The sequence below is a fragment of the Coturnix japonica genome, chromosome 1, assembly GCF_001577835.2.
Source record: "Coturnix japonica isolate 7356 chromosome 1, Coturnix japonica 2.1, whole genome shotgun sequence".
Lineage (NCBI taxonomy): Eukaryota > Metazoa > Chordata > Aves > Galliformes > Phasianidae > Coturnix > Coturnix japonica.
Window position 1 is genome coordinate 128,474,271 of NC_029516.1, and position 71,747 is coordinate 128,546,017.

Consider the following 71,747-nt stretch of genomic DNA (forward strand, 5'->3'; position numbering starts at 1 on the left):
CCCCCTGCTGTGGGCAGGGCTGCCACCCACTGGATCAGTATGACCAGGACCCCCGGCCTGCCAGGCCTTGAACACCTCCAGGAGCTAAAATGGACAGGCTTCCAGTCCCAGCTGTGGCTCAGTACTATGTTATGAAATGTTGGTAGGGTCTAGTACTAAATGTGGAGGTTGGTGGCCATGCCTGTGGCAGGAGTGTTGGAGATTCATGATCCTTGAGGTCCCTTCCAATTTCTGTCATCCAGTGACTTTCTGTGGCACAGCAGTGGACATACATACACAGGCTGCACACCTGGATACCCAGTGCCTTAGCAGTGCTTACGGCTTTGTAGCACCATCCCACCCCACCAAAGCACATCATGTCTGATCCACCAGCTCATCCATTTGGATTAATTTCTGCTTTTTCCTCTGTAGCTCAACCTTGGTTGATCAGGTTAGGTCAAACTTGACGATCTCTAGTGGTGGCCTCCATCTCCTACAATCCTGTGTGATACTGTCACTATGTAACCATACAGCCCTTAGTTGTGCCCGGTTATAGGACGCTGAACTCCTTCACTTCTCACACCACAGTTAGATATCACAAACACTGGAGGACTTCGATGTGTACGTGTCTACAGTATAAAAAGCAGACACAAAGCAAGCTCCTCCGTGCCCTTTACACTGAGGTGACCCGGGGTTCGGTCACAGCTGCTCAGCCGCTCGGGGCGCTGCGGGTCTGCGGGATCTCTGGGCCATCCCTGCCCAGAACTACACCTCCCAGCAGCGCCGCTCCGGGAAGTGCTGCCTGGCCGCCGGAGGAGGCAGAAGTCCGCCCCCTTCCCTCCTTCCTTCCCTCCTTCTCTCCCCGCGGGATGCTGCGCTGAGCGGAGCCGACCGGCTACTCGCAGCCCCCCTCACGGGGACGCTCGGCGCTTGGTCCCGGCTTCCCCCGGCTCCTCGGCGGTTCGGTTCCGTCGGGGTTGGCCCTGTAAATGTGTAGCATATGGTGCGTGGCGCTGGGGGTCCTCGCTCTGGGCGCTGCAGTGAGCGGCGAGGGCCGGCTGAGCGCCGAGCACAGCGCAGTATGGGGGCCAGGGCTGCGCGCCGAGGCCGTGCTACCCGCTCGCTACTTCTACCTGCAGGCCGTGGACACCGAGGGGCAGAGGTAAGTGCGGCGGCTGTTCTCGCAGACTTTGCTCTTGGCTGATGGCTGGAAAACCGAGAGATCGATCGAAAAGTTACTTTTCCTCTGGTATTTGCCTCCCCACAGCAGGCATGTGGCGGTGTGACCTTCCCCGAGCTAAGCAGCTTCTGATGTGTTTGCAGGAAAGATTGGTCCAGCCAACAGTTTATGATTTGCGCCAGGGCAAGTTTAGGTTGGATATTAGGAAGAACTTTACAGAAAGGGTAGTTAGGTACTGGAATAGGCTCCCCAGGGAGGTGGTTGAATCGCCATCCCTGGTTGTGTTTAAGAGCTGTTTGGATGTGGTGCTCAGGGATATGATTTAGTGGAGGGTTCTTAGAGTTAGGGTACTATGGTTAGGCTGTGGTTGGACTTGATGATCTTCAAGGTCTTTTCCAACCTGGGTAATTCTATGATTCTATGATTTAAGTAGCTTTGTCAAATACATAACAGTAACTGAGGTGTTTAATTTACAGTTTAGCTATATGAGTGTCCTGCCTCTTTCCACTGTTAGAAATATGAGTGTTTCTCTCAAACATGGTGGCCCCAGATCAGTAGAGTCATTTAGGGTGTATGCTGTAGAACACCAGGTGGTGGATGCCCCATCCTTGGAGACATTCAAGGTCAGGCTGGATGGGGCTCTGAGCAACCTGATGGAGCTGTAGGTCTCTGATCACTGCAAGGGATTTGGACTAGATGGCCTTTAAGAGTCCCTCCAACTCCAGCTCCATGATTCGTAGGATTTATATACATAAACTTGTTAATAGGTAAACTTATTATGTTCAGAAGAAACATGTGGCTTTCCATTTCATCATCATACCTTCTCGTTTCCTTCTCAAGCAGGGCTGTGTGGCCTTATCCATGTATCCTTACAGGATGGGAATCAGAATTACTCTGATTCCATAGTGATTGCTCCAAGGTTAGGGAACGATTCTCAGTTCCTAGGTCCAGAATGATGCCTCAGCCACATCTCAGTCCAGTACTGGGACATGACGAGGTTCTCTGCATGTCTTCTGCAGCTTTCTATGGGAGATAAGTCCTGACCTCACAAGCTAGAGAGGAACTCAGAGTGCTCCAGACAGGCTGTCCGGCTGACCATATATAATATGTCTACTAAGTCCCATTTATTTCTGTGCTTTCTACCTTCAGGAAAATCATGCCTGCTTTGTGAACATTAGGATGTGCTGATAAAGACCTAGTACTGCTCAGTGAAGTTGCTGGATACCCGTCAGCTTTAAAAATAACAGAGAAAACTAAGAAAACTGTTGTGTGTTTACCTCTTGTTTAAGCTCTCGCTTACTGTTTTGGTAGGTTCACTTCATCGCCAGGTGAAAATGCATTCCAGGTGAAGATCACTGCTCCCGATGAGCAGTTCACTCGGGTTGGTGTGCAAGTGTTGGACAGGAAAGATGGTTCCTTCATTGTGAGGTATAGGATGTATGCAAGCTACAAAAGCCTGAAGATAGAAGTCAAAACCAAAGATAAACATGTTGCAAAGTCTCCATATATTTTAAAAGGTAAGAAGCAGCCACTCTACATAGACTTCATATTGTGGCTTTTTCTCAGAAACTGTATCCTGGAGTGTTTTCAAGGGTTAGCATAGAATTCTGCAGGGCCTCAGCACTTCTCTGTTGAGGACTATCAAGTCCCATTGAAATTATGGGCAATTTGTATTTGTCCTACACGTGCTATTCACTATAGTGAAAAGGAAGAAATGCTGTGAATCTAATTCCAAGCAAGTGGAGGGTTCAGATAGAAGCTGATGTAGACAGGACCATGTCTATTTAGAGCTGCTGAACATTTGGCCCTAAAGTACTAGTGCCCAGTGCCTGACTCTCCTTTCTGATCTCAGTGGCTTTATACTGTGACTTACTGAATAAGTAAAATAAAATAAAATAAAATAAAATAAAATGTTAAATGTGTTCCTAACAGGACCGGTTTACCATGAAAACTGTGACTGCCCCCAGGAGGAGAGCAGTGTCTGGCTGGAAGAGATGAACTGTCCTCAGGTCTTTCCGCAGATTCAAAGAGACTTAGCAAATTTTCCCGTTGTTGATCCAGATAAGATTGCAATAGAAATCCCACAGAGGTTTGGACAAAGACAGAGCTTGTGTCATTACACCATCAAAGACAATGAGGTACAGTATGGGTTGATCTGGAGTACTTGCAGGGTTTTGGTGGCAAGTGATACAATTAGGCTTCCTTGGCTGTTTCCAGCTGAAAGGCCTCTCATTATCTGACCTTCAAGAAACTTCTTTTGCTGGCTTCTCTGTCCTTGGAACTGAGTTATCTGCAGTTTGTATGTAAGCTATTAATATCTGCTCTGCTTTGTACAGTGCTTTCTGCCCATGTTACAACTGAAGCACAGTGAAGGTAAATTTCTTTTAGAGCAATCACTATGAGTACTGGGAACAGAACTAAGTCTCTTAAATAGCAGTTCAGTTTTCTGTTCTCTGTGGTATTGCTGTAGAGTGTCGTGATCATCCATCAGTGAACTCGGAGGTGAAGAAATACCACCTAGCTCAATTGAGATCAGAGCTACAGTCCTCTGTAATAAAACTGTACTTACTTCAGTAGCTTGATATGGAAGCTATGTGAACAGATACTAAGAACAGAGCTATTAATTGTGTCAGCCATTGTCTGATGTTGAAAATGCCAGACCAGTAAAATATTTGGGTTATTTTCAGGTTTATATAAAGACGTATGGGGAACATGTTGGCTTCAGAATTTTCATGGATGCTATACTTCTTTCTTTGACAAGAAAAGTGAGTATATCGATATAGTCCTTTATTCTGTATGTTCTAATTGATTAGACTTTTGCTTAACAAACACATTTTTAAAAGCATCTTGAAAGATAAGGCAGTTGGTATTGAACAACTTGGGTTTATCATCCTAAAATCAAGTGTGTTTCTTTCAAGTTGTATAGTTTTCTTCTATGACAAATATACACGTTAGCAGACTGAATAAATGAAAGAAATGTATTTTTTTTTTTCTGTATCACAGAATCACAGAATGACCCGGGTTGGAAGGGACCTCAAGGATCATATAGTTCCAACCCCCCTGCCTAGCAGGGCCACCAAACATACACATTTACTAGATCAGGTTGCCCAGGGCCCCGTCCAACCTGGTCTTGAACACCTCCAAGGACGGGGCATCCACAACCTCCCCGGGCAGCCTGTTCCAGGGCCTAACCACTCTCCTAGTGAAGAACTTTCCCCTAACATCCAAATCTTCCCCCTAACATCCAAATGTATGCTCAGAATTAATATTCTATTAGATCGTGCCACTGAAAAGCAGTTGGTCTACTGTGCTAAAGAAACAAATTTAGCCTGTTGAATGGTTCTGTCACTGAGCCAGTTCCTCAGGGACTGGTGCTGGGACCAGTGCAATTGAACATCTTTGTAGGCGACATGAACAGTGGGACTGAGTGCATCCTCTGCAAGTGCAGATGACACGATAGAGGGAAGAGATGCTATCCAGATGGACCTGAACAGAAAGATGGGCTCATACCAACCTCATGAAGCTCAACAAGGCCAAGTGCAAGGTTGTGCGCTTGAGTCGGGGCAATCCCAAGCACAGATACAGGCTGGGAGGAGAATGGCTTGAGAGCAGCCCTGAGGAGAAGGATTTGGGGGTGTCAGTTGACGAAAGATTCAACGATTCCATGATGTAGATAAAATGTAACACATAGTTTTTCTATGCCCGTTATAACCACTAGATGGCACTGTACTAATAAAGTTAAGTGACGAAGGTTAGAAAGAATAGCCAACCCAGTCTGAAATGAAGGCATACGAATCCTTTTCTGTCAGAGTGCATACTGAAGACAAGAAGTATTGTTTTGGGTCTTTGTCTTTAGAATTTCTGGATGTCTCTGCTGAGTTATGAGAGGAAAACATCATCGATCATTTGGAGGGTTTTTATATTCAACACATGATTAATTTCTCTGTAAATTTAATTAGAAAATCAGTGAAACTTATTCTATTCACAGAAGAACTTTGAAATGTTAGACTGTAACCAGCCATTGTGCAGTGAAGAGTAAGGGTGTTTTATGAGGAGAAATGCTTTGAGATATTTATATGTGGTGGCAAGTCAGCAGTGGGTTTTAATTCTATTTTTACACATGCATGTATATTTTAATATGAGAATTTGTGCCTCCTTTGTGTCTAGGTGAAAATGCCAGATGTAGAATTTTTTGTCAACTTGGGGGATTGGCCTCTGGAGAAAAAGAAACCCCCACAGAACCTGCACCCTATCTTCTCATGGTGCGGCTCCAGTGAATCAAAAGACATTGTCATGCCAACATATGACTTGACAGATTCGGTTTTGGAGACTATGGGACGGTAAGAAACCTTTTAAGTTGCTCACAAAGTTCACAATGAATGTACTTCCAAAAAGATATTTTCAGTAAGTTAACTGCTTTACTTATTTATTGAGATGTTGGCATACTGCAGGTAGGCAATAGCTGTGTGGTCAGTATCTTAGCATTGATCAATTTGTGCGTTATATAACATTTAAAATACACAAAAACAGCACTTAAGAGTGTATTTTTAAAGGTAGATACTTTGTTTGCTTCCCTTGTTTCACCTGAGTGAATATGATGACCAGGACTCTTCCTGATTTTTCTAGAACACTGTGCCTTTCATAGTTCTTTGTAGCCAGAATTCTCAACCAAGGATCTGCCATCTCCCTCTCAGTTTACTGATGGTAACAACCCTGGTGTTGTCTTGGAGCACTACAAAATCAGCTTCTAAGATACCATCGTTAGTTATTTTTAGCCTATTTATCGCTGCAGTGCATTAAATTTGGGTTTCTAGCCTTTGCTTACCCCCCACACCCATAGTTTATGTGCCTTAATTCAGCAGGGTTTTTAAATAAAGTAAATATAATCTATTAAGCTAGTTACATACAAACTTTGTTTTGGACTAATCACAGCTGCCTCATCACCATTATCAGTTACTGCATAACCCTCCATCACCCATCTGTCTGGCAATCATATCCACCTCTAGCCACTCTTTTCCGTGGCAGCTGATAGGTCCTCTTTCCACACACAGTGTTGTCACTGGTGTTGTTTTGGATGCTATCTTGGTATAAAGCTGTGAACTTGGTGGCCAGGAGGGAGGGAGGTGATTGTGCCCCTCTACTCAGCTCTTGTGAGACCCCATCTGGAGTACTGCGTTCAGGTCAGGGGCCCCCAGCAAAAGAAAGATACTGAGCTCTTGGAACAAGTCCAGAGGAGGGCCACTAAGATCACAGGGCTGGAGCAGCTCTCCTATGAAGAAAGGTTGGGGGAACTCGGCTTGTTTAGCTTGGAGAGTAGAAGGCTCAGGGGAGACCTCGTTGTGGTCTTCCAGTACTTGAAGGGAGTATATAAACAGGAGGGGAAATGGCTGTTTACAAGGGTGGACAGTGATAGGACAAGAGGGAATGGTTTAAAACTAACACGGGGAGGTTTAGGTTAGATATTAGGAGGAAGTTTATCACACAGAAGGTGGTGACACACTGGAACAGGTTTCCCAAGGAGGCTATGGATGCCCCATCCCTGGAGGCATTCAAGACAAGGCTGGATGTGGCTCTGGGCAGCCTGGTCTGGTGTTTAGTGACCCTCCACATAGCAGGGGGATTGAAACTAGATGATCATTGTGGTCCTTTTCAACCCAGGCCATTCTGTGATGATTCTATGAACTTTACATTCCTTATCTTTTTTATCACTGTAAGAATTACAATACACATATGGGTGTATTTAGGACATCTTTGGTATTTACCTATTAGTACTCAAGTTATTTCAAGTAACCGCACTTAAATAAATTAAAATCATATGTAAGAAAATTCCAGAGGCATCACCTTTAATCATTTCTTTTTCTTCCAGTGTCAGTCTGGATATGATGTCAGTTCAAGCAAATACTGGCCCATCATGGGAAGACAAGAATACCACAGCATTCTGGAGAGGACGTGACAGCCGCAAAGAGAGGCTCGAACTTGTAAAGCTCAGTAGAAAATATCCAGAGATTATAGATGCTGCTTTCACAAATTTCTTTTTTTTTAAACATGATGAGAACCTTTATGGCCCCATTGTCAAGCACATTTCATTTTTTGATTTCTTTAAGGTAAGACACTACTCATTTGTGTAGAATTAGGTTCTCAGCGTTTCCCATTATCAAATAACTTTGTAAATATTATTTATAATAAAATGATTTTAGTTTTTCAGCACAACACCAATGACAAGCATGAATAGGCATCCCTGAACCGGGATTAACTGCTGTGTAGCTCTTAAGATTGAGAATAATGATACTTGATTTACATCTGAAGGTTCTGTAGAACCTTTAGTAATCCAATAACTCCAAGTTCCTTTTTATTTCTTTTTCCTGATTCAGCGATCAGGACTACTAACATAACTAACATAGTGGGAAAATCAGTGGATGAAGTGGCACATCTACCCTCACATCCGAGGATGAGCGTCTAAGAATCCTGGACAACTTAACTGATGAAGAGGGCATCTCTGTGTACCCTGCACTGTGATGAATTCCAAACTAAATAACTAAAGCTACTTAAATACTGGTGCTTGCCTAGCCAATCCTACATATCTCAATATCAGCAAGTCAGTAATACCAGTGCCCTCAGATTAATACAATCTAACCAAGCTACTTGCATCTTGTCTGTTAATAACATATGGCCTTTTTTTTTTTTTTTTTTTTTCAGTATAAATACCAAATTAACATTGATGGCACCGTGGCAGCATATAGATTGCCTTATCTACTAGCAGGAAACAGTGTAGTGCTAAAGCAAGACTCCATCTACTATGAGCATTTTTATAATGAGCTGCAGCCGTGGAAACACTATATTCCATTTAAAAGTGACCTGAGTGATCTACTAGAAAAACTACAGTGGGCGAAAGAGCACGATGAAGAGGTAAAATACACGCTTAGAAGTACTCAGCAATGTTGCTGGACAAAATAAAGGAAGTAAAAGTGCATTTCTTTTTTCTAAGAAACCTATTGTTTCCTTCTGAAAGGACATCAGAGTAAGTGTCATCAATTGCATAAAAGTACTTTTTAAAGGTACACAGTACTGCACTTAGTTTGGAAACTATACTGTATTTCGGAGACTGCCTTACTTATAAAGTTAAGAATGCATAAAATTCTGGTCCTTTCCATTCATCGGTAAAAGATTTACATTTATCATTTACAGTGAGGGTGACGGAGCACTGGAACAGGCTGCCCAGGGAGGTGGTGGAGTCTCCTTCTCTGGAGATATTCAAGACCCGTCTGGGCGCCTACCTGTGTGACGTAGTGTAGGGAACCTGCTTTGGCAGGGGGTTGGACTCAATGATCTCTAGAGGTCCCTTCCAACCCCTACAATTCTGTGATTCTGTGTCCATTTCATGGACAATTCAGAGCAGGGACTTTTAAACATCAGATAAATATCAGTGCTAAGTTATTCTAAACTGCCATCGCTACACATGACCCTGGAATCAATCCCAGCACCCTGAAAGGATTGGTTTTACATAATTGTTATAAAAACTTTTATTATCTTTGACAGGCAAAAAAGATTGCAAAATCTGGACAAGAATTTGCAAGAAACAACCTCATGGGAGATCACATCTTTTGCTACTATTTCAAACTTTTCCAGGTTAGTATATTTTTAACTGCTACCACTACAGAAATAGAAATCCCAGAAGGAGAACTCTCACAAACACAGCTGCTAGAAATTGGCCAATCCAGTACTTGAAGCCACAAAGCATGCAGCAGCAATTAGGAACTTTGGTTGCTGTATAAGCATTGTTTGCAGTTGTTTCCTTTGAAACTCCTTAAGACGATGCTGGTGGTGTGAGAGAAGCACTCAGATCCTATAAATCTTGATTTAATCTGCAATAACATGTTGCTCACAATGATCAAAGAATTCCACATCAGACACACACTCCGTGAAGCACAGCTGAAAATATCTGTGCATTAGCACCAAGGTATTGAAACTGCAGTGAGGCACCCGAAGGGGGTTCCTGTCAACAGTTAAGTATCTGCTTACTCTTTCTGTGCCACAGTGTGGATGGAGTAACAGACTGTGTAGCTCTAGAATTTTTATGGAATTATTCAGCTGAGCTGTTGCACTATTTACAACCAAGTATATAATGTAATACATGGGTGCCTCCGGTGGCGCAGTGGTAGGAATGCTGCGTTGCAACACCGGAGTCCTGGGTTCAAATCCCCCCTGTGGCGCAAGTGGTAGAAGTGCCGCTCTGCTACACAGAGGCTCAAATCCCGGGGGTTGGACTCGATGATCTCTAAGGTCCCTTCCAACCCACACAAGACTGTGATACTGTGATATGTTTGTGAATTGATGTCACCTTCCTTTCTAAAACCTAGGAATACTCCCGTTTGCAAGTAAGCGAGCCAAAAATCAGAGATGGAATGGAGAAAGTGCAGCAGCCGGATGATGACCTTTTTCCATGTACTTGCCACAGAAAAAAGGTACAACACATCAAGTGTTAAATGTATAGTGCTGAATGCATTTAGTTCTGATTCAACCAGACTGGAACAATCATTGCTCGATACCACATAGTATCTATCAGTTACCGGGCTGTTAATGTCTTAGAAACATTTATTACTGTATTTGCAGGACTAGGAAGTTGAAATTTGAGTTTCCAATTAACTGAAAAATGTTTATTCTTTCTCTATTACAGACCAAAGATGAACTCTGACTGAAAGATTTCTATTCTTTTTTTTGAGTATTTACTTACATTCAAAATCACTTCTTAAGGAAAGAAGGAAAACATTAATTAAAACCTCATTGAATATTATGAAGTTTACTCTGCCATGATCTACATATAGAAGAAAACCAGCCACCACTTATTTCCTTTTTATCCAGCAGTAGCGATGGAGCCTTGTTCAAAAAAACACTACAATTTTTATATATTTTTTTTAAATAAAAACCGTGTTTGTAACAGTCATTTGTTACACTTCTGAGCTACTTTTCAAGTAGATACCCTCAGTAAACTGAGACAGACTATTCAGTATGCTAAGACTAGTTACAAGTATGTTCTCCAAAAGCATCCAGATAAAACCTGTAGATCTATTCCCTGGTATATGTACCCAAAGTGGCCTTTCTCAGACCATAACTGTGTTCCTTCTGAGAGAGGCAATATTCCCAAAGACAATTATCTGGGGTTTGTAAAGTATTTTTTAATCTGAAGCAAAAATACAGCCTTTCAGAACACTATAGGTGTAGCAGATACAAAAATAAATAAAGAAAGTAGCATAGAGCACTGACTAGCAAAAATAAACCAGAGTCCCCACAGGAGCAGCCTCAGGCTGGAGCTGCAGCCCATGGAGAGGAGCCTGCAGTGGGGCAGGAGGGCTCTGGGAGCTCCCACCTGTGGGGACCCATGCTGAAGCAGTCCTCTCCTGAAGGGTAGGACCTGTGCTATGGAGCTGCATTGGAACAGTGCACGGAGAACTGCAGCTGGTGGGAAATCCACTCAGGGTCAGTTTGGGAATGATGGCATCCCATGGGAAGGACCCTACATGGAGCAGGGGCAGAGACAGACTATGGTAGAGCCAAAGAAACAAAACATTAGGGCCTAATGACAGTCTCCATACCATACTCTCCTGTGTCACTTGGGAATAGGATGTAGAAGGGGGTGAATGGGCAGTAGATGCTTAGGTTAAGCTCTGAGGCCTGCAATGTAAGGACAAGGAGCTGTCTGAGCAAGTGCTGAGGAGGACCATGAAGATGATCAGAGGGCTGGAGCATCCCTCCTACAGAGAAAGGCTGAGGGAGCTGGTTTTCCACTGACATTAAGGAGCTCAAAGTCATTTTATGAACACAGACTCATAGAATTACTCAGATTGGAAAAGACCTCAAAGATCATCAAGTCCAACTGCAGCGTAACCATAGTACCCTAACTAACAGCCCTCTGCTAAATCCTCTTCTGTTGGACTTGAAGTTGACTTTAAATTCAACCAAGTTTGAACATAACTCCCCCATTGAAAGTGAGGATTTATTTCCTCTGTAACACTGTCACCTTCAAACCTGTAGGGCTACTTTATGTTCCTTTAGAAATTGACTGTAAACATTCAGATATGTACTATGCTTACTACATGTTATTGTTGGGGGATGAGCATTCTTGAGGCATCTTGTGATGGAAGACTACTGTATCTGATTAACATGCCTAACTTTCATCTTCCTGTAAGAACCTCCAGGTTAGAACTGGCAATTCAGCCTAGAGAAGGTTGCGGGGTGACCTCATTGCAGCCTTTCAATACCTGAAGGGAACTTACACCCAGGAGGGGAGTGAACTCTTCGAAAGGACTGACAATAGCAGGACAAGGGGAAATGGTTTTAAGTTGAAAGAGGGAAGATTTAGGTTGGATGTTAGGGGGAAGTTCTTCACTAGGAGAGTGGTTAGGCCCTGGAACAGGCTGCCCAGGGAGGTTGTGGATGCCCCGTCCTTGGAGGTGTTCAAGGCCAGGTTGGACGGGGCCCTGGGCAACCTGATCTAGTAAAGGTGTATGTTTGGTGGCCCTGCCAAGCAGGGGGGTTGGAACTACATGATCCTTGAGGTCCCTTCCAACCCAGGTCATTCTGTGATTCTGTGAATTCACACAGTTCACAGCCATTCACACTGTAGCAGCAAGCTGAAAGCCATAAGAATGCTGAACAACCAGAGGAGGTTTTGGGGAACTCTTGGTAGTGGGAATGAGACAATCACCACAGAAGACAGCATCAAGATGCTTTGCTTAGGACCAGCCCAGCTATTTCAACTCGCAGGTACTAATGCAGCTGATAAATACATCGAAAGATTTGCTATCAAAATAATATTTGAAGATTTAAGAGACAACAACAATATTTACTTGGTAATGCAGAACATTAAATATTACATACTTTCCAAATGGAGTTACTAAAACTGTCCAGACTAATTTGATAGATTTTCCATCTTTCCTTTAATATGTTCTTTATTGTCTTAGATATTTTTTACACTCATAAAAAAACATTTATACTTTAGACCTTGGAAAGCCACTTGCTTTCAGTAACACACCTTCAGCTGATGTGCTGCTTTTAGGGGAAGCCAACTGAAGATACTACTTAACCACTGCAAGTCATTTGTGCTCCATTTCAATATTCTCTCTAAGCCAAGAAAAAACCTGTACATTTATTTCTTCCATGACATCATCTTCTGTTCGGCCTTTAACTGCCATCCCATGGTTTGCCTTATCAATCCAATGGATTCTTTTAGGGGCTTTCATTTTGCTCGCCACGCCTTCTAACAGTCGCTACAGGGCAAATAAGAATGAGAAAGTTAGAAAATCAGCTGCTATTCACAGTATCACAGTCTCGTGCAGGTTGGAAGGGACCTTAGAGATCATCAAGTCCAACCCCCGGGATTCGAGCCTCCTGTGTAGCAGAGCAGCACTTCTACCACTTGCACCACAGGGGGGATTTGAACCCGGGCCTCCGGTGTTGCAAGTGGCATTCCTACCACTGTGCCACTGGAGACACACAGGCGCCACTTAATTTGTAAAATCTATCATACTAAAAAAGGACAAAATGTTATAATCAGAATTATTTATTTACAAAAAGGTAAGTTTCCTAAAGCAGATAATCAAGCATGATCCAGACATGCTAAAAAGGAATCCGCTCAGGTTTCTCTAAATCCAATGAAGTTTTCTACCTAAAACTTCCATCAGAGGAGATATATATTTAGAAAAGACTGCTAATCAAAGTTACAGCTGTGGATACCAGTAAAAACATCACTCAGACTCATTCCTGTTCCTACACACTATGCTGTCACAGCAAGATTTACAAGGATACTCACTTTTTCACACATCTCATCTGCTGATCCTGAGACAAACAGCACCGGGCACCTGATAAATAATAAATCTTCATCCCGGAGCTTGGACTGCAGTTTTGGTCGATGCAAAGGGTACGATAAGCATATCAGACCCTGAATGAAGTCATCTTTATCACCATCCTGGCTAAGCTGACGTATCACAGAGGCAGCAGCTCGTGAGCCCATGGAACGGCCTTTCTCCCATATTAAAATAAAGGAAAAAAGTATATCTGCTATCACATCATCTGCATTCTTAGCGTTGACAACTTATAAAACCAATCGATATGAATGTATTTAAGTGAACCGGTAGTACAAAATGCTACATATACTTATCTACTCCATGAAAAGTACAGAGTCTAAATTTAACCTTTTTCTGCTAAAGACAATTGTCTGGTTGTAATGATTTCATTTTAAAAAGAAAGAAAAAGATAAATTAACAGGGATCCTTTGCAATACTGAGAAGAACAGCAGTCTTTTCCATTGGTGGGGGAGAGGGAGAGAAAGAGACAAGTTCAACGCTACAGCCCCCTGGAATTTCAAACAACAGTGCAATTACCTTGCATTGATTTTTTATTTTTTTTCAAACAGCCTTAAAATTCATAGAACAAAACACAAGTTTGATGCTCCTTATTAACAAAACTAACCCAACAACTGTTCATGCACACAATAAATCTCAACTTAAATGCAAAAAGGGTTAAAAAAATAAATAAAGAATGAACCTGTAAACATGAGGTCAGTTAATAACAAAGTGGATATCAAAATATCTCCTCAAAGAAGAAGCAAACGAGCTGACAATGCTCTATAATTGAGTGTCAGAAGTGGTTGATTCCAGTGGCATTAACTTGCATCAGGGCAGATTTGGTTTCGCTTAGTCGGGCAACATTCTAAGTTTCCAGTATCAAGTTATTCCTAGTTACCCCCATCTACTTCCCTTTTTCACACAATGTAGCTGATATTCTATCTGCCACTAGAATTATACATTGAAATTATACATTGAAGGGACCTCAAGGATCATGTAGTTCCAACCCCCCCGCCTGGCAGGGCCACCAAACATACACATTTACTAGATCAGGTTGCCCAGGGCCCTGTCCAACCTGGCCTTGAACACCTCCAAGGACGGGGCATCCACAACCTCCCTGGTCAGCCTGTTCCAGGGCCTAACCACTCTCCTAGTGAAGAACTTCCCCCTAACATCCAACCTAAATCTTCCCTCTTTCAACTTAAAACCATTTCCCCTTGCCCAGTTAAAGAGCTTGTAGGACACCTAAATCCAGATCTCTAAATGGGCTTGGCACATATGTTCCCACTGCAATCAGTGGACTTGTAGTCAATTTACAGAGATTACAGAGCATTCAATTCTCTGTGAAGATGCTTCTAACTGAACTGCTCTGTCTAGGCAATACTGACCAGTGGGAGTTTTTTCAGCTTGTGCCCATGTTAGACACCGAGCTTTTAGTGCCTCCTGAAAAAAATGAAAGCTGCCACCCATATCTGTTCTTTCACTTCTTACCAAAGCAGGACAGACTCCTAAGAACGGAGAAATTAAGATCATTTTCATTACAATCAATATACAAGAAAATTACAGATAACAAAAACCATACCTGCAAGGAAGACACCTGAAAGCTTATAATCATCAGAAAGCTTCAAGTATTCCTAAAGAAATGCAACAAGAAACATTGCAGTCAAAATTAAGACAGCGATAAGGTTGAGCATTTTTGTTTGCTTGCAGACACTAAACACACTGGGAGGCACTCTCAGCACTGCAGGTTAAACAAGGGACAGTTATTAGAAATTACTTGATTTTTTTCCCATAAAAATCACCATATTATCAGTTGCAGCAAAAATGTAACAAGCAATTTCACACTAGCTCTCGGCAAAAGACTTCAGACAGCTCTCAGCAAAATTTCAGACACATCATCAAGTTACCAAAATGGTAAGCGAATCAAGTGTTAAGTGTATCAACTTACCTACCTACATACTCTTAGTTCAGCCAAATGCAAAACAAAGAAGTAATACAAATATCCAATCCTGAGGCTTAAGGTAACACATTTCCAACAAAAAATAAAGAACAAAAACATTTAAGAGACAGTCAGATAAAATTCAGCAGCATTTTTTTCTGTTTTCAAGTAATAACTTGGATGTTATCTTAGCAGAGCTCCTTACATTACCTTTACATATCAGCATATTAATATAAACTCAATGACAACACTCTGTCTCCACACACACACACACAAAAGAAAACAGACCCACATTAAGACTAGCCAAGTCCAACTTCAAGGTAACATACAACTGTGTAATATAATTACAGTGACATCATGAAAATTAATTCCTCAACTGAATTTAGTTCTACAATGGGAGCATCTGATGCTGGATACAAAGTGCTCAAGCTACATTCTTATACTTTAGTAAAAATAGCTAATCAGGTGCATTTCCACTCCCTCCTCCATGCTCCAGAACAAGACTCTAGGCTGATACTACTACAGCAAAACATTGCAAATTTAACAAAATCTGGGTATATAAAAACATTCTAAATAAAGTAGTAGCAGCAGAAATAGATAAACATGGCCATATAACAATTGAAATTGATTCTGAAATCAAAGAGTACTTAGATTCCAGGGATCTCATACACTACACTCAACTACGCCAACCGCTTGCTTCAAATTCTCCTTCATCTGTCCCCTACACATCTGTCCTCCTGCATGTCTCCTTGAAGTCTTCTTCTCTCATTCCTAAATCTACAGAGATCCAGAATTCCAAGCTCAGCTTCCTTCCTCTGAAAAACCTCTCCTAAAGCCATATATTTTCACTTACCCTCCCCAGCCAAACCTTTCTTCACTACCTACCTCCCATTTCCAGCCTTATCAAATTCTTTCATCTTTCCCACCTACAGATTTCCCCACAGAACTCTCTGTTGCCCTCTTCAAACACTTTTCTCAAGCTTTCCTTTCTCTCCTTGAGCTCATATGAGAACTGTCCCTGCTCTTTTTGCACATGGGCACTGCTCCATTGAGCTAACTGTATCAGCTATCACTTCTCATCTTCCCATTGTTGCTTGACTAATCTCTGATGGTAACTTAAGAAACCCAGAAGCAGAGAGAATGTAAATATATTTATATATTTAGATATATACGTAAATTCTTTGCATCCATGGATCTAAGCTTTGGCAGAATTTGATCACTTCTTACCACAACTGTTTTGTAAGCTTTCGTCCTATAAGCAATGTTAAGGCCTTTACAAGTAAACCGCAGGCACAGAATTCCCTGCGATGCAAGGTAGGCTGACAAAGAAACTAACTGAGGAAAATTCATATCTCCTCCAGCTCCATGTGTAAGAATCACTCCATATCTTAATTTCTTCCTTGGGACATTAAAGATAGCATCAAGTTGTTTGTTTCCAAAAGGTATTTTCACTTTAACCTGCAAATGAAACAGAAAAAAAAAAGTCATCAAGAAGAAAAAGTTATTTTTTCCAGTCTGCACATTATGATGAAGAATACTGGATAATAGTTGGGGGGAAAAGATTACAAGTTCACTCTTATTCCCTCTGTTTAAGAGTACTGGATGGGTAACTACATATGGCTGGACTGGGCTCTGAGCAACATGATCTAGCTGAAGGTGTCCCCATTCATTGCAGGGACACTGGACTAGATGCCCTTCAAAGGTCTCTTCCAACTCAAAGGATTATACAATTCTTCGAAAAGACTAAACTGGAATATTATAGAAAATAGTTTTGAGTGCACTTGTTTTAGATATTACAAACAATCATAAGAAAATAACAAATAAGTGCTGGGTTTTTTTTTTTCACTGAGTATTCAGTCACAGGTTTCATACATGTTTTGTAACTGAAATTCTAAGATGAACTAAGGCACTTGCTTTTTAATTGGCATCCAAGCCCACAGAAATGCAAAATACAAAGACACATTTTGATGTTTCCAAGACACACAGCAGTAACTGCTCAACAAAGAGGCAGGCTGCATACTGTCACAGACTGATTTTTCCCCAGGAACAGGGCAGAGACAACCTAAATACAGTTAAAACCAGCATCATGCTGCCTGTCCAGAAAACACCTGGACAAGCTGATGATGATCTTCATACAGAGGGTGGTGACACACTGGAATCCCCATCCCTGGAGGCATTCAAGGCCAGGCTGGATGTGGCTCTGGGCAGCTCAGTCTGGTGGTTGGCAACCCTGCATATAGCAGAGGGTTGAAACTAGATGATCATTGTGGTCCTTTTCAACCCAGGCCAGTGTTTGATTCTATGATATGTAAGGCCAGCTGACAAAAAGGGGGCCAGAAAGCACGCATAGAACCATATGCACTAGAACTCTCAAAAGTAAAGGAAGGCTGGGATAAAAAGCCTGTTCTGCACCACAGCATGCCCTACTACCACTGCTGCCCAAAGTGTACGGTTCTCAGTGGGCACATACAGAGAGTGACAGAGGTCTGAATGTCCAGCGCTTCTGCTTCTTGTCTACTGGGACGTTGCTCACAAATCTCCTGCACCTCTGAGCCTGACGCTGCTCCTTTCAACATTTTCCACCAATATCAAAAACTCCGGATCTTAAGCGCTGGAGAGGAGAGGGAGGAGTGCCGGCCATACCTCTGCGTGCCCACTCATTTCTCTCCGAGGGGTTGAGGTGCATCCAAGCTAAGGCTGAGGCACAAAACCCGGCCGAGATTTCAGGAGACAACCCACAACACAACACCCCTGCAACAGAAAGAGCGCATGCACGGAAGAATCAGTCCCTGGTATGATCCCGCCCCATGTTGAGTGACAGCTCGCCTCCCCAATCATCATCCCTTGGTAACTCAAGGCAACGCTTGTGGTATTTATGGATTAAGTATTTCACGGATACGTTCAAAATAGTGTTCTAAAATTGCTTGGCAATTGGTCAGTTTGCTTTCATTAGCAAAGCAGCGTACAAAATGCATGTAGGTTAGGACTCCTCCTCAGCAGCCAGCTCCTCAGACCCAGGTATTCAGTCCTTCTCAGAAAGTCCATCTGTAACTGCAGGCAAGAAGGTCTAAACTCCTCTAAACCTTATTTATTTCTCTTATTCACCTTATTCTTATTTTTGGTTTTAGAGCATTCATTGTGGAACACATATCACATTAAATCACATTTAACTCCTTCCCACTGGAAAAGTGTTTTCTTCTGCTTCCCATATCTGGTATCGGATCGCTTCCTATTTTCTCCATCACTTTCTTAACCCCATCTTCAATACAGTACTTAAAACTCCTCTACATATACACAGTGTTCAAGGGGGAACATATAACATTTTTAGGGGAACATATAAGCAGATTCTGATTGATTTTCACCTATGCTGAGTAACTCCTCTGAAATCTATGTGTTCATGACCAGGGGTCTTTAAAATTGGACTGTTTTTTCTTTACACGCTTAAATATGAATTTCATTTCATAACCTTAACCTTACATCACTTCTGGAAATAGAGGTTTATTCTCAAATCAATATATGATGCTCAATAATCTAAATTTATCATCAAATATGAAAATTATGACAGATATATGGTTTGATGTGTGTCACTGAGAATATATGTTGTGTGTTATAATAACATATATGCTGCTGTAGGCACCTGTGACGGATTTGATATGCCAAAGACAGCTGGGTTTGAAGAAACAATGGCAGTTTATCAAAGAATGACATTATCCAGAATCTAAACTTGGAACTTGTTAGATTTTGGGATTGCATCACACAGATGCTTATATTCTGCTGTTAGTAATGTCATCTGCCAACAAAGTCAGTGAGCTTCTTTGTTAGAGCTTCATTTGAGACTAATCAGAAGGTGAATTACTACAGCTGAACTTAAACCTTTTCTGCTAGTTGTAATTTTGTAATTAATAAATAAGCTATTGTGTTTACTGGGTGATTTGACCATTTCACATTGATAAAATTACTGTTTTGTTGTTTTAGTTTTCACTGGGATCTCAGCTTACTCATTGCATCCATCATTAATTAGCTTTACCACACTCCTGGGAAAGACATTTGGCTTTGTAAGTGTAGTGCTAAACAGGAGGGCTATACTTTGAGTAGAGATGTGCCATCAAAATATGTACTTCTGGGATTGCAAATTTTGGACCTTATACATTTCTCTTGGTCTTCATGAGGGATTTTGTGTCTTTCATTATTTTTGATCAATGCAACCACTTCATTTTCAAGCAGCAGCTGCTACAGTTCATTAGTACACTGAGCTGGGGATTGCTGGCAGGAGGTAATCCTGGCTATTCTTTCCTTGGCTGTCAGCAAAGTGACCTGGCTAGGAAACAGTGGAACAAACTTTTCTGCTCCACTGCTGCATTAGAAGAATTAATACTTTTGGCACGCTCATCTAAGCTGCAAATGCTAAACTCTGTTCCTTACATGTTTTCATTCTGAAATTTCACTCCATTTCTATCTATTGCTCTTAATCAGATAAATAAGCACGTTCAGGAATGGTAACAAACACTGTTGTCACTGCTAGGGTTACCTTCATTTGAACATTATATGAACATTAAGATATGAGACATTTAATTCTCACTCCAAAAAAAACAACAAACTAGTACCCCCTGTGGTTTTGTCATCAGCAAAACAAATGAGTTACCTATTTAGATGTTATTGCTACTTATAATTTTAAACACTGCATTACAGACCCTAAGCATGAGAACTCGGAACATTTTTCTTCTCACTGTAAGTTCCTAGGCCATTTTCATTTGCATTAATAAACTGACTCATTCTAAGTTATAGAAAATGATATTATGCCTCTCTAACTCACACAAAATCACTTAGATTAGAAAATAAAGTATTTTATTTATTCCTAAATTGTCAGAGCATAGGCAATGCCTGTGTAATCCTGAGCATGCAGCAGATGTCTATCATATCTTCCACAGTTACCATTTCTCCAGATCATTTATTCCACTTATGAAAACCACTGAATTAGAACCCTGCTATCCAAAGTACTCTATCAACCCCTCTCAGTATCACGTCACCTGTCAACTCTATCATCGACTTGTTTTTTACAAGTGTACTAAACATTTTTTCAACAGCTACCTGCAAAGCAATAGTTGAGTATGATGTTAATGATCACTACTCCAATTATTTCTGTTCTGTAGTTTTAGTTGCAAAATTTATGAAAGAGATTAGGAGAAATTTGAATAACATATGGTGACCAGCCTAAGATGCTCTTTGAGTAAGGCTGAAACACCTCATCTGACAGTGCTGTTTCCATCTTGTACTGGAAGTCAGTCAGCTAGAACTCAGCTGAGATTAATGGGTCAAAGCAAATATAAAATCATATAGAAATGGCTTTTAAAGCAACTTCAAAGTCTTTGGTAGTCTGGAAGAGGATATCATTTAAAATCAGCAAGTTAGAAGAGGAGAGGGCAGAGAGCAGAAGAGAAAGTAGAATATGACTATTAACTCCAACAGGGCTCTCTTAAGAGACATGAACACCACAGGATCACTCAGGCTGAAAGGGTCCCCAGGAGGTCCAACATCCTGCTCAAAGCAGGGCTGGCTGCAAGATCAGACCAGGTTGCTCAGTGCCTTGTCCAGTCAGGTCTTAAAAACCCCCAGGGACAGAACCTGCACAACCTCTCTGACCAAACTTCTCCAATACTTAATTATTCTCCCTATGAAATTGCCTTCCCATACATCTGTAGTCTTACAACCCTGAAATTGCACTGTGTTTTGTCTTAGGCCTCAGGCTGTGTTTTGTCTTAGGCCTCAGGCTGGGTGTTAATTTACTGGCACAGGCTTGTCAGAGCTTTGTCTAAACTTCTCCTCACCTTCCTAGACATCTGTTTCAGCTTGTAGCAACAAGCATATAACAAACAAGTGATCATTAACTTACCTTGTTTTAGCTTTTTATAAGCTTTGTAAATTTGTGTTGTGTAAACTTCTTGTCACATAGCTTTGTGTTAATGTAGCAATGATAGGCAGTTGTTTTGCATAGGTTGAGCTGTGATTTTATTAAAGTGCAGTGTATGGGAGTGAATAACTGATAGCAGGGGCCTTCAGAGCACAGACAGGAGAATGCTGGAGGCGCCAGGGCTATAAACAACTCACAGATGGCAATTACTGGGCATCAGAGAAATGCAGTTGTGTCAAACTTAGAGATATCGAAGGCAACAAAGGCATAGATAAAACACACCATAAGTGGTAAATGTAGGTGTACCGGGCAGTAACAGTCTTATGAAGAGAGTATAAAGTGTGTTAGCAAACCTATAAAAATAACTTTGAGTGGATCCCAAAGTGAGAAAGAAGGCAACAACAACGCTCTGAAAGATTTGAGATAGTAACCTCTCATGGTATCACCTGTGACTGAGTGAATGCTTTCGCTTAATAAACAAACATTGCCTCTGTATACCTATGTTTGCTGGCACAAGTGTAGTTTGGGGCACTATCTCATAGCAATAAATGTTCTGTATCTCTATTAAATTACTTTTGTAAGCCTCTTTGTAGGCCTTATTCCCATGGGTATCCTTTTGGGATCGGTTTTTTATCTTGAATATCATTTTGTTGTTTTTAGACTATGTTACTATCCTTCCTAAGTCCTCTTTATCATTTCCTACTGTGCATTCTTTTTTTCCCCGTATTCTCCATCTCAGCCAACCACAGATATAATATGCAGTGTATATTAACTTATCTCCCAAGTAAGGAAAGGCTCTACATAAGGCTAAACCTGATAACAGTTTCTCTGATACAACACTGAATGTGTCCTGACCTATTTATTTTTTAAGCTTATTGCTCTGTGAAGTTAATAATATCAGGTATTCTGACTTCTACTTTAAGTAATAGGATGCATGTCAAAAAATCTGCCTTCCTTTTACGAGGATTAGTGCCAAGTGGTATTAATCGCTTCCATGAAATTCTGCAGGGGCAGATTCCACATGACAACTTTCAGCTTCAGAAATGTTTGGCACTTCTTTTCCTCAGCACTTGTAAATCAATAGATTATATGACATGAATGCTTAGAAGAAAGATGAAACAGGACTTCATCCACAGTGAATGCTTCAAAGATCCCATGCTATCACACAGGTTTTATTTATTAGGGACCAGTCGTCCCAGTTATAACCCCTAAAGTGGGCAAGCAGCCTTGCCTTGATCACCTTGTTACTTTAGCTAAGCCCAATCATTTACTTCGAAGACTGTATCAAAGATCACAGGTCCCTCATGTCTCTTCTGCAATCAAAATCATTAGATGAAAACAATTCAAAAGAAGTTCATTGCACTTTAGCCTTCTGTGAAAATGCTAAGGATAGTAACATTACACTTGAAGTTAAGAGAACATAGGAAATTTGTACGTCTTTGCCAATGGCAGCAAATCAGAGGATGCCTGAGCAATGACATCAGGCACAATGACCCTGCGGTCAAGAGGCAAGCTAGTGATAAAATCAGAAGGAGGAAAGCTTGGCAAACTGCATCATGTGTATGTTAACTTGATCTGGTGCACACAGCAAGGCTTTGGCCTTCTGCTTTATAGCATGATGGACAGGAGCAGAACTGATGAAAGGGGTGGTGAAAAGGGGACCTGGAAAAAGATCGGCTACAGTTTGGAATTTATAGTGCTATTTATTTTGTAGTTTAATTGCTGCTTTCAGTCATTCCAATTTATATACTTCAAAGGGAGTATTTTTTCCCTGTATTTTTATTTTTATTTATTTTTCTCATTTTCCAAAGTGAATAAAAAGTTTCTAGTCAGTGAGTTTAGAATTCCGCCCCTTAAGATAGCAAGTCAATTCCAGATTACAAGAGACCTATTCGTCCTCAGTTTGGACTGAGGTCAGGTAGACCAGTGTTGTACTATTTCAAAATTGGTCTTATGATCCAGTGATGTCATTCTGTGCTTGTAAACATTTTATTCTCTTGAATGCTAGGTTCTCATTGAGCTCTTGACCCCATCCAAATGGTGGGCTGAGATTACAGGCCCTCACACGGATTGTACCCAATCCAAAGCAGAAGTCGTATAACAGTTTTTATCAGCATAGATCAGATTAGTGAACTCATGAGATCAGTCAGCTATAGTGTCAAAGAAGAGTTGAAAAAAAATAATGCTTTTGTGTCAGTGTTGCACCAATGCATAATTCTGTTAAAACTCTTACAATTTTTATTTCAGTTTATTTTAGTGGAAACCATATAAAGCCTTTTATCTCCAGGACTAACTTCACAATACCACTTCTACAGTGTATTACCAGATTTTGCATGTGATAATCAAGTACCTTGATAGTTCTTCTTTGCTGCAATGTCCTGCTGGCATCTCTTTTTTTTTTCCAGAGGATTAAAATCACACCTTCCACACCTCCGGAGCTCTCGTCAGAGAGCTGTGACATTATTAGCTCTGAATATCTTGTGGACTACACATTGTCTAAAGCCTAAATGCAATTTTGTTTTTCACCCATTGCTAAACATAACAGCATATCAGATGTGGCACATTCCATGACTGCTTCCTTTGTACCATTTACTGTTTCCATAGTCAAACTGGGCACAGCACTTCTCTCTGGAAAGTATTTGCATGCATCTTTTTGTACCAGATGTGTTGAGATCTATCAGATGCCTTCTTGGGCAGTAAAAGGCCCACAGAGTGCATGGCACTCTGAAGAAGTGTGAATGGAGAATCACCTCCATACAGTGCCAGCAAGAATATAGAGAGGACCCTATGAGAAAAGCAGAAATTGTGGCCTTTTATCTTATAGAATGCATCAACCTAACCCTGCTGCATGCATTTTAGCTGCATCTACTGTGAATTTCCTGTGTTACAAAGACTTTGATATGAGTTTTCTCCTTCATCACACATGAGACAACAAATGCTGATGAGGTCTTTACCTGGCCATAGTACAACCCCCTCTGGTAACAGCAGTATCTGCTGCTGGCATGACAGATATCTTCAACTGAAGAAAAGTCTGATACTCACACTGACTTTAAGCCATGCTGTACCACAGCATGCTTGTTCACTCTTGCACTGATCAATTTGTTCAATTTGTTGTTTTCACATATTTCTTGTAAACCTATGTAAGAAAAAGGGCTGCAAATGGAGGAGCTGAAATATGTATGGCCTTTCCCAAATAAAGTCACCTAAGAATTACATCTCTTTTGAAGTAAAATCAATGGCTATTTAAATACTTTGAGCACAACACACTGTATCGAGGTAACACAGAGAAACTTAGAAACTCACACAATAGGTCTATTTAAATAATTCCTTATATCCTGAGCTATATCTATATCAGCGACTGAGGCAATACCAGTTTATACTCTCAAGCTGACAATCATTCTTGCTATTTAACTGTTGGTATGAGCCTTGGCACAGTTCTGGCTGATGCCAACTAGCCTTCTCCCAGTCATAACTTGGGACATAGCATGAGGATGAGGTTACCTTGTTTTTTTGCAGAGAAAGAGATGAATGTCATGGTTGCTTTCCATATCATTTCACCTATCTTTTGAATCAAAGCCCAAGACTTTTATTTACCAGAATGGACATAATCACTGATGAGGTAATTTGTAATTTCTGTTCTGTTGATATCTGACATGCACTCTAGTATCTGCGGAGAACTTATGACAGCAGTAGTCATGCTTGCAGAAACACAGCTCCAAACAGGGGAAGGAAGAGATTATGCCAGTTCCAAACAAACTACGTAATCTGTTAAAGTCCTTTCTGCCCTCTCCCTCTCAGTTATATTAAAGATCACCATTAATATGATGCTTGTTTCCACTGTGTCAAAGGGTAATGTGCAACTTTGTGTCTTCTTTTGAAATGGATTGTTTGTTTTCTAGTTGCACACACAGCACATGTTATTACATATTTATTTTTGTGTTTGTATGCTGAAGTATTTATGCTCCAAGTTCCAGTCACAGGGCTTGTCTGTATAGTAATGAATAATGTCTAATAAAGTTTAAGACTTACTTATATTTAAGTTCCATTCTGAGTTTGGGAAGTATCCCAAGGAAATTAACTGCAGCAAGTCAGAAACCAAGCTGGCTGGCAGCCCTCGCTATTGGGTACACTGACAACTGTGTGGAACCAAGCAATGACTTGCAGATCTTGCTGAGAGGTTTCTCTCCCCCTTTGGTCAAACACCTCAAGACTCTGGGAAGATGAAGGTTTCACAGCTTTATGGAGATTTACTCCTTTAAGTTCTTCTGCTTATGGGTTCTTTGTTTTATAATAATACTTCAAGTACACCACCAAAGTAGCAGCCATGCTCCCAAAGCCAATAAATCTTACAAGTTTGGTGTTCATATGGAAAGCCTATTGCTGGCTCAGGACACGGGAGCACATGGACTTCCTAGATCCTATGGTGTTTTTGTCTTAGCCACAAGAAATGGAAGAAATTAACTTCCCCCTGAACAACACAAGCCAGAACTTAAGTACCATTAATGCCCTATTTTGAGAGTTTAAATAACACTAGAAGTTGCAAGGGGAGGAGGTAGAGTTCATTCACTCTGAAGTAATGCTGGTGTTAATAGTTACAGGTGGAATGACCGGGAATCCATGCCTAGAAGTGTGTGATCTTGCTGATTTCAGTGCCCTCTCTGGAATGCTCTGAATAATCTCACATGACAGCTTTGAGAACTGCTGGATGTCTTGCTGGTCAGCTGCTCATTTTAGAAAATTATTCTTTGGGTACTCCCTGGATGGCAGAAAACTCCATCAAAACAGCATTTAGAAGGGAAGGAGCAGAGGTGCTGCAAGACCAGACAGAGGAGTGTCTGTAGCACCCTCGTTTCATATCAACACATAAGAAGCACCTCTAGGTTAGTAGCATAAAAACAGTAATATGCTCCATGGGACATGGAGCTCAGATTGAGTTGCTTTGTTCATTTGTGGGGTAGGTTCTGAAGCCCAGTCAGAACCCATGATGCCATGGGTAGCCAACAGTGTGTAGTATAATGAGCTTGAATGTGCATCCATGGGGCAGAAACACAGATCCAATATCTCCCTGGCATACCCGTCCATTGGGATCAATCCATCAGTAACATATAAATAGATGTCTTTGTGCAAGGGACACCACTTTTAAAAAAGGCATCTAAGTGTGTGACTTAGGCAAAATGTGTATTCCAAGTCCCAAGAATGCATCCATGGCACATCCTCTCATGCACTGCAAGTTTTCCAAGTAACCTCAGAAAATGCCTGCATCTTGGCAGGGCTGCATGTGTCAGTAGTTGTGTCCTAGGTTTGAGCATTCAGAAGCTGCAAGTTGTGTGTTCACAATGGGGAATATGCTTTTTTTTAGATATACTCCTCAGATCACTCTTAATATACATAGCGTTGGTAAGCAGCCTTGTGAGAAAAAGGTTGGCAGACCAAGGAGTTTATTCTGTTGATATCAAATCATATCTGAGGCCATATTTGAGATAAGGGCAGTCCAGATGTAACACAACTCTCTTCTGTGCCCTCTAGACCCACTTCCCTAACTGCTTGTAATGTCTAGGTGTGGAGGAGCCTCCCACACTGTCACATCAAAATCCCAAATCGTAGCTTGCTGGTACCTGGCCCAGTAGAATAATCAATTTTGAAATGATGCCAGAATATGATCAAGAAATTGTAGGAGAGACAAGCAAAGCAGTGCTGAGTACAGTTGCAGGAGAGGTCAAGAGCACAAGATAATCTCTATCATAGCCATGCCCAAGTGTCCCCTAGGCAGCTGAGGTATCCACAGAAGCCCAGCTGTATCGTGTCTCATATCTCTGGTTCCTTGGCTGGATCCTTCTTCCTTGGTGAAAGAGCGTGCACTATTTTGTCCACATCAGCCTGAAGTGATGTTACCAGTAGGTCAGGAGCACAGCCCGGCACTTTTCCCTTGTCATGTAATTTTAAGGAATGGTCCAGCACCTTCCCCTTCTTTCATTTTCCTTTCTACTGTGTTTGGAAAAAGTTCTTCTTTTGTGTGTTGAATCTAAATTGGTTCAGAGGGCTTCCAGGTGTCCCCAGCTCTCAAGATTTTTCCTAATCACAATAAGACTTAAGAGAGACTTTGTGCTGATGTAAAGGTCTAACAGTACTAGGCTCAACTGTTGGTGGAATAAGTCTTTGAAATTACAGTTTCCATTTTCTTCTGACTTCCAGGAGTCAAAAGCATGTTGTTTGGCCCCTGATGAGACAAGATATCCATATCAAATTGTAAAGTAGAAATGTAAGGTTATCACCCCTTCAGTTTGCCTGCCTCTGTGCATACCTACTTGAGCCTCTTCCAGCTTTCTTCTAGAGAAGAATATCACTTTTTTTCTGCCCCATGTGACTAGTTTTCTGCTCAGTCTGTTTTCTGCATTAGCCCATTGTGGTGTCACGGAAGCAGATGGGAGCACTGGGAGCATCACAGATGGCAGTTCCCAAAGAGACAGCACAACTTCAATCACCCTTGGGTTGCACATGGGAACACAACACAGGGTACAACATCTCCCACTTTCTCCGAGGGCAAAGGAAGGTACTGCAGCTCAGCTGACTTCTCAGCAAGGCAGAGACCCCAGACTTCTATTAGACAGCAAAGAAAGCAGCTATGTTTGCATGTGCCTGTAGTAGATTTAGTTTCACTGCTGCTTATTTTGGAAAGCTGGGAAGTGGTCTGTCCCCAAGATATTTTTGACCATGAAGGCTTTCTTACTCACCAGTAACTTAATCTCCACAGAGGCAGGGAGATCCTAAATACCAGTCTGCAAATCTGATGCCATTCTTTACTCAGCCATTTTAGCTCACGTAATGAAGCTCACCGCGAATCCTGAAAACTGCAAGTAGAAAAAGAACTTGCCAATAATATGTCAAATGAACACCACAAAAAATGGAGAAAGAGTAAATTTGTTGCTAATCTTTATAGATTAACAACATTAACAACCCAGATACTAACATCATTTTAATATTCTTTTTCATAAGTACCAAGCAGGCTAATTTCTTCATTCTCATTCAGTAGCAAAACCTTCCTATGCACAATATCCCTTGTTCTTTGGAAGAATATCTTCACAATGAAAAAAAAAAAAAAAACAAACACAAAAATCTGTTTTCAATTTAATGGAAAACATATCACATCTCACAGTAATTTTATTTATAGCATAGTTAACAAAACCACTCCACCCCACACCCTAGGAACAAAAATCTCTTAGGATAATGGAAAGCCAGCCTTCACTATTTCCTTAGTTGCTAACCTCATTTTTTCCCTTTAATTGGATGTTAGCTTCTCTAGGACTGTGAGAGATACAACAGACGATGTCCTGGCACCATTCTGACTGATCTCCAATGCAGGCTATGGCAGTGCTTTAACTTGTGCTTCTAGCTTTCTAACTTCAGGTGTCAGTTTCCTAAGGAAGGACCATGCCAGTGTATTTCCTCTTTGATCTAAGGTGTGGGAAGAGGAATCAGATGAAAGTTGGCCTGATGGTCTCTGGCCAGGTCAGGTAGCTAAATTCTGCATGCTTCCTGGTGCTGTGGGGTCTCTGCTGCATAGTTAAAAATCTAGATCAGTTTTGGGACTGCCTGAGCTGAGCTTGAATATTCACCTGCATTCAAAAATCGGTGTACATTTTAAAATAGATAGATATATCTCAAATGCTTTTCAAAGTATTTTATTTTAATATATATATGTTGTTTGTGCTTGCATATGTATGTGTGGACTTGAAGTACACACTTAAGCATAAACATATTTCAACATAAACTTAACTTCTTTTAAACATATGTACAGATAGGAAGGTTAACTATGATTTCAGGGATATTCCAGGAGTATAATACATCTTAAGTGCATCAGCATAAGGAAGAAGATTAACCCTAGTACTTTCAAGACCCTTCTGTACAATGAAGTCGAAGGATTTTAGAAGAAGCTGTTCAAGAAGGCAAAATAATCAAATGAAAACTTCTTAAACTCTACACTCTGATAGAAATAACTGTTCCCACATTCTTATAAAATGAGAAGTAATGTGGAGACCTTCCCTAACAGAATTCGCAGCTAGTAAACGGCTGTTTTCTAGGTTATACTGAACTGAAGAAGGGATTTCTTGCAACGCGATCACATCCACTTCAGATCCCAAGAAGTTCTCTTCTAGGGATGAAGGTCAAACATAAACTCTTAAGCTCTTGCATCACTTCAGCATACCATGTGCTGCCTGATGCTTACAGTTATACATGCCCAAGTGATAACCATACCTGTGTCACCACAGGGGTGCGGGTTTAGTGAAATGAAGCCTTAGTAGGCTTGGTTTTTGTAGTAATCTTTATTCTAGTAGGATTGTGTTTCCATTCCAAGATGAATGGGTCCCATTACGCTGGGCTACTTTGAATCAGAAAGATGATGCTGCCTGTATATTGAAATCTGGCATTCAGAGGAATTATCACCTCCCTATCCTCCTACCCTGGGTCTGAAGGAGGAGAGGAAATCCTCATCCTAATGGGAGTCTGCAACTGCATGAGATGAAAAGACACCCTGCCAGCATTCCTGACACAAAATGGGAGGATAACTGTTCACAAAGGCCCTTCTCCATCATGATGACACTTATCCTAATGCTTTCTAAATCAAGGGGAAATCACTTTTCTATTTATTTCAGGTGTCTATAGTGGCTAGAAAGCAAGATGAACTGAGATATACAGGTGTACGTAACTGTGGCATTGTTGTAGCAATATGCACTATGGCCTGAGCATACTCATCTGCTGGTTTTTGTTTTTGTTTTTGTTTTTTTTCTCTCTAGGATTAAAAAGGTCTCTTGAAGACAAATGTGCAAGGGGACAAATGGCTCAACAAATGGCTACAAATGCAAAAGCTTTTCAGAGAGCAATGCATGCACTTAGATGATAGTGTTACACAGTGATACCTAGTGTTGAACAAGGATTTCCATGCGTAAAATCCATGACTTCTAACATCTGAGTTTGCTCTCTTAGAAGCACAGATGGTCTCTTTTAAGGAAAGATTTGAGGGACTGAAAAAAAAGCACACAACAAAACCCATCATAAACTAGTACATGATAGAGCATGTCAGTAAATAGCAGCAGCTCCACTAACATGCTTAATTCAGTTTCTGTATGTTCTTTTCTGGCTCCCAGTTATCAGAAGTAAAACTGGAGCTCACCACCTTGTTTAAGAGGATGAGGTGGTAGTACTAATTTTTATCTAAGCAGCTGAACAGAGCTGCAAGTCTCCAAAGCAGGGAGAGGACAGGATTAGGTGATATGTTTCTGTGACGTAAGTGTTTAAAACTGCAGAATTATGCCAATGGACTTTTTTAGCCAAGAAGCAAGGAGTGTGTTCTGAAAGCACAATAGAGTAAGGGGGATGATGGGGAAAAAACGGTGAGAGAGATGACTCCCTAACATCTCTATTGCCTTCTATGTACAACATTAATGTGTTGGATCCATGTACTCCTGAATCCATTTGGAGAAAGGCCTTCTGCAGCACTTCTGCAAAACACAAATGAGCCCTTCAAAACGCAGGGTTCATTTCCAGTGCACAAATGTCCCATTTAATTGATTTAAACGAGTCAGCTGCAGGGCTCTTGGCAAAACTGGAGCCTTTATTACCAGCACAGGATGGTGAATGGAGGCAACAGGCAGTTGTGGGAGACAAGAGAGGGAAGATGTGGTTTTTCTTCCTCTCTCTGCTCCTCCTTCATTCCACTTCCTTCCACGCAGTCCTGCTTTCCTCTTGCCCACACTGAAGTGTCCGCTGGCCACTGTGGCACATGTGAACCTTCTTCTGTGGGGAGAAGGTTGGAAAGCTGGGTGGTATCACTGGCAACCACCTACTGGCGAGGAGCTGCCTGGATAGGCAGGCCTATGTGTGGGGAGCCTAACCTCCTCCACAAGAAGCTTCTGGATGCGGCAGTCACTGGTGCTATGAGCCCTGGCCTGCAGGCAAACCCTTAAATAAAGATCTTTTCAACTTCCAGTGCTGAGCCACTGTTAACAAGCTCAGTCATCTGTGGACATTCTTTTCTCATGCTCCATGATGGATTGAATAGGTCAGATCTAGAATTGGGCAGCTGAATCTGAACTGTTATACTCAGGAGTGTCTCAGAGCTCCTTTAGACTAAGCCAGAGCTGATTAGTCTTAGAAAACAGAAGGCCAGGATTGCTTCATCTGTCTGGATGACATGGCCTGAGACCAGGCTCAGGAAAACTCACCTAATCCTGCTTCTGCATTTTGGCAGCTGTTCATTGGGCACAGGCTGCTAAATCTGTGTTAATTTGCTCAAAACTAATCCAGGTTTCTCCCTGCCTGAGCTTGACTTATCTGCAAAGGAACCACAGAAACATATGTTGGGCATTGTTTGGCTTAATTCCATGTGCGGAACTAAATTCAGCCATGAAGAAAAGATCAGGGTATGTGAGGGCCTTAACATCATCCTTCCTACCTACCAGCAGTGGGAGCGTGAGGTGGGGCGGCTCCTGGCCCTATCTTCGTATCTGTGTTGGCCTTGATCAATTCTACAGAGCTGAAGTTGAAATGAAGGGACCTAGCTGGAGACAGGTGCCATCAACCATTTAAATGGGTCCAGTAAATAGTTAAGAACTGGTCCTTTTAATGGAAATACTTAATAATACATTTTTATTCAGAGATCAGAGCAATGGAATGAGCACAAAACTCTCTTCTTAAGCAGCCCATCAGCCCAATGTTATATTTAGTACTATATACATGACATATAAAATGCCTTATTATGTATACTATGTATTACAATAGAAAATTTATTATTATAAACATTGTATATCATTATAGCACTTCATTACACGAACATCAGTATTTCCCTCTCATACACAAAAGATAGATAGGTTTTGATTTTTCTTCTTCTGGATGAGGCAGGCTGTTGCTACCATGCTATCTTTATGATTTCCAACTTGGCTTATGCAATGAAATCAAAAACCAGTCGTCAGTTTGCAAACATGTGGTCATGCTTTTTAAATGAAACTGTGTGATGCTCAGAGTATCAGGGCTGTAATTCAAGTTGCTGATCACAAAGCGTCCAAGTCATTTTTCTTTCAGGATATTGCTTTGCACTCAACCTGAAGATTAACTTACGACTTGTTGGGCCATCCAGGATATCTGTTACAGTTAGGAAGAGTGATTAGCAAATACTGGCAAGACATCCTCCTAAATAATGCTAATATTGGTGAACTTAAATGAAAAGATATCACAAACAACAAACTTTGCTGTATGTGTGTTTTTCCTTAGCTGTTTATTAATTGTTCTTTAGAAGCAAATAAGAATTTGGATGTTTTGTTAATGGTAATTTAAAGTCAATAAATCAAAGAACCTGTTTCAAGGATCTGAGCACAGAAGCAAATCTTTAGAGCAGGCAGATGTTAAATTACAAGTGCAGAAGTAAACCTTTAGAACTCTGTGACTTAAGTAGCATGTTTGCAGAAATTGCCCCCTTCAACTGAGGTTATATTTGCTTTGTTGGTCATTAAAAAATAAAATAAAATTGCAAGTGGTATTCTCTGAAAGGATTTCATGTTCTTTTTGCTGCTTCCAGTTGACTCTGGTAATAGTCATAGTAAAAGGTGGACGGTTCGACTGGATGATCTTTTAGGTCTCTTCCAACCTTGGTGATTCTATGATTCTATGATCTTACCTCTTGCTGTACTGGTCCCAGATAACAGTGGCCGAAAAGACCTGTGCTGCCAGTGCTCCTAAACAGTTGTGACAGCACTGATTTTGAAGATGTTTTCTATCACCGGGAACTGAGGCAATGACTCACCGCTCTCAGTTTCTTCTGCCAGTAGAGGAGCAGGGAAACATTTTTCTGGTCAGGCAAGATACAAACCAGGGATATGGAGAAGGGATCTTTGTGGCAGATGCCAGAGAGGTCCTTCAGAAAAGAGCACTTTGCAGTTTGTTATTGTAGAGGGAGGCTTGAAATGATGGAATAGCCTGAATGTGCCTGGGGGAGTTGACGTGAGGGAATGGAGGCAACCGTACCCTCATTAGCAACATCTTAAACTAGAGAGAATGTCCTTTCTCATGTTTCCTGCACAGATGCTGGAGATAATCCTGAGTCTATAAAACTTTGCTGGATATAGCACTGTTTGCAGAGTCTCCTTCCAAGATTGAAGAGTGAGCACATTCTTGTCCGGTCTTCAGAGCTGCAGTTTGGAAAAAAACATAACTTGCCAATGTTTCCTGCCATGCAGTCTTCTGACAGCATAGATATCTGCAACAGTAGGCAACATATACATGTTTTACTTTAGAAATAGATTGCAGTTTAGAAACATAGTGGGAACTGTGAATAGAATAGTGTATCTATCTATCCACATCATTTGTTTTGTTTAAATGAATATTTTCTATATGATATTGCTAAGAAGCACTGTTTAACTCAGAGGACATTCAACACTTACCATCCCCTGTGAAACTCGTTGGCTTATTAGGTGTAGAAACTACTTGCCACATACTTTTGGATCTAGCAAGGCTAGGTATCAAGGCTAGTGACAAGATCTGTACACATCTGTAGCTGTCACACATTTTCAATTTAATTTTATTGACTTTAATGAGATTTGGAATGCCCTTAATTATTGTGTTACAGTTGAGGGATCTTCTGATGTAGAACTTCAACCAGAGTCTGCACAACACCTTCCAAGCCTGATCTGACCCTTGCACCTGTAACCCACTGTTTATTGTAGACCCCAATAAAATGAAGACTAAGTCATGTTTAAGAATGGTTTGGGAATGGTTTATGTATAGTTGCTTCTGCCTTGGGCAGGAAGAATGTCTTTCAAATGCAATTGCAACCCAGTTTGCTGTGTCTTCTCCCTGGGTGAGAGGGGAGAGCAGGAATGGCTCAGCCCAGTTAACTGTTATTCACAGTATGTTGTCACCAACTTTCCAGTGAGATTTACTTGGCAAATGCACGCAATCTTATGTGCATATAAGCGCTCATACATACTCTTGCTTATGAGCATGTCTTTCCATTGTGATAGTGGCTCACACAGCTCTGATCCCTTATTTTATCTCACCAAGCAGGTGAGAGGATAACAAATTCACTCCAACAAAGCCCTTAATGCTGTGTTGCTGTTTCATGACAGGCAAGGGGATAAAAGGTGATCTCAGTGCTGAGGTGATGAAAAGTTTCCATTGACAGATCCAGGCACAACCATTTGAGCAATATGGGATTGTAAAGACAACAACTGAGCTGAGGTGGAGAAACCTGTCATCTGAGAACCTTGGGCCCTAACCCAACTGCTTCAAAAATGGAAGCTTTCAATTAACAGTTCTCACCATGACAGGCAATGGACAGGGCAAGTATTTTCCTATGTGCAGATAAAAGTGAACCTATCTTCTGTATCACTAAAATAATCAGTTAACTAAAAGGAACACATTCTGCCACTTTTCAACTACAACATGACAAATTTAAGTCAAAGGACTATATGAAATCAGAACTCAGAAACATCATTTAAAAATAAACACAAAAAAGTGGTTCTAGTGGACCTGCACACACTGCAACAGGGCAAGCCAAACAAACTCACCCAGATTAAGGGTTCCTGCTGATAGAAACCATGCCCAAACCTTCCCTTCCCTCCAAATACTCAGACCTTGCTGTATGTCCCCAGAAGGCAACATACCCAATTGGTGCTTCACATCTATGTTGTTCACCTCCTATTTATTGTCACAAAAACCTCAATGGATACAAATAGCACAATAACACTGTTTGATAGAGCAAATTCCCAGCTATAAAACATTCTTTTTCAATATAGTCACCACCACTGCTGCACCTTTTCATCAGTGGTGAACAAGAGCCCACATGCTGCACTCACTAAGATCTGCACCAGCAGAGGTGGCCCACTGTTGCTGCCACTACTGCTGAAATAAACCAATCATCACAGCACTGAACTCACATCCACTTGTTTTGTCTCCATAAACATTCAGAAAGCATCAGTAAATGTTAATGAGTGCAATAAACTGAATGGAATATTGGTGGGAAGGTTCAGTTTCTGCTGCCATACCAACTTCTACTTCTGACATCATGGGCCAACATAATAACATAGAAAACATTCTGGGGTCCTGAGACAGCTGGCTGATGTGACTGTCAAGATACTCTCTGCCATATTTGAGAAGTTGCAGCTGCCCAGAGCAGTCCCCAGGGGCATGGAAACCTCACTCCCATTTATAGAAAAGGGAGAAGGGAAGACCTGGGAAACTACAGGCTGTTGAGTCTCAAGTCTGTGCCTTGGGAGACCATGGAACAGATCCTCCTGGAAGACATGTTAAGGCATATGAGGGATGAGTAGAGGATCTGAGATAGTAGGGCTACTGTTTCATGAGGTTGTGCCTGACCAATATGGTGGTCTTCTATGATGGAGTGGCAGCACTGGTGGACAAAGGAAGGGCAAATGGTGTCATCTACCTGGACTTCTTCAGGACTTCTGACATGATCCCACACCACATCCTTACATTCAAATCAGAGATATATAGGTTCAAAGAATGGACTATTCAGTGCATAAGGAGGTGGCTGGATGGCCATAGCGAGATGACTGTGGTAAATGTCTCTACATTCAAGCAGACACTGGTCATGAGCAGTGCCCTCCAGAGGTCCATCTTGTGACTGGGGCTCTTCAGTATCTTTATTGATGACCTAGACAGTGGGACTGAGTGCATCCTAAGTAAATTTGCTGATGACTTCAAGCTGAATGGTGTAATTGATGCAATACAAGGAGGGGATGCCGTCCCAAGGGATCTGAACAAGCTTGAAAAGTGAGCCCACATGAACCTAATGAGATTCAACAAGGCCAAGTGCAAGGTGCTGCACTTGGGTTGAGGCAGTCACAGATATGTGTACAGACAGGGAGAAAAACATCTTGAGAGCAGCCCTGTGGAGAAGGACTTGGGGTTCTGGCAGACAAAAAGTGCACTAATGTGCACTTGCAGCCTAGAAGGCCAACTATATCCTGGGCTAAATCAAAAGAGGGATGGCCAGCAGGAAGATGGAGGGTTTTACTCCCCTCCATTCTGTCCTTGTAAGGCTCCACCTGGAAAACTGCATCCAGGCCTGGGGCCCACAGCACAAGGATGACATAGAGTTGTTGGAGTGGGTCCAGAGAAGACCACAAGGATTACAAGAAGGCTGAAGTACCTTCCATGTGAAGACAGGCTGTGGGAGCTTGGCTTGCTCATTTTCAAGAAGAGACAGCTCAGGCCTATCAGTACTTAAAGGAAGCTTGTAAACAGGAAGAAAATTCACTTTTTACGTGGGCCAGTAGTGACAGGAGAAGGGGGAACAGTTTAAAATGAATAGAAGGGAGATTTAGATTAGAAATCAGTAAAAAATTGTAACTAAGATGTTGGTGAGGCACTGGCAAAGGTTGCCCAGAGAAATTGCGGATGCCTCATCACTGGAGATGTTCAAGTCCAGTTTAGATGGGGCCCTGGGCAACATGATCTAGTGCCTGATTTAGTGGCTGACAACACTGCCTGTGGCAGAGGAGTTGGAAATAGATGATCCTTGAGGTCCCTTCCAATCCAAGCCATTCTATGATTCTATGACTTTTGGAACAGCCCATGTATAAGTGAAAAACAAAACAACCAACCAAAAAGAAAACAACTAGCGAAGCAAAACAAAACAAGAAAAACAAAATGCCAAATACATAAGAGCCATCTTAGAGCTGTGGCTGAGGTCTTACATTCCTTGCAGTTCAAGGCAAAAGTCGCACTGACTCCAATGACACAATATTTTACCATATAGTCACAGTATGACTTTATCACTTTAGTATTAATACCATCATTAGGTTGGAGGACTAAGTCAGGCACAGAGCTGCTCTGACTGCCAGTTGATTTTTTCTTTCAATGCGCACTATTTATGATCTCCTATTGCCCTTTGAATTTGTAGTCAAGCTCATCCAGGGCTGGGTTTGTTACAAAAGCACTGCACTCAGGTGGCTGCCAAGTCAATAGAGCTGCTTCCATCTGATGCTTTTTAATAAGGCCAAGTTACTCCTTCTAGTATGTAGAGAACATAACTTCTAAACTTAACTCTTGTTGCAAGACTAATTGCTTAATTACAGTGTTGCTTGAGCTACTCATTAGTTGCTGTACTGAAACTACTTCAAATCCATTTTGGCCTCACTTCCAGGGAAACACCACATTTATCACAAGGGGCAGTTAAACAAGGAATATCTTCAGTGGGGTTCCACTTATGAGCAATTCCATCAAGTCTTACCACAGCAAAACTCCCTGACTTCAGTAGCTTCTCCTGCATAAGGACTTGCTTAATTCAATCCCAGACAAATACTATTACAACAAAATATAACCATGTATCCCACGACAAAAAATGATTGTTAAAATGCCCTGCCAGCTTCATCTCCATGTGGTGTTGGCTGCAGTTGACCAAAGCCTATAGTGCTGTGAATGGTGTGTTCACCCTTAATGTAACCAGCCTTGTTTGGTTCTTCATCTGTGTATATAGTAACCAGCCCCAAACAGATCAAATAAATCAGCCCTGCTGTAAAACTTCCAGTTCGGTAAATTAAGACCATTGCAATCTTTGTTCTATAAAAAGCTCCGTGGAATTTGTTCATGATCTTTTGCCATAAGGAAAAAATAGCAGATGGCATTGAGTCTTCTTCTGAGACACCAGCTGAGAAATGGCAGAGGGGACCAAGAAAGTAAGGCAGCACCCTGCCTGCAGCAGGACTGAGAGCTCCTTGGTGAAGGGGTAGAATTCTTCACTTAAAAACTGCAACAGTTCTGCTCCAGTGACTTCATCCCTAGGGAGTGGTGTATCTTCAGACAAAGAGATGAACAAGCAGTGAGGAGAAGGTGGTCCTGGGGGAGAAAGCTGTCCTGTGAGGGACAGTGCCACCCCAATACAGAGGGAGCATGGTGGAGGACTGAGATCAATGAGGAAGTGCAAACCAAAACAGCCCCTTAAGGGCACACAGCTTTGAGTTTTGTAAAGTTGCCTAGGCAAGAACTGGAGGCATCACCATAACTCATTGCTGAGAGAAGCACGAGTATGTGGCTTTACGTAGTAAATAGGACATCATCAGTTGCAACAAGCCCCACAGGCATCTTTATTTTCTCTGCTGTCAGTATTGCCAATGCAAAGGTGAATGATCTGGTTCACCAGAAACTTCACGCCGCCAACTGCACTCTTCACTTCCAGCTGTACCAGATATCGGTCCTCCTTCTCCACATACTCACCACTCCTTGACACGAGTGTGTTCTACCTAATAAAATTGTTATGATGCATTCACAGAATCACAGAATTGTAGGGGTTGGAAGGGACCTCTACAGATCATCGAGTCCAACCCCCCTGCCAAAGCAGGCTCCCTACACCACATCACACAGGTAGGCATCCAGGCAGGTCTTAAATATCTCCAGAGAAGGAGACTCCACCACCTCCCTGGGCAGCCTGTTCCAGTGCTCCGTCACCCTCACTGTAAAGAAGTACTTGCACCCTTGGCTGTCGCTGATTTGGAAGGCCACTGGTACAGCTGGGTGCTGAGGGCTCATCCCACTGCTTTAGGAATGGGGAGAGCAGCACACTGAGTAAGTTAACCTGGAGCCATCTTCACCTGGCAGTTGGTTGCTTGCTGGCAGCTAAGGAATCCCTGCAATTTGGAAAATGAAGATATGCTTCCTACTTCCAGAAGAACTCAGCAGGTGCCTCCAGCAACAAAGACGGGAACCTGTTTTAGGGCTGGCATCTGCCATTCTTCTTCAGTAGTTCAGCTATTGACCAGCATAGCTTGGAGAAGAGAAGGCACTGGGGAAACCTCATTGCAGCCTTCCAGTACTTGAAGGGAGCTTATAAACTGCAAGAGGAACAGCTGTTTATGAGGGTGAATAGTGATAGGACAGGGGGGAATGGTTTTAAACTGAGACAGGGAAGGTTTAGGTTAGATATTAGGAGGAAGTTTTTCACACAGAGGGTGGTGACACATTGGAACAAGTTGCCCAATATCTCTTTCCTAAGTGACACCAAGCTCAAGCCTGCCCGTATTCATGATGCTGTGCCTGTCAGCGCAGAGCCTCATTTATCAGTTTCACACCTCTCACAATGTATCAGAGATCCCTTTGCAATTCTTCAGCTTACTTTTAATTTCACTGTCCTGAATAATTGCATTACATCATCACCGTGCCATCTCCTTCACACATCTTCTGGGTACTCTCAGCAGCCCTGCTCCCCATGATGTACTGCACACCTGCCAACTTACTGCTTCCTCATTGTTAATGAGGAAATTATCAAACCAAAAGATAACTCCCTTCTCACCCCATCAAAGCTCGATTTCTTTAAGGATCTTTAGCAAGTACCTTTGCAAAAGCTTGTGAAAAATCACAAGTGTGATATTAAATACAGGGTGCTAAACTATAAGTTTGGTGACCCTTTCAAAAGACATTATTAGGAAGAAATTCTTTACTGTGAGGGTGATGAGACACTGGAACATGTTGCCCTGAGAGGTTGTGGATTTCCCCTCCCTGAAAGCATTCAAGGCCAGGCTGGACAGGGCTGTGAGCTTTGGGTCTAGAAGGAGGTGTCCCTGCCTATAGCAGGGGGTTGAAACTAGATGATCTCAAAAGTCCCTTCCAACCCAAACCACCCAAACCGTTCTATGATTCTATGGCATTTAAAACCCTTTTTCCTTTCCACAGAAAGCCTTATCATTCATCAGCTCCCACCAGCATTGCTGCTCCTCAGCGCCAAACCCTGCTCCAGGTGGCAGCTGGTAACATCCCTGCAATGTCCTGACAGATTGTGACCAGTCTCCTTGATAAGCAGAAGGAAACCCTGCCTGCATTGCTGGCAGTCTGAGAGCACAGCAAAGGGAAGAGAGCCTCACAACCAGCAGGGCTTCACATAAACAGAACTAAAACAAGCAAACAAACCTCAAGCCACACTTCTCCCCCCTCTACTCTGCCCATTTAAGATCTGCCTGGAGTACTGCACCCAGGTATGGGTCTCCCAGCACAGGAGGGATGCAGAGCTCTTGGACCAAGTCCAGAGGAGGGCCATGAAGATGACCAGAAGACTGCAGCTCCTGTCCTATGGAGACAGGATGAGGGCTAGGCTTGTTCAGCCTGAGGAAGGCTCCAGGGAGACCCCATTGTGGCATTCCAGTACTTAAAGAGAGCTCATATTCAGCAGAGGATCAACTTTTTACATGTCTTGATAGCGATAGGACAAGGCCAAATGGTATTAAATTCGAAGAGGGGATATTTAAGCTAGATGTCAGGAAGAAACATCTTGCTTTGAGGGCGGTGAGGAGCTGGCAGAGCTGCCCAGAGAAGCTGTGGTGCCCCATCCCTGAAAGCACTCAAGGTCAGGTTGGATGGGCCCTGGGCAGCCTGATGGAGGGGGCCAGCCCTGCCCATGGCACAGGGTTGGGGCTGGGTGGCCTAAGGCCCCTTCGAACCCAAACCATTCTGTATTCTATATCATAGAAAACAGATCCCTCACAAGGCCTGAAGTGGTGGTGGGTTGCCCTCTGCCCACTCAAGCCTGCAGAAACTTTAGTGCCATGGTGCTGCACCCCCAAGATGAGGCTCATTTGCAACATAAAACAAAAAGTGCTTGGAGAAAGAGGGCAGCACAAGAAGCATTTGCAGAAATTATGTATGAAGTACATTTGAACATCACTTGTATTTCAAGCATCTAATGTTGCTACCCACTTAACTTACAAGCAAGAAATAAAACCACACCTAAATTATTTCCAACTATGCTGTACCACTGATCCTGAAGCAGCTTTTCAGCTGCCCTCATGAGACAGAACAAGGAGCGAGCCCTTTCCTTTGGTTTGATGTCAAAGCGCAGTGCCTTTGCTCAGCACTTATCCCAATTCCAAATGCCAATACCTGTTTTCTTTCCGTTGTCAGCTCCTGGCCTTGTTCAGGGCCCCCCATTTCCACAATGGAGGGGGGCTGTGCAGTGCTCAAGGACCAGGTGCGGTATTTAAGATATAGTGTAGTTAACTTAATGCTCAGACCTTCCTACCCATAAATAAATAACTAAATAAATAGATAGATTCCTATAAATACTTGATTTCAGAGAAAGGAGACCAGGGTGCCTTGGCACAGGCATCCAGGCGTCTCCCGCACTCGGTGCGACTGCTGGAGCCATCCCGTGGCCGAGGTGGGAAATGCACAGCCCCAAAGGGCTCATCTCGGGTCCCTGCTTAGGAGAACAAGACCCGAATTCACGGGCTGTTCCCCAAAGGATGCACTTCCTTACACTCTGAGCCGAGTCTGCATTGCTGCCCTCCTCTCCTGCTCCAACCTGCCGCTGCTTTCTGGCCCTTCGGCTTTCACAGCTCCTTTTTACTCCGATTTCTTTTTTTTTCTCCTTAAAAATCCTTTCTGAGGAGAGCGGAAAGGCATCTACAGAAAACTCACACAACTGCTCGGTTCTTAACGTGTGTAAGGAACGCACATCTGGCGTATCTCTGACATCTGTAAGTCCCGTTAGTGCTGTAGAGCAACAAGACCTCCCTGCGGGAGCGCAGTTCCCATTGCTACTGCTCCCGATTCCCGGCTATAGGACCGGCTGCATGGAGCCTGCCGAGCCCTGACCCTCCCTCGGAGCCGCCTCCGACCCCTCGATTTCATCCTCTCTTGGGTTGTGCCTCCCGCTCTCAGCCGCTCCCCTGGGTCAGGACTGGAAATCCTAACGGGGCACAACCAGCCTGGAAAATGAGAAGCTGAAAGAGCCCGAAAGTTCTGCTTCTGAGGCTGCAGCACTCGGGACTATGAGGTTCAGGAGCGTTTTCGTTTCACGCCCCAAGTGGAAAAGATCCGAGCATGGGGAAACGAGCCCTTCTCACGCTGCCTGGTCATGTTGCTGTAAATAACCCACCAGCCCCACGCGGGCAGCGCGGCTGCTTCCAGGTGCGCGGTGGTATAAAAACCTCTGGAGAAGGCATCGGGCTGCGGGAGCCTCTCAGCGCCCTGCAGCACAACAGGTAACGGCACCGCTCCTCTGCCTTAACCCTGACCCTGCTGCGGCTGCTTCCTGCTGACTAACAAAGGAACTCAGCTCTGCGCTCCTCTCCTGCTCTCCCCACGCAAACCTAACCCCGGTTTGACCATTGGTTTTCTGCGTTTGGATGCATGTACCTCGTGGGCTCAAATAGCTTAAGGGTGTACAGCAGCGCTCTTAGCATTTACATATATATATATATATATATATATATATATATTCACACACACACACGCATATTATGCAGCTTATGAGAAGTTTGCATGAGTGCTCAGAATCACCGAGCGCTCGCCCAGTCCTCACTCACACCACAGTGCTCCCCTCTGAGCAGATGGAAAGGCTTTTTGCCTGCTGATTCCGACTACGACAGGCAATGTGGTGTGATAGCGTGCCAGGAAAAGGGAGCAGCCTTTCAGCAGAGCTGTGTTCACAGCTGGGGACCGAGTGACACGCTACTGCTGCTCAGTAACCTACTTCTTTTATTTCGGGCCACGCGGTCAGATCCAAAAGCCCTTCCCAAGCAATGAAACTCAGAGGTTGAGGCAGAAAGTTTCTTAGAGGGGATAAAGCGTTACCGTAAGGTTTATTACCATCTTACAATTGGCTCTTAAGCATTTTATTACCTCGTTCACTTCACGCGGCAGTCACATAGATGCGGTTGTGTGACTTATTCCATCTCCTTCAAGTTCTGAAGAAATCAAATGTGGTGTTGCAACTTTGTTGGCAACAAAGTCAAAGACCAGTAGCCCCCAGGTGTCGATTCCATCCAGAACCACTTTCCCAATAACTCAGCTGTTCACCACCACAAAGAGCCAGTGTTTTCTATGGGAACGGATTTTGCTTGCCGCATTATCTTCCACAAGTTATAAGAGATGTATCACTTTCAGTGAAATATGGATCAGAAAACCACCAAAACTGTAAGAAATGCCTGTTCTAGTAGGACAGCAGCAACGGGACCATCCTGCACACGATGATGCAGATACCGCCCAAGAGCAATGAGTAGCTCAGTAGCAACCTACGCCCGCAGCCCTAAGGCAGAGTTGGTCATTCACAATAATAAATGAAAGCTGTTTGTACATTAATGTCCTTGAATCCAGATGTATCATGATGTAACGCTACAGGAGGTGGCACACAAATCTTATGCCTGTGACTAAAGAGAGCGGTAAGGACTAGATCGGGTATCAGTAGAACTGTAATGGTGTCAGTATTGTGGGTGCAAATAAACCACCTCCACCTGTCAGCAGTCATTCTGCCCTTAAAAACTACCTGCATGCACTGCCAAGCTTCTCCTCTGGGGACTGGATGAGATGCCAAGTGAAACCTCTGGCAGCGTGAGGCCACCCAACACAATCACATGAACCTGGGCAGAGCCAGAGCAGGATGGGGAGATCCCACAGGCAGCTTTCCAATCATCTTACGCTAAGAAATTGCCCTCAACTTTCTATACGTGTATTTCTATTTCAGCTCCAAGATCTCTGCACAGCAGCTGCTATTTCCCAACAGGATGCAAAGGGCAATAGACTGCCAAACAGTGGAAGGAGAAGCTTGTGAAGAGCCCTGTGACTCTGAGAACTGCACTTGCAGCTCCAACTGCTCATCAACAGCAGAATCCAACTCCGGTATAATCCTTTGTAATACTGTAATTGCTGTGGCATGCTGGCATTGCATCGCTTCATTTTTCTGTCTTTGGATAGTAAACGTCAATCTGTTACTCTTCTTCTTGAGCTCTACTTTTCCCAGGCTTTTTTCCTCTGATGTCATTTACTTTTGGACCAAACCTAGGAAGAATATTCTAATTCCACAATTGACATGGGCTGCCCCCACCAGCTCAAAGCTGCCCATGGCTGAAGAGCAGATGGTCTTGGAGCCCCATCACCCAACAGCTTTTCCAGTGCATGCGCTCACATACAATACTCACGAATTACTTTATCAAGCTGTGCGTTAACATATGAATATAAAATACCGATTTTACCTTATCTTTCTCTCTCACAGATTCACCAGTAATTCTTAAAATATTGCAGAACTGGGCTCCCACAGTTTCCCACTACTTCGACAAAGAGCATTACACTTACGCAGGCCAGCGCATTGTCATCCAGGAATCCATAGAACACTATGGAGCGGTGGTATGGCCTGGGGTAAGTACTCTCTATATATGATAGCCAGGGAGCTGACGTGACAGATAAATCAGTCGTGACAGTGGTAGACAAACCTTGAGCTGATAATTGTTTTTAATTAACATCTGTTTCTTGTGAGGAACCAAGCTGTGAAGCACCAGAGCAGAAAACTCTGCCTTACACTGACTTGGTAGATTGCACCAAAGGAAAAGGGGGATGGAAGTGAATAGAATCATAGAATCATAGAATTACCCAGGTTGGAAAAGACCTTGAAGATCATCAAGTCCAACCACAGCCTAACCATAGTACCCTAACTCTAAGAATCCTACACTAAATCATATCACTGAGCACCACATCCAAACAGCTCTTAAAGACATCCAGAGATGGTGATTCAACCACCTCCCTGGGGAGCCTATTCCAGTACCTAACTACCCTTTCTGTAAAGAAGTTCTTCCTAATATCCAACCTAAACTTGCCCTGGTGCATCTTGAGGCCACTCCCTCTCATCCTGTACCTTGTCACTGAGAAAAGAGACCTGCCCCACTCTCACTGTAAGAACCTTTCAGGTATTGGAAGAGAGTAATACGGTCTCCCCTCAGCCTCCTTTTCCCCAGACTAAAATAGATGGTAAATCTATGTACAGAACTAAGGAAATAAAAAGAAACAACAACATACACACACCTACCTCTTCCTATTTGTCAGCTGGATGAAGATATCAGGGAAAAAGAATGTTAAAATTGCTTGGAAATACTGAAAATGTTTCTTTCAAAGAACATTCTGGAGCTATCCCAGTGCAATATACAAACTTGCAAACAGGTCTTTTCCAATCTTCATTCCTCCTGCTGCAAAAAAGAACTTTAATGGAGACTCAGAAATGTGGCTCTGAAGGAAGAGAGGGTTTATTTATTGGAAAAGCTCACCAACAATGTCTGACCAAAAAGAAGAGAAAAATGAAGCATATGGATGAATGAAATGGTACCCTAACCTGGAATGTCATGTCATGGAATGACATCAGTTCTCAAATTAACCAGGTGTCAGATCGTGGATGGTAAAACCTCCCAAGCAAAGTGACAGCTTGTGCAAATTGGATGGGTGATTCATGAGCTGTCAGCCTTCCCAGAGCAGGTAGGCAGCGTTGCATTATAAGAAAGCACAGAAGTTAAAACCCCAACACCACCATGAAGAAGACGAGTAAAAGAGCAGTTAATTTCTTTGGCATCTGTTTATGTTTACTTATCAATAGAACAGCTCCCATCTGGATGCTACCTATCTTGAGCTGTAAAAGGAATCACAAATGATATACGTGTCTGCTGCAAATCCATTATCTCACAAAACCTAAAATGATAATAAATTACTTTAATTGGAATCGCTTGACATAAAGAACAGGACACAATGTTTCTTTCCATATTATGTTTATGTTACAGCCATCAGTGTTTTCCACTGTATAAAAAAATACAGTATAAAAACATCAAATTAATTTTTGTGCAACTTAATTGATACCGTCTTATGAATACGTGGTAACTATTTCAGGCACTGGCTTTGTCTCAGTATCTGGAATCAAATCAAGAACGATTCAACCTCAAAGACAAGAAAGTGCTGGAAATTGGTGCTGGAACAGGCTTGGTTTCCATCGTGGCTTCCATCTTAGGTCAGTAAACTATTTCCTTTCAGATTTCCTGTGAAACACGATCTAGATCTGTGACTGCTACTTAAAAGCAATGAAGCAACAGCTGAAATTAATACATTCACCACTGCTCTTTAAAAACATGAAAGCAAGTTGAATACTGTCTTGTTAATGAAGATGCTAGTAATTGTGGAGGGGGAAGCAGGGGAAGTAATATCACAAGAAGTCTATATCTTTAGGTTCAACTATATACGTTTGGATTAAAACAAATCTATGTATTCTTTAGGAGCTTATGTTACAGCTACCGATTTGCCTGAAGTTCTTGAAAATCTCTCATTCAATATTTCAAGAAATACACACAACGTGAATACGCACAAACCTGAAGTGAGAAAATTGGTGTGGGGGGAAAGACTCAATGAAGACTTCCCTTTATCAACTCACCATTATGATTTTATACTGGCAAGTGATGTTGTATACCATCATAGTGCTCTGGATGCCCTGCTAGCAACAATGGTGTACTTCTGCCAGCCAGGGACTGTTTTACTGTGGGCAAATAAATTCAGATTCAGTACGGACTATGAATTTTTAGAACAACTTTGCAGTATATTTGATACATCCATCCTGGCAGAATTTCCAGAATCAAACGTCAAGTTGCTTAAAGCCACAGTAAGAGAGAACTGAAGGGAAAAAAACCAACTACTGATTTTGATTTAATGCCTGCATCTCGCAGTTTGGAATGCGATGTGGAATTACGGTACGCCCTCTGTGCATTTATGTCGGTGAAGCTGTAGCTGTATCTGAATTCTGCGTTTTGTGTTACAAGAAATCTGGCAAGGCGGTACTACAGTTCATTTGTCTTGGGTTCACACTTGCAACCTATTCACACAGACCAATTTCACTCCACTGGGGGAGCACTGGCAGTAAGTCAGATAGCAGGGAGGCATTAACAGAAAGCACTGATCTTCTAGGCTGCACTCAACTTCTGCTGTTTGGAAGGCGTTCTCTTTCAGCAAGTTTCATTTACGTATTCCCAGATAAACCGATATTTTTAACTTTATTTGTTTTTATTCCCTTAATCTCTTAAAGTATCAGAGTGCACATGGTGTTTTCCAATTGTCAGTTCTGCACGTTTATTCTGCCGTGTTTTACATTTTTAACATTATTAAACATATATGTATAGCTTTACAATACCTGGTCAAGATTTAACTGTCTGGCACTTTATAATACACGTATCAGCCTGTCCTGATACTCAGGTTCACATGGATTTTTGAGTTTGCTCGAAATCACCCCAAAATGAAGATATACAAGAGCACCTATGCATCAGCAATTCTGAGCTGCATCTGTTAACAGTTTCAGAGGTTGAATTTTTCTTATTAAAAAAAACCAAACAAATAAACATAAAACAAAACCACAAATGTAAACTCCTGCAAACAATACGGATAATTATGTCCCATTACTTTTGTCTAATAAATAAGGTTTTAGCTACTCCTTAAGTAGCTTTAAGGCCTTCATACAATTGAAAATGAAATTAAGATCAAACGTGTTAAAAGTCATTTTACTGTAAAAAATACAGAGCTTTTACAGGTTTGCAGTTAAAATTAACAGTTAAGAACCTAACGTGCATGCAGTAAGTTACATCAGCCTAATTCCAAATCCTCTGTGTTGGCAGTTCTGGCACATCCATTGCCAGCAATGGGATGCACAATAAGGTAACTCCCTGATGACTGGAGTCAGGTTAACAGGTATTAAGCTGTACCCAGGTGCCTTTACTGATAAATACACACAATGTAATGATCGACATTCAGTAATGAAAACATGCGTTTAAAAAAAAAATAATAATCAAACTTATCTTTTCATATCCTGCCCTTATAGAATTACTTTAGGTTTACAATGTTCAGACTCCTAGAATACACAATAATCAGGGGGATACATAACAGGAAGCCAGTTTTCAGAGAAAGTTGCACAGTGAGTCCATCCAAGTAACTTCATTAGCTGAAAAAAGAAAGCAAACATTAAAAAGATAGTGAGACACTCATGGATCTTATTCTTCAATTTCAGTCCTTCCACCAAATATTGCATTGACATGAACAGCTCACTAAGGATATCTGTAATCAGAAAGATAAGCCCGGAGAACTTTAATTTATTTAGCTCTGAAAGGCTAAGTGATCTACAGCCTTTCAATTACACATACAAGTATTTGATGTGATCATATTTCGTAGGAGGTACAGTAATTCCCCTTGATTCTCTACCTGTATTATATTGGTACTATTCGTGATTACTAACAGTAATGATAACAGTGGTTAAACACCCACATAAATGATTGAAATATGCAGAAGAAATATGGCAAGTACTCTAGAAAAAAAAAAATAAAAAAATGAAAGAAGAAACTGCTATTAAAAATGGGACCAAACATCAAAAGCTTGGATAAGGTTAGCACTTTGAGTTCTACAACGTAAAATATAACAAAGATTATGCCTCCTATGTTTAAACATTTACTCAGCACTAATATAGACCATCATTTTACTAAATACACTTTACCTGAATGCAGTTTTTCAAGTTGTCTTTTGTTGGCTTTTCTTCTGCAAGTTTTGTTGCAAACTTGAGCCCTCTCCCATACATTTTGTTCACCAATGCGTGCTTATAGGCAAAAGTCAAAACCTACAAGGTGAAAATATAACAGCTTAGATATTAAAATATATGGCTCTTATAAGGCTTAACAAATAACTGAGCAGATTCTCTTCAGGTAGTAGAAGTGATTTAAACATTTACATGAAAGAGATTGCTTTTTTTTGGCAGGAAAACAGATCTTTCCTAGTGGCTGTTATAAACACGAATGTCCTAGAAACTACTTATGACTTCATGAACATATCTGACTTGAGAACATTTTATGCAATACAGGCATCATTATTCAAATTATTTAGTCATCACATTCCTAGATTCTTTGGATTTTCATTTGCAATCCAATGGTAAAAAGTAGTTTAAGCAAAATAAAATCAAGAACAAGGCAGACATATCCGTAATCCACAGAAACAAAGACCCCATTAAGAGTGTTGGTTCGCAGGAAATAAACTTACTGCAGAAACAAATATGAACATATATATTGAATGATATATGTGTATATATATGTATACATACAGAGGTATGCACATAGTTATAAACAGGCAATGAAGACAGGTAAGCGTGAAGACGAACCTCAGGTTTTTGGTCAACTCCTCAACACTGGCACTGTATTAAGAATAGACGATAAGAAAACTTCCTCTTGACACTCAAACTTGATAGTGTTCACAATACCTGACAATGTTGCAACTAGCATTCGTGAATGAACGTGCTTACTTCAGAGATATGTGAAATAAATCAGGTTCTGAACATTGTAATTGCGTTCAGAGTGTTGCATGGTGGTTCATACTACTTCACCCATCATTAAGAATTAGTGATGAATCAGGACACTTTCATCTATTCCCTTTGGAATACTCACAGTAAGTAGCCTATTTTATTATTTTTTTTAAAAGAGTAACAGCACCTAAGTTGGAGAACATGGCATTACTATTATTTTTAGTACAGTTCTAATGCAATCTGGTAATAGAGTTTGCAATTCATTCACTCAGTACAATGATTTTCCTTTCCTCTGATTCCTCAAATGGAAGACAGTTTTCCAACAATGCATACTTAAAATACACCACTGAGAAGCCAACAAAAAAACACCTCAAGGATGTACAGAAATATTTTGCTTTATTAAGATTTTAAGTATTTTTCTAGTAATAAAATAGTAAGGAATCCAATATTCCTATTCTGCAAGGAATGAAGAACCTGCCTAATTTTAGCTAATTGAACACACTTATTGACTGTTAATTGACATGCAATATTCTGCAGTATCTATATCTAAAAGACTGAGCAAGAAAAGGAAATGGCACACTTAATTATCATGGAAGTGAAGGTACAGTTTTCAAGCTCTGAAGAGCCAAATACTTCAAATGCAAAGCACTCAAGCATTGCCCATTCTTCTTCCGTCTTCCAGTATTATTTGGTTATGCTGAAGTATTCACTTAAGCTGCAATAGCTTTTCAATACAAACTGTACTAGTTAAAGCACACACACATATGCAACAATGAGCATAGAGCACCATTCACATACAAATCTTTCCAAATATCGCTATTGGAAAAGTACTTTGCATGCTGCATTCTCAATCCAAACACTTCTGAACAACTGCTCAGTGGATCCATCAGCAGACTCGATTAAACTAAACTTAAAGAAGTAAAATGAAGAAAAAAAAATCCTTTCTGAAAATATGATAGAACCACAAAACAAACCAAAAGAAAACAAACCAAAAATAAGTGAGAGATGCATTGGAGCTTTCAGCAAATATAACATATTAAAGGCTAACCAGAAATAATGTCACTGCTCCATTAAGAAAGCTCTTACCTGACCCCTGTAAGTTTTGAATGGTTATTGAACATCAGTGATAAAGGCAGGATGAAAGCCACTTGACAGCATTTCTTTCGTAACAGGGCTTCCTAGAGTTTTTGTGGCAAAAAAACAAAGTATTTTACGAAACACCCTTACTCTGGCCAAATAAAAGTTTGGGTATTTCTAAATGAGAAAAATCTCTGAAGGACCAAAAGGTTGAAACAGTGCTCCAAGACCCTTCGATAAAAGATCATTTCTGTCTAAGTGCTTGAAAAATAAACAAACAAAACCCCACAGTAAACTGTAAGCAAGTAAGAATACTGAAAGTTTGTTAGAACTTCATAAGTTAAGAATAATGCATGAAATGCTTTAAAATCAGTATAGATTTACAAGTAAGGATTTAAGAAATAATACTTCATTAATTTGATCAATAAATGCACATGTAAGCCTTACAAAAGTGCAAGCTTTATAGCATCACAGAACTATATAAATAGATATAACAAAGAGCTGCTATCAGAATGTATAACAACAGCAAATAAATCTATAGCATACAAAAATAGCTACTAAGTGTAAGAATAGGAATGAATTCTAAATGCTTGGTATTATTTCAAGATTTCAATTAATACAGGGCCAGCTTTTATAGAACAAATGATATAGATGAGAAACTGGCCAAAGAACCATATCAAGGGAAACAAAACAACATACACTTTGAGGGTGCTTTTGGGTTGGGAACTAAACCTACAATCCCAAGCTAATATCCCGTAATAATAAGTGTACTTAAAGCTTTACCCACAGCAATAGTTGGTAACTGCCTGCCTAACTTGCTGACAGCCACAAAAAGATGCATACACTTTGGAAGATAAAGTTCTGAAGTTCTGAAGTTCTCTCTCAACACATTTGCATGGCTACAGCCCTTTCAAAGCTGAAAACGCTTCTTTAAAAAGCCAGCGCACTGAAGATCCACAAATACTAAACAACTACATAATGAAAATCTTTCTGGGATCTTAATATTTGGCAAAAAGAAAAGAGATTAGTATAATTAGTTACTTCATTATTTGAACTGTTGATTAAAATGTATCTGCATTTACAAGTAACTAAAATGCTACATTATACAACACCTATAGACTACACACCTCCCTGTAAGAATACTGAAGCTGTTGTGATTATAATTATCAGGGAGTGAGCTTCTTCAGGCTCAAGTGTTGCTGTGGGAATAAACTAAGGTTTCTCAGCTACTTATGTTGACTCTCTGCTCAATCAAATATTACAAATAAAAGCAATATTCATACAAAAATTGACTTATCTTATTTTCAGAGAGGAACAGGAGTTCATGGAATCAAGTGCAGAGCAACAAGCTTTTGGCAGTGACTGAGTATGATCTGCTGGAACAGACAGCTGCATATGTCTGTGGAAAACACTCCAGGCCAAAGATTCTTAGAAGGCAGGATGGAAAGGTCTGGGTATTTTATCTGTTTGCTTATTTTTAAACATGACTTTTTCCTTAACCTTTGGATTAGCTGTTGGGGAGTTAAATACTATAGACGAGTCAGGGTCAGTAAGAAATAGGTAAATCCTACTACTCTCCTGTAGAAGTTTTGTTTAAATCTGGTCATTTTGGCCTGCAAAGTTTACAGTTACATTCAGGTAAATTTAAAATAAATAAATAAACCAAATTTATACTTAAATACTAAAAAAATACTAAGGCACTATCACAAATGTGCCTGCTGAACAGAGCTACCTCAACTGTGGTATATTCAAATTGCTTTTCTATATAGAATACATATTTTCTTTCATGTATCATTTAAAATAAAACTTCAGAGATAAGAGATCTAACTAAGGAACAATGTACTTACTATCAACAGCAAGCAACAGTCTCCCTACACACTTGTTAACATGATGACAAGCATGATACTTCAGTGGAAAAAGGCAGTTAAGGGAATTTAAGAACACTCTGTGGTAATGCACATACTTCAATAGCAGAAAAGAGGTAGTACACAAATAGTACTTGATTTACTAGGGGTTGAACAAAAACACACAGAAGTGATGCTATTCTCAATGCACCTTTAGAAATAACATAGAAGAAAACACAGTTTTCAGAAATTCACTTAGCTTTTAAACATTGTCATCTGGAAGAACTTTGACTCAATAAAGCTTTGAGGTAAAAAAACAATGCAGTGTTTCTATCTAAAGCTGTTAGATTACATGAAGCACTAGAGTACCGTACTGAATATTAACATCCATTTGTTCTCACCCTATTGCTCCACCTTTTGAGTATTAATGACACAAAATCATGTTCACGTATAGTAAGAGCTCCATATTTTCAGTTCTAACTTCATGTGTTAGAATAACTTTGCTGCCTCATTTAAGTCTTTCCAGAACTCAGTCACAGAAATGCATTCTAGACTTTTTGTTTGTTTTGTTTACTACCAGTGTGAATTTTGTCAAGCACAAGTCCGTTGTACTGAAGGCTATCATGAACAGCAAAGTCACCTTTGCCCTTTGTTGCAATAATACTTGTCTGTTTCTTAGAGTTTGTTTTGAAGCTCTTAATACTACTATGTTCTCAATGCTATTCTCAAACTTCCCTCTGGAAGTCTTGGTGCAACATGATCTAGTCCACCTGTCCATCTTGGAGGCCTTTTCCTACCTCGGCAATTCTACGACTCCTAAAAGGATGTGAGCTACACAAACATTAACGTTTCTCTTAAATGCTCAGAACTTCAGATTGTCTTCTACCAGTCTTCAAAACAAAATTACATGCACCAAACACACAGTTTCTGAAGTAGTAAAATAATCCAGTAGTAAAACAGTAAAACTGTATGTAACACTGAGCCAGAGGCTTATAGGAACAATTATTCTACATGGATAAAAAGTTACAAAGGAAGAAAACTGGACGCTAATAGCAATATTTAAAATAAGAAGATACTTGTGTGTATTCAAACAGAAGTTTCAGAAAATTTTAAGCACAATCCCACCTACAAAACTTGCCACAATAAAAATAGGTGAATATTGACCAGTCAGATTGAGCATCTGAGGCAGTTTGTTAGAAGTGAGTGGAAAGAAAGAGCTGCAAATCGTCCCATTCATTTTTTGTTTTTGTAGAAAAACAACAGCCCATGATACACATGTATTGCTACTCTCATAGTTTACAGCAACAGACAGTAGAACATTCTTCCTATTTTTTTTTTTCATGCTAGGTTATACCATAATACAGATCTATACTCTAGGACATTAATAGAGCTAAATAAAGCATAACTGGAACATCATTATCTGTTTATGTTTCTGAATGACCACATGCAGTGGAATTGTTAGGTCATGGCCTCAACCAATGGTTGAGCACCAGGTGAGAAGACATGGCTAACCCAAGGGAGTTCAGGTGCAAGCAATGCACCAGAGTGACCAGAAGTAGTAGAGCCTGGGTTCACCCCTCCTCATCCCTGCTTACGGGTCAGCAGCCAAGGAAGCAGTGTCTCTCTGGATAGTGATCACTCTCCTCTTGAACTGTCACTGTTTATCAGAAAGGATGAGCCAATTTTCCTTCTTTCTTGTCTGCTATCGCTCTGTAGTGCCTGCAACCCATCTGAAGGCAATGTCATTGCCTCCTTTTGTCATACACCACACAAAGAACGCTACCTTGCTGGCTGGAAAGCATACTGCTAACAGCTCAAACAGCAGGTCTGAGCTGTCAAATTGCTTACTAGTTAGTTCTCCTGGAAACTACCAGGTGGACACGACACCTGACAGCAATGGAGATAAGAGAATACAAACCACAGCAAACATAGAACTTCTATAAAACAATGAAGAAGAAACAGAATTGTTTTCTCTTTTGAGAATAACTCCCCTAGGTCTGGCCTTAGTTCTTTTCTCCCAATCTGTTAGCAAGGAAAATCATTAGAGTGCACTGCTGTCTCCTTCATAAGCAAACTAAGACCTGAAGTCACACTATTTTCACTCCTCATCCCTTTCAGAGTTTCCAGAAAGAGAAAATAGAAATAAAAATGTGAAAAAACTAAGTCTCAGCTCTACTAATCATACATACATGATGATACTGCTTGGTATTCTTATTTCTTTCCCTTCAAGCTTTTTTGTTTAATCTATAGGGGTTAGAACTGCTGAACAGTACCACTGGAAAGATAAGTGGCTATATCCATAACGTGGTCTTCTGAAAGATTAGATTGATTAATTATCACTGCATACTTGCTAACTCGCCAATATGATTGCAGAATGCAGAAAGAATGAGAAGAAAGCACCACAGAAACTGGCAGGCTAAGTTACTTGCCAAGCTATGACAAACACCTCAAAGGGCTGAGACTTCAACACTATCTGAGTAACTCATTCTAGTGCTGGATCACTTTTACAGCAGAAAACTTCCTGTGGTTTGTGCCTGCTGCCTCCTACCCTGCTGCTGGGACCACTGTGAAGAGCCTGGCTTCATCTTCTTTTCATTCCCTTCCTCCATCACATATTATTCACTATAAGAATACCTACCTGAGCCTTCTGTTTACAGATTAAACAGTCTCAACCTTTCCTCATAGGAAAGATACGACAATCACTTGTGTGGCCTTTGTAATATTATTCATATTGGTCACCACTACTATACTGATACATGGCAATTAGTACAACAGCAAGAGACCAGAGATGACAAACTGCAAATAGGCCAGGTGGGAAGAAGTAAGAGAGGCTAGATATGGGTACAAGACAGAAAAAGCATAGGACAATGACCTATCTCAAGGATGGCTAGGAAGACTCATTTTCGAGTTTTCAGAAGCTACTGGTCTAAAATACTCAGAGCGTTCCACAACAGTTCTGCACTAGAGTTAGTATCCATAATCAGTTCAGATTTGCTTGACTAGTAACTCCAAGAAGGAAAGCAAAGAAACAATGCATAACCACAATGGAACTCACTTCCACATGAAATGCTACAATATCAGCCTTTAAGTTACCTATTTAACAGCACAGAAGCATCTGTTTTCAGAGCATAACCTGCACTCGCACACAGATAGGTCCCATGCTTGGATCCACCCGCTCATATGTCCAAATCAAACCAGAGTTGCTCATTCCAGACCCAGAGCACTTTTCTTGATAGGTTTCCAGCTGGACAGCCATGCTGGCAGTTTTTCCGTCGAAATTATTCACATCATGTTTATAATCAAAAGATTAAGGGGTTCACTATTGCCAGTATTGTACTTACAGATACACAGGAAGAAAATTCTTTCCTACACAGTACAGTTAAAGGACAATCTGCTATCATGGGATACTATAATCAGATGAAGATCAGAAAGAATATGCTTAAAAGATGCGTGTGTACAAGAGTACATGTGCTAAAAGAAGTGAGTAGCGACCATCAACCTTCTTGTTCAAACCTCCAGCTAAAGCACAAGTTGTTACTAGGAAGACTGCTTATTATCAAGAAAATTAATTATTTTTATGATTTTCTTTTGTAATTATCTGAAGTGCTTTGGCAGCTTAACTGAAATAGAAATAAATGCATTAGCTGCTTCATCTTCCAAAGCCATACACAGAGTTACACACAGCAACTAATTACATAGCACACAGTAACTCAATCATTAAAAGGTCAAACTCAGTGAATTAGAAGATACTCAAGTAGAATGCCTCAAATGACTCTTTTCTTCTGGAATAGCTGTTTCAAATTGAAACAGAAAAACTTAGTTTCAGCATCAGTAAACATAAAATAACAAGAAATTTTTTGCCAATAAATTTTTCAGTGTAAACATTTCCAAGAATTTCTTCTTTTACTTCTATAGACATTAATGATAGCAAAACACAAAACTTCTGCTGTCTTATTTTATAGAAGGGGCAAAAGAATGGAGGACTACACAGAGTAGCTGTTTATACTTCTGTGTACAGCTACAGCAGCTCACAAGTTCCAAAACCATGCCTGAAAGGTACAGAGAGGGGGCAATTCAACAAAGCAAGCACCTTTTTCAAAGAAGTTTGGTACTCTATTCCTTTCCTTTTAACCCTATGTAAACATTCAGAGAGATGGGTTTACCACAGATTTGATAGGTTCTGCAAAATCTCTATGAAAAAAGTTCATTAAGGAAGCACAACTTACGGGGACAGCATGAAAATGCAGAAGGGAGGAACAAACATGTGCACACAGAGGTGGTGCATAATTCCAGGAGGAGCACAAAAAAAATACAATATGCAAAAGGAAGTTTACTCTGCACTCTTACCTTGCTGTCAAATAGATCAGTCCATTTCGTTGTTTCCCAGAATGTCTCTGTCAAGGCTTCTGAGCAACTCTCATGATCCTCATCCTTGCCTTCAGCATCACTGGAAGCAGCCCCATCTTGGGTCTGCAGATGAAGAAGCTGGTCAGCCAGTGCGCTTCCTTTTCGACAAAGTGCGTCCACTAAAGTAGTCTTCTGTTTTTCCATTTCACTAGAAAAAAAAGCAGCATGAAAAATATTAAGGACTTTATTTATAGACACATCATTAAGAACAGAATCAGTACCGACAACCAGCAGTTAGCACATGCACATTGAAAATAAGCACAAACATCATCCTAAAAACAGGGCTATTTACAATAACTAAAAACAACTGAGAAAAAAAAAATATCTGAGACATACTATAAACGACAAAAACTCGATTGTTCTCCTCAGTTTGAAACATCTTTGGTATCTTACGGCTAGGGCAGCTCAGAATTTTAAAACTAAGTAAGCCAGCATCTAGAAATATAGCTTTACAGCTCTTGGCATTATAAACAGAGTCAAATCCAGCACTAACACGAGCAGATGCAATTCTGCTGACTTCAAAGGACTTGCACCCATTTAAAGCACTGCTACATCTGGTGTTCAGTTTCAGATGTTAGATTCAACCACATGACCTAATGGTTCAACTTACCAAGAAATGTTCAGAATGAAATTTATTATAGCGTAACTTTGTTTTTATGTCAGTAACTCTAGAATTACATACACACACATTCAGGAAAGCTAGACTACTTTTACAATGGAAATCCGGTATATTATCTAACACAACAAATAAATGTTCAACCTCCCTAAGACCCTAAGCTTCAAATCTGTAGCTCTGGTATTTGCAACTAAAACCACAACACAATAATTCTCCAGACTAGGGTATCAGTTTAAACATATTGTCTTCCTAGGGATGAATACTGATAAATCACAGAAACATATCTAACAGTAAAAAGAAAAATAATAGAAAAAAAGATTCTCAAAAATACTCAGAAGTATGCTCAACGTATCTTTCACAAATGATATCCTTGGCAAGCAGTTACTTCTAAGACTGCTGCCAATTTTAGCTGCTAACCCAGTTACAAAAGGTTGCAAAGTATTATGAAAAGGAAGTTAGCATTTCAAATACAAGCCTCTACATCAAGGTTCTAATGGTTCCTCTGATGTGACATTAAGCTTAGATACAACCTTAGTATCCCATTTTTTTCCAGAGTTATTTACATCCTGAAAGCACCCTTACTTTATTCACCATTTCTAGGTAACAAATTGCAGACTTCCCTGTTCCTGTACTCATGAAACATAATAAAGAAAATCCTGCAAACAAGCTTGAAACTGTGCTTAGAAAAACAACAGAAGCCATTCAAGACAGTTATAGTCATTCCAATTCTTATATGCAGAGAAAGTACAGAGAGTACAAAAATAGGATGCAAGAAAATTATTTACTGGTTAGGTACTTTTTTATAGTAGTTGCATCAGGTCTGGGATCAGTCTTCATAGCAAAATAAACTGCTAATGCTGTTTGATCAATATGAGAGATTACAGTATTTGCGGCTTCAACAATTTCATCAAGTCTCTTCATACGTTCCTAAAAGAAGAGGAAGAAACATATTTAGAGATATGAAATCATGTTACTTGATTGCTGATTTTATTACCCCTAGGGATAACTGTGAGGCATGCAGAAATTAGACTAAGTGATACACTATGCTCTTTTCTACACTTTCTCCAACTTCTCATGTAGAAAAACCTGATGATCATAGTATCACAGTCTGGTGCGGGTTGGAAGGGACCTTAGAGATCATCAAGTCCAACCCCCAGGATTCAGCCTCCTGTGTAGCAGAGCAGCATTTCTATCACTTGCGCCACAGGGGATTCGAACTCGGGCCCCGGTGTTGCAACACGGCATTCCTACCACTGCGCCACCAGGGCACACATATGTCTGCATTATCAAGACATCCCATGTACGTAGTACATTTCACTCAAAAGAGACTAGAAAAAAAATGTAAACACACAGATGCAGATTTCACAGGAAGAAAACACGTTCCATAAAAAAACTGATGTTCTCTCAAGAAATAATGGTAGCATTTATGCACTTTTGACTGAAATGAAAAATCAGGATGAAAATGAAAAAAAAATTGAAACTAATGACATACACGTGAAGGTGTATTTCTTCATGATGAAGAAAAAAAAGCCCATGCACACAGACACTTCTGTGTAATAGTTTGCAGTTGTCATTTTTCGATGGCAATGACAGATGGTAAATTTAGCTGTATTATTTCAAGGGGTTACTGCCCTCACTTGTCTGGGCAATTCTGATGCAACATATTATCAATTCATAAGTGGAGCAAAATGAGAAATGTGCTCTGCTCAGATATTATCAAAGTAATATTTTGTAGCCTAAAGCGATAAGGAAGCTTAGAATATGTTTAACTGAACAAGGAACAGATGACAAGCCAACATACAGAAGGCACACCTTCTTTCATTCTATTGCAGGATTAAGTTATTCATGTTCAGTCAGCTTACTTCACTGTCAATCTAATCAGGATATTCTGCTTTATTGTACTGAGTACAGCTATGGCAATCAATTCAAGACCAAACATGTATGAAGATTCAGTTGTTTAGGCTAAACAGATGAAGTGAGACGAAATTTTAAAACATTAAATAACCTTTTCAGAATCCAGTTGATGAAGTCTCGCAACATACAGCGGAAGGTGATTAGGAAAGGCTTCTTTCAACTCGTTGTACACATCAGGGGTATCCAGCCTAGAAGAGAGGAGGATAGAACATGAAAATACAGATTCTGAAGTTCAAAGCAATGTTTTTCTCAGTTTCTTTTGTATAGCTGCTTCAAGGTTCTGTAGTAACAACAGCAGACATACTTGGTCATCCATTGTATTTTTAGATCTCGTAAAGCTTCAGCAAATTCTTCTTTTACATCTTTTTCTTTTTCCTGTTCTCTTTCTTTTTCTTTGCTGCCATTTTTACTCTTGGATGGTGATGGTATCAGATGATAGTGAACTGTAAGGACATCCTGGAAGTGGGAGAAGAGGCACATATTGAGAGGGATACAAAAGCTAAATAAATCATAGCAAGCAACTACTCTGAGCTACACATACACTGAATAGGAATTCCAAGAGCACAGGTATTATTAGTCTCTAAGAACTATTTTTAAGCAATATAAAGGTGCAAATAACAAAATAGCACGCTTAGCATAAGATGATGCTTAAAATTGAACAAGTTGACTTCTGTGTATTCAGATAATTTTATATAATATTAATTAGGAAAACAGCAGGGTTTTTTTGTTGTTGTTTTTAAAGAGAGCAAACAGATTGGTTAGAAGGTAAAGAAGACAGAGATCCTATCCTACAAATCTAGCAATAAACAAGCAAATGAAGATCACTGAACTCTAGAAATAATACAGTAATATACACACATGAATTACATCATATAATAAACAAGTTTATTTCTCCTGAATTTTTCTTCCCCCAAATTAGCTATTGCGCTCATAGACAACTGTGTCTTAGCTTGCTGCTAGAGATGTCCCAGTTTCACCTGTATTTGTGTTCAAAACAGGTGTATCGTGGTTTTATGATTCTTGGTTGCTGGTATTCTATACCATAACATCATGACAAGGTGAAAGATAATACAGCTTATTTACTACTTTGATAACTCTTGAATGCTAGCACTGAAATATAACTACAGCTTGAGTTCATGGTAGTCAACAATTAGCACAAGAAAATCAGCTACAAGATTTTAAAGCTAACTAAGCTAACACCATGCTCTGAAAGCCAATCCTGAGATAATTTACAGATAAGCTTTTAAATAAGCCAATATTAGACTTCAGTCTTTTTCTTTAAGACACTACAGCTGCTGGTGGTTATTTTGTTGTTTTTATTGATGCCTTTAAAAAGAAAAAAAACACAAAAACCACATTAGTAACTGAACACTGAGGGCACATATCCAGCTATTCCCTATTTAAAGTACTTCACAAAGAAAATGACTTCAATTTAAATACTTCAGACACAGTTATCCTGCTGAAATATCATGCTGCCCAATCAACTGTTCTGGCAATTTAGTTGTTCAGTCCAATTACCCCGAAACAGACCTGTGTGAATGCAGAAATGATATCAGTGCTACATAATGAAATGCAATCTCGTGCACGATATATTTCAGTCAAGTATAAGGGTGACTATATGAAATGACTATGCTTAACTTTAGAATAATAGACTTTAACATCACATTTTTAAATCTATTCAAGAATGCTGAAGCAGAACAATTTTATTTCTAATGACAGCTAATCAGACCAGCAGCTTGCCAAGTAACCAGCATAGTATTCACTATGCCTAAGACAAAATGACATCAATATTCCCTCCTGGCAATTCTTCCTGCTACTTATTAAGCAGTTACAGGTTGAACTACAGAAGTTACATTTACAGATAGATTTTTTCCACTGTTGTTTAGAGCACATTGTAGTTTTCATAGGAACTACCCTACACCAGTATTTCGTGCATGACCTATGTACACACACCTAAACAAGACTTTGGCAATACCCAGACCAAAGCATGACAGAACAATTCACAAACTCACAAATTCTGTATCCTCATGTAGTGGAGGATACAGAGGTCAGGAACAGGGTGCTGGGGCTGGCTACAGTAATTAGAAAGGTATAAACTAATAATGTAGTTCATTAAAGCAAACCATTTTGAGATGCCTAAGAAATCAGTCCAGTGAAAAGATCTGAATCACGAGTCTGCAGTGTTTTATGAGACACACTCTACTAACACTTTCCTGAGAAAGAAATCTGCCTTCCTGTAAGTATTCTAATACTTCAGCATTTCCTTACTTAAGGTCCTCCACTACCTTACTTAGCAACAAAAGTTTCAGGTTATGTACCCAAATGCTCTGGGCATTCTCAAGCCTTGCCTAAATCACAAGGCTTTGCTAGTCCAGTTTAAGGTTTCAAACCAAGTATAATCATGTTAGCAAAATCCTAGCTATAAACGATGCACATTTTCTTTTAAGAGACTAATTCAATGTAGGTCACTCTGAAAGTAATGCCTCCTATTTATTTCCATGGAAACTACATCAGATGCAAAAAATATGATAACACTATTTGATAGAACAAATTCTCAGCTACAAAACCTTATTTTTCAATGTATCCATCATCATTGGTTCAGAATTTTTGCCAGCAATGAGTAGGAGCCATAACAATCTGCATCAGCAAAAGTAACTCACTGCTGCCACTGCTGAAATGCACCAGCCACCACCTTACTGTGCTCGCATCCACTGTTTGGTCTCCACAGACATCCAGCAAGCACTAATGAATGTCAGTGGGCACTATTTTTTCCATCTGGAAGGAACACAGTGACACCCCTTTCCTTCACATGCACTTTGATGCCAGACACCATTTTGTCAGAATGCCCTTCTGCTAGGCAACAAAATGGACTGGAATAATGGCAGGAGGTTCAGCCTCTACTAACATATCACCACCCATTTTCCTCTGACTTCATGAACCAACGTAATAAAATAGGAGGCACTACTTTCAGAGCAGCCCTTATACATAGCTAAGCCATCAAAAAGGCAGTAAAATCACTGCTCTCTCAATCAGCTGGCTTTGGTCACATGAGATTCTACAAACACTACAAGCTATGACCTCTGAAAGAAAAACAATAAGCCTCATCTCTTGGCACCTTTTTCAAGAGTTTACAGAGAAATATGCATGCTTCTCAGCAGAAATCAAATGCATTTCAAAGGGTAAATAAGACGGTCTAATAAAACACAATAGGCATTGGTTATGCAGACTGAAGGCATCTGCATTCTCTTTTCTCTACTCCATGAGTAAACACCAGCATTACTTAAAGCTCTGCATCCCCCTCAAGTTACTAGAACATCCCAGAGTGACACTGTCATTGCCTTTTCTCTTATCGGAGAGCTAGGAGAAGGAAGCTTCATGAATCACAGAATCACAGGCATTGGAAGGGACCTTAAGAGATCATCAAAAGTTCAACCCCTACTAAAGCAGCTTCCCTGTAATAGGTCACACAGGAGCTACAAACTGAAGAGCAGCGAGCAAGAATATTTTACCTTGAACGGATTACCTTAAGGCAACTTACAAATTAATGAGAAAGCTGCCCTTTGTTTATCCTATAAAAAAATTAGCACTATTAAAAACTTTGGAAGTATACACGGCATGCACTTTGGTCAGTACAGAATCATAGAATCACCAAGGCTGGAAAAGACCTAAAAGATCATCCAGTCCAACCGTTCACCTATTACCAATAGCTCCCACTAAACCATGTCCCTCAACACAACATCCAGTCGTTCCCTGAACACCCCCAGGGTCGGTGACTCCACCACCTCCCTGCGCAGTCCTTTCCAGTGCCTGACCACCCTTTCTGAGAAGTAATATTTCCTAATGTCCAGCCTGAATCTCCCCTGCCCTATCACTAATGACATGAGAGAAGAGGCCAACCCCCAGCTCACTACAACCTCCCTTCAGGAAGTTACAGAGAGCAATAAAGTCTCCCCTGAGCCTCCTCTTCTCCAGGCTGAACATTCCCAGCTCCTTCAGCCTCTCCTCATATGGCCTGTGCTCCAGACCCCTCACCAGCTTTGTTGCCCTCCTTTGAACATGTTCCAGGGCCTCAATGTCTTTCTTGCAGTGAGGGGCCCAAAACTGAACACAGTACTCGAGGTGCGGCCTCACCAGTGCTGAGTACAGGGGGACAATCACCTCTCTGCTCCTGTTGGCAACACTCTGCTATACTCTGTGTACAATTTGGTAAGCCTCAGAGAGTTTACTTTTAACTTGAACATAACTTGTATATATCCTCAACATATAAAATGCCCTCACGAGACCTATATTAATAGATAACCATTTCATTTAAGTATTTTAATTTATACTTACGTCTGATGTTTCAACATCTGGAACTTTACATGGAAATTCCATTAAAAATACTATTTTCATTTCAAGGCATTTGAAAGCATAACTAACTAAAACCTCCTTGAAGAAAATCATCTTTGGTCTTATTTTCCATGTAATAAATGCCCTGCACTTGCATGCTTACGTACACACAGTGGAATGTGTCAAGGGAATTTGTAGCTACTTTAAGATGCAGATAATTTGTGTAACATTGTTTCTATGGCAATGTTTATGTTTTATGGTTAAACTGAAAATGAAGTACCTAAACTCACAAGCCAGACTTAAACGAATTGGGTAGGCACACTTCATTTTTGAAAAGGGGCTGATTAGCATGTGATTAGACATTGCAAACAAGGGTAAGTCACCTTCCTGTGCTAGTATCACAGAATCACAGAATTGTAGGGGTTGGAAGGGACCTCTAGAGATCATTGAGTCCAACCCCCCTGCCAAAGCAGGTTCCCTACACCACATCACACAGGTAGGCATCCAGGCGGGTCTTGAATATCTCCAGAGAAGGAGACTCCACCACCTCCCTGGGCAGCCTGTTCCAGTGCTCCGTCGCCCTCACCATAAGGAAGTTCTTCACACATTTGTGCGGAACTTCCTATGCTGTAGTTTCATCCCAATATAATGTGGTTCTCTCTACTTCAATGGGAATCAAGAGATCCAAGAAAAACATCACTGAATTCTGAACAATATACTTATCAAGTGATCAGCAGTCAGAGAGAAAGGAATTGTTGTTTGTTTGTTTTTTCTTCAGGTCTACACATAGTGAAGACAGGAAAACACTGCATAAAAACCCATGCCCTAAGGGTTTTTATTTTTGTGTTCAGATAAAATTAAGTCCCTTGGCATTGCTTTTGATCCAGAAAACTAGGGATTAGGTGAATGCTTTGTCCAATAAGACAAAGACTTGCTTATACTGTGGAAAGAACCTACTGTCTTTTTGTCCAGTTACAACAGCTTTTATTCTGGCTTGGGCATATATACGGCTCAGGTATGAACACGAATCTGTTCTAAAAGCAAAAGGAAAAAAAAATAGCATAACATGCAACCTTGAGTTTGTTTTGTTAAACTGAATTACGATTGGAGATTAACTCCCTTATTATGGATCTACTTAATGAGGACTTTACATCCTATCCACTGGAACCCATTCATTCAGAAGGATTTTTAAAGCACCTTTCCAAAAAGCGATCTGCATAATCTTCAGTCAAATTATGAAAATAAAATGGCAGTGAGGTTATTAAATTGAAATCTTTCTGAAGTCTAATCACACTCCAACACAGCTATTCCACCAATACCAAAGAAAACAACCAACAAAACAAAACCAAACATTTTACTGCTATTAGCTGTGGTATTCACAGCTCTCACACCCTATTTCTAATAAGAATCCTAACAAATTTGGATGCCATTCCAGAAAACAGTGCCTTGAAAACAAGAGAAGGTAAATAGCCTTATAGATTCAGAAGAACAAAACAAAAAATAAAGATAACCACAAACCACTCCCCACAAACAGCAGCCCTATAGAGGGCATCTTATATACTCTATATATTCTTTTCACCCCGCAGTTCCACTAATTCCTACACCACTGTATATACTCTAGTCTACATCAAGTCATATTTGAATAAATCTCAATCTTGAATCGAGACACTTCTCAATCAAGTTCATCCTCACTAACAAAAGATGCTTTTTAGGATATTTTCTCTACAACTTTAACAAAGCCCTCATAAGCAGACATTGTTTTGGTATGCAGTTTGGTATCCAATACTACATAAAGCATTAGGTTTGTACTTAATTTCTAATCTGCAGACAGAACACAATGGGTAGAAACACTCGCCACAGAAAATCTTTGCTACAAACACCAAAGATGTCTGTATATCTCATAGAAAGAGAAGCTGCAGACCACTAATCACATGCATTTTTATGGCACTTTTTGCTGTAATATTCAGCTGCTCACGTGCCTCTTAGTTACAGTGAGACACATTTACAGTGCTGAAGGAAGTAACTCAGGACTAAGGAGGTAGAATGAGGGAAACAAATTAAAAATCAATACTGGCAGACAAATTCTTTAAGTCATATGCAACAAGACTTAAATATATATTTATATATATCTTTGTCAAAAACTAACATTCAGTACCTTTTTAAATTTTCCTTGTCGCTTTGCTGCAGACTGCCCCTGGGAGTTAGAATAACATACTGTAAGAAAACATGCACACACCACATAGGCTGGAGACACCTTCTCTGTACAATTATGGTTATATTTTCAACCTACATATTTTTCAACTGTTAAAGAGTCACATCTATGACCAAACATGCTCTTATAGCATGCTCTTTCATTTTAAAATTAATAAAACAGTACATTTTTTTGTGTGTAGTTCTTTATTCCTGTAAGACAAGCAAGTGTTGTTAACCACTTAGCTTACATTAAAGACATTACAGAAATTCATTTACTAAAGCATAGATTTGAGGCTTTGTCTAGTGGCATTGTTCCATTATTGTTCCATTTCCTAGGATTGCACAGAAATAAGACACTTCCCTGAAATTGCACCCCACTTGCTGAACTACTCATTCCTCCCTTGAGTACTCATTCTCTTCTGTTTGCTGTTACATACTGAGATCCGCTAAAGGCAATGGAAAGAAGTTGACATTATTTGATAACATAATTTTTTTCCAGTGAAATATGAACATTTAAGCCTTAGAATATGGTACACAACAGACCTCAGCTAGAATTTGAGTGTAAGATCTTACATATTTCTTCACCATCAAGAAATGAAACTCAACAGGAAATACCTAATACTTCCTACTTCCCAGTCAAGAAATCCTTATGTATAATCACTTAATCTAGTTATAAAATGAGAATTAGAAACAACAGTTCAAGAAAGTGCAGAATTCAGGTTGAGTCAAGTATACTACACCGTTACAATGGATTTATCATGGATTTCAAGAAAGTACGTTTGCAACTTTGCAGGAACGACAAACATATCTAAACCTTTATATTTTAAAGTAAAGCTTAACAACTTTTTTCTTTTTCCACACCACATTCATTCATTTATACTCTTGACAAACAGGTGTTACTGGAAGTTAGGTAATAAGGTAAGATTAATATGTGAAATTTTATTCATTAGTTCTACCAGCAACACAACAGACTGAATGAACTACAACTGTCTATCCAACAAGATCTAAGGATATGTGTCAACCTCCTCACAGAGACCTACTTTCTTTAAAAAAAAAAACAAGCAACAAAAAACACTGCAGTTCTATCTAAGTTATCAGTCACATTTAGCGATACACGAACATGGATTATTTCTAAATACTACCCATCAATCACCAGCACTACTCAAAGTTCATTCTTCTCTTTGCCAACTATTTTAAAACACTTAAATAACTAAAGGAATCCCATGATACACAAACCACTGATCTGGTCACTTGTAAGCACTGCTGTACTATGGATTCTTTCAAGTTAGTTAGTAGCTTTTATGGGATACTACATTATGAGCAAAAATACCACATAGCTTTTTTTCCACCACAACATAGAGATCATATGTCATTCTGTTGGAGCATACAGCCATATTAGTGGTTGACAACATCAGTCTGCAGAAGGTAAAAATATCTGCTTAAGTATTTGAGTCAACAAATCGCCTTCTCTGTAAAGATAACACGCAGGTGTTAAAGAAGGACTTAATTTTTTTCTGCAAACTGCATGCATGCAAGGAAGAGTATTGTTGTTTACTAGAAAAACAACATGCACAAAACACATAAGGTACATATTTTTCATTCAAAAAAATGACACTAAATAAGGAATTTTAAAGTCACTTTTATAGACTGCCATGCCAGTAACAACAACAAAAAAGCAGTTGCTTCTAGAAATAAGGATTCAGAGACAAGGAATTAGAATTTAAACTTTAGAAGATGTGATTACTTTTGAAATTTGAAGATGAAAACTAAATTTAAAAAGTTACTCTGACTTTATAGTGAAATAGCTGCTTCAAAAATGCATTACGTCGCTAGAAGAGGTGCTCTTCACAGTACTAGAAGCATAACATACAGTGCGCTCCCTTGGCATGCCATTTACCCACTTCAGAAATTTGCAAAAAAGAAGCTATCATCCATTTAAGATACTCACAGCTTTCTTTCCAAGTTCTGTTTTAGACAGTGTAAGAGCTCCCGCAAGATAACATCCTGGTCCTGCTCCTTTTGGTATCCTATTCAGAGAAAGAAGACTCCATGTTAGAACTAGGTTCAGTAACGTTCTGTTTGGACTACAATAAAGAATTTGAACAGTGTGAGAAAAATACACAAAGAATACCAAGCGTAGACAGATAGACAGTATCAGACAAAGCATTAATTTATTTAATTGTAGAGGTTGTTGGTTAGGTGTAGTTGAAAACAGAGGACTTCAGTAACTTACTTGTCATCAGGCAGAGATGTAACAAAGAATGGCTGACTGTGTTTTGGTGGTAATGTCAAACTGTTGGATTTCTTCTTTCCTAAGAGAGCAAGACTATGGTTTTCATAAATATCTAAGCTCAAGGTACTAGACAACCTGTGTGAAACAATAAATGGAAGGTCCTTGATGCGATCCAGCTCGCTGTTCTGTTCATGGCGAATTTGTAACCGAATAGTGTAGTCTCCTTTTTCCAGTTTCACAGAATACTGAAAGAAAGAAGCACCTGTAAATGTCAAGATTAAATACCTGACCAAGAACACAGATATCCTGAAGTAAGACTGTCCTATTTTTCTTGATTCATATAGCTCTGGTCATTAAAAATATTCTGGATAGCTTAGTTTTGAAATCTCTTGAAAACAGCTAAAACACATTCCTGATCAACTGAAAATTATTAATAGTTTTCAGACCACAAAATAGGCTGACATAATTTATTCCCATTCTAACACTGTATTAACTGCTCAAACAGAAGTCAGACTTCTTGTTAAATGTTCGGTGCAAAACTTCTGGCAGGTTTGCCTTAATACATATTATGTTTATGACACAACTTTGGGCGTTCAGTGGTTAAGATCACAATACATTTTCTACTGTTTTACCAGTTTCACACTGCAGGATTTAAGGTTGCACTTTAAAGAACTGGCAGGCTCTGTGACCTGATTGTACAAAGCTTTCTATACCTGCCATTAGGAATAGGTAGATGACATTTATTTAAAAAGCAAAGAAAAAAAAAAAACAAACATAAGGATTTTTAGTTATGAAAACATTCTTTAATTTATGCCAACTTCAAAAGGCACCACAAGGATATTCTGAGTAGCAGTATGCTAAGTTCCCTAAGTTCCCTTTAGGATGTTTCTGGTGCTGCTGCTGTAATCCAAAAAGGTAGCCCTGAGAGGAGTCAATTAAGGACTACTCTTCTCTCAAAATCTCTTTCTTCTGGATTAGAATTATGCTTCCTCTTGAAACAGCTTCCTGGATTGGAAGACTTTGAATTGCTTTGGAATTGTTCTATGAGGCAGAACATCAGAAATGCAGTGTGGTGGTGTAACAGGTGGAAGCACAGGCTACTTTCATACATTTCAAGACATGTTTCAGAAGCCATCTTTCATATGCTTCCACAATGATCAATCTTTCCTTTGAAACTCACTTTGAAAGGCACCAACAAAAAGTAACTGAGCTTTAGCACTCAGAAGGCTGCTTAAAGACAAACAGAACAGATGACAGCCTTCATGAATGTAACAGTGTCTGAGCTATCAGACCACAGAAAAAAAAAACAAAAAACAGTACATGCTTTTCACATAAAAGTTTACAATATCATCTTTGTAAAACAAACAAGAAGTCACAAAAGGCAACTGAACTTCAGTTCATTTCTTGAGAAGCCCCATCAAAAATACAAGAGATCACGAGTGAACTGCTTGTTGTAGAAATAAAACATACCAGAGCTCTGACTCTTTTCTTGGAAAAGTGAATCACACTCAAAGTTTGATTCACATAAACAAATCTGTCAATTCTTATTTTTTTTTCCATACAAATATATAACCACTGGAAGGTACGACTGTATTTTTTCCTCATCTCTTCACAATATTATATTATCCTTATTCATCAGGATCGGTTAGGAGGTAACAGCAGGTATGGAAGGGGAAAAAGTCCAAGTTCCACAGTGTGCAGAAAACAAAAGATACAATAAATATAGTACTCTGTACCTGGTGTGGGTAGGCATCTCCTGACCCCATCTGTCTTTTGTTTTGGTCAAAAATAATCCACAGTTGGCTATCAAATTCAGATTCATACAACAACTCACACAGAAGTGGACAGCTTGGTGTTACTTCTCCACTCTTAGGCTATTAGAAGAAAGTTCAAAACATGTCAGCCATTGTTGAATAAAACAAGTATAATTCTTACACACATTCAAGAAGAAAATTGACCTGAAGCTATTTGAAGTCACAGAAGCTCCTAAAAAGAATCAGATTAGAATTCTGACAGTAGAGAATCTAGAACTTTGATCTAATAATTTGTTTCTGACAGAAAGGTAAAGTTAAAAGCTGTTTTTAAGGAACAGACAATATTTATCAATGTCTTACAAAAAAAAAAAACAACAAGCATAAACTCTACCTGATGGAAGTTGTAGGTCAAAATCATCTCATACAGTTGACGGTTATTTGGTAAAATATCTCTGGATCCCAAAGGTTTTATTTTTGCACTCACTGGTCTGCAGTTAAAATAAAAACAAAGAAGGCACTGCTAAGAAACACGTATCTGCTGTCAAAACTTGTATTCTTTAGGCAGAAGCATATTTTCAAGCACATCTGAATAAAACACTATAATCTTCAGTTAAAAACAATGCTTAACAACATTACGGACACTGCCAAAACAAGAAGCCAATAGAATTCAGTATGCTCAAAACTAAAAGCCATTAAAAAAATAAAAAAGGAAAAACAAAAGAATTTATTATTAGAAAAAAAGTTATATATATGTGTATATATATATTATTTTATATATATGTTGCCTTACTCCATCTGTGCTTCAATTGGGACTTCTATTCACAGATTGAAAGGTCAAGGGCATAGTTACTAGAGGACAGACTAAACAGTTGATAACTATTTGCTACAGAAATTTATGTTAGAAGATAATCTGTAAGAGAAAATGGAGGAATACCACAAAGGATGAATTTTAATGCATACTGCATGTGTAAACCTCGGAAACAGCTGGGATGAGCTGTTGTAATGAAAAGCACAAATCCTTCAGATCTTAAAGAACAGACTAAAGTCAACAAGACTAAAAAAAAGTCACAACTTTGGAAGTAACAGAACTGACGACATAAGGTAGCCCATACATTAGATGACAATTCAGCCATACAATCTGTTACAGTCTTTAATTATATGATAAAAAAATCTTTCTATAGGATCCCGTCAGCTATTCCAGTGCAACCCTGCCTCCAGCTATTTAATGAGAAGCCTTTCAGTACCTCCCCACTATTTTATGATTCGCTACTCCACTCAAGAGACTATCAAACTTCAATTGAAATATATAAATATTTCTTACTAGTATTTGTAACTGGAGTTAGTTTACTACCAAACACCTTAAATTTTACAAGGAAATAAGAATATCTATTTTACTAGCCAAGAATGAGACTAATATACATGAATGGATGGTTTCATTTCCTCACTTAAGCCATAAGAAATTAAATATTTCTGAATGCAGTATTAAACAGCAAGTACAGTCATCACCAAATATTCCCTGACATCAGTTCTAGTTATTAGACTCTATGAACTGTCAGAGTCCAAGACTGCTACTGCAGGGCCCAGAAAATGAAAAATGTTAGATTACTGACCTTTGTGAAATTGTCTGGCCAAAACCTTAAAAGCGCTGCTTAAACTGTATAGCATTTCTTTCTCCCTGTCGAACTACCAATGTTAGTGACTGCTGTATTGATTAGTCATTTTTCCTCCATGTCAGCTTGTGTCAAACCAACACAACCAACAAAAGAAGAAATACAGCTTTCCACATGAAACACGGTACCGGATTCTACAGAAAAACATTTCCAATCAAGCAAAAGAGCGGAAAATAATGTTTCCAGGTCAAAATTAGGCAGGATCTGAGGCAGATGCTTCAAAGAAAAAGAAAGAAATATGTAGCACCAAATAACTCAGTAGAATTTCTTTCTTTAGATATTAAAATGCCTCTTCAGCTCTGCCGCCTTTGGAAACACCGAGAAGGCTTACTATACTATTTTTCCTTCTAAATTTAGATAGAGAAAAATAATTTATATGGAATAAGTGACAATAACTGTCCAATTCTGTCAAAGCTAAGTGGAACTAAAAAATAACATGCTAAGAAACAGGACTTCTAAATTCATGCCTCCAAACCCACTTAAAGTTTTACAAGAATTCTCTTGTTACCTTACATTTCTTGTTACCTTACATTTCACTTACCTTACATTTCACTGTTCATTTGGGACCATTTTAGACAGATATTAATAGTTCTCTAACTTTCACCATACAGTTCCCCAAAAACAGTACCTGAGAGTTTGAATCCAGCTTTTCAGGTTTATGCATGGAGCAATATCCTCGTACTTCAACATGGACTGAACATCAAACCGTACGATTCCTTCTGAAGCATGCTAAGGAGAGAATACATAGCAATTACGCTTCTATGCGTCTGTAACATCAGACATGGACCACCTGAT

At 40.2% G+C, this 71,747-nt stretch overlaps 4 protein-coding genes across 6 annotated transcripts in view; 2 read left to right on the plus strand and 2 right to left on the minus strand.

Moving 5' to 3' along the window:
• The first annotated feature begins 798 nt into the window (after nt 1-798).
• On the plus strand, nt 799-10,100 carry POGLUT2 (protein O-glucosyltransferase 2). The gene is made up of 10 exons (XM_015851479.2): nt 799-1,141; nt 2,471-2,676; nt 3,092-3,297; nt 3,847-3,924; nt 5,327-5,499; nt 7,026-7,263; nt 7,856-8,065; nt 8,696-8,785; nt 9,517-9,621; nt 9,834-10,100. Exons 1-10 carry the CDS (start codon nt 969-971, stop codon nt 9,849-9,851), a joined length of 1,497 nt encoding a protein of 498 aa, XP_015706965.1. The 5' UTR covers nt 799-968; the 3' UTR covers nt 9,852-10,100.
• Nucleotides 8,651-27,244, minus strand: TEX30 (testis expressed 30). Of its 3 annotated transcripts, none has more exons than XM_015851481.2 (6): nt 27,148-27,244; nt 17,582-17,689; nt 16,166-16,396; nt 14,582-14,633; nt 12,966-13,174; nt 8,651-9,021 (listed from the first exon to the last, which is right to left on the minus strand). In XM_015851481.2, the coding sequence occupies exons 2-6, from the start codon at nt 17,597-17,599 to the stop codon at nt 8,908-8,910; spliced, it is 624 nt and encodes a 207-aa protein (XP_015706967.1). In that variant the 5' UTR covers nt 17,600-17,689; nt 27,148-27,244; the 3' UTR covers nt 8,651-8,907. The 3 variants fall into 3 exon arrangements, with proteins under 3 accessions (XP_015706967.1, XP_015706966.1, XP_032297902.1); XM_015851480.2 differs by lacking the exon at nt 8,651-9,021 and adding an exon at nt 11,971-12,423 and having other exon boundaries at nt 27,148-27,238; XM_032442011.1 differs by lacking the exons at nt 8,651-9,021; nt 17,582-17,689; nt 27,148-27,244 and adding exons at nt 11,971-12,423; nt 17,409-17,507.
• Nucleotides 27,245-41,480: 14,236 nt separating this feature from the next.
• On the plus strand, nt 41,481-46,767 carry METTL21C (methyltransferase like 21C). The gene is made up of 5 exons (XM_015851482.2): nt 41,481-41,827; nt 43,309-43,463; nt 43,837-43,979; nt 45,489-45,606; nt 45,869-46,767. The coding sequence occupies exons 1-5, from the start codon at nt 41,667-41,669 to the stop codon at nt 46,261-46,263; spliced, it is 972 nt and encodes a 323-aa protein (XP_015706968.1). The 5' UTR covers nt 41,481-41,666; the 3' UTR covers nt 46,264-46,767.
• Nucleotides 45,354-71,747, minus strand: part of TPP2 (tripeptidyl peptidase 2) — a 55,553-nt gene continuing 29,159 nt past the window's right edge. Inside the window, exons 22-33 of the mRNA XM_032442690.1 lie at nt 71,581-71,681; nt 69,674-69,770; nt 69,265-69,402; nt 67,529-67,773; nt 67,244-67,322; nt 65,258-65,296; nt 59,078-59,229; nt 58,865-58,961; nt 57,656-57,786; nt 56,184-56,391; nt 48,121-48,240; nt 45,354-47,574 (exon numbers count right to left, since the gene is read on the minus strand). Coding sequence (XP_032298581.1) covers nt 47,485-47,574; nt 48,121-48,240; nt 56,184-56,391; nt 57,656-57,786; nt 58,865-58,961; nt 59,078-59,229; nt 65,258-65,296; nt 67,244-67,322; nt 67,529-67,773; nt 69,265-69,402; nt 69,674-69,770; nt 71,581-71,681 — 1,497 coding nt within the window. The 3' untranslated portion in view covers nt 45,354-47,484. The remainder of the gene's footprint in view (nt 47,575-48,120; nt 48,241-56,183; nt 56,392-57,655; nt 57,787-58,864; nt 58,962-59,077; nt 59,230-65,257; nt 65,297-67,243; nt 67,323-67,528; nt 67,774-69,264; nt 69,403-69,673; nt 69,771-71,580; nt 71,682-71,747) is intronic.

Excerpts from the sequence above, each read along its gene's own strand:
- TEX30 (XM_015851480.2), bottom strand. Across the intron at positions 14,634-16,165 it reads AAGCTTACAAAACAGTTGTG|GAATACTTGAAGCTTTCTGA; the intron begins GTAAGAAGTGAT and ends GCATTTCTTTAG. Across the intron at positions 12,424-12,965 it reads CAGATGAGATGTGTGAAAAA|CGACTGTTAGAAGGCGTGGC; the intron begins GTGAGTATCCTT and ends TTTGCCCTGTAG.
- POGLUT2 (XM_015851479.2), top strand. The coding sequence starts at position 969 with ATGTGTAGCATATGGTGCGTGGCGCTGGGGGTCCTCGCTCTGGGCGCT. Across the intron at positions 1,142-2,470 it reads GTGGACACCGAGGGGCAGAG|GTTCACTTCATCGCCAGGTG; the intron begins GTAAGTGCGGCG and ends CTGTTTTGGTAG. Across the intron at positions 3,298-3,846 it reads ACACCATCAAAGACAATGAG|GTTTATATAAAGACGTATGG; the intron begins GTACAGTATGGG and ends GGTTATTTTCAG.
- METTL21C (XM_015851482.2), top strand. The coding sequence starts at position 41,667 with ATGGGGAAACGAGCCCTTCTCACGCTGCCTGGTCATGTTGCTGTAAAT. Across the intron at positions 41,828-43,308 it reads AGCGCCCTGCAGCACAACAG|CTCCAAGATCTCTGCACAGC; the intron begins GTAACGGCACCG and ends TTTCTATTTCAG. Across the intron at positions 45,607-45,868 it reads CATCGTGGCTTCCATCTTAG|GAGCTTATGTTACAGCTACC; the intron begins GTCAGTAAACTA and ends TGTATTCTTTAG.